This window comes from Triturus cristatus, chromosome 12, assembly GCF_964204655.1.
Source record: "Triturus cristatus chromosome 12, aTriCri1.1, whole genome shotgun sequence".
Taxonomy (NCBI): domain Eukaryota; kingdom Metazoa; phylum Chordata; class Amphibia; order Caudata; family Salamandridae; genus Triturus; species Triturus cristatus.
In genome coordinates, this window is record NC_140595.1 from 802037182 (window position 1) to 802102933 (window position 65752).

Here is a 65752-nt window from a genome sequence, read left to right on the forward strand (position 1 = left end):
CTTACGGTTTATACTTATATATTTTGTTCTTTGTTATGTATTTTTTGTGTTATGTAAGGGGGAGATATGTGGCAATGTCTAGAATGTCATGATGCAAGTATGATGTAAAAGAACTGCATCATGACTGGGAGTTCTAAATGGGACCAGTATTAGTCTGTATGCTGGAAGTTGTTGCAGCTATATCAGTATCTTCAATAAAGTTCATCAACTCAACTTGGATTTATGTTTCCTGATTACTACAGTTTTTAACTAGAAATATATGTTTAAACATTCAATATACTTTGAATGCAATTAATAATTGAATAACGTGCTACATGTCTTTAAATTATGATAATATGTAAATAGTATTGCTATTTATTACAACTATACAACTAACTTCTTTTTAATTACCTTTTAGACCCAACAATACTAATTAAATGACATAAACTACTCCTACAGCATAGAAATAGATTTTTTGGGGGAGTATTCAACACAAAAATGGTTAAATAATCACACTGCAACGTAAACCATTTTGAATAAACTGTTGGACACTAAAGGGGTGACCTTTACTATTCCCATTGCAATCTACACCAATTTGGGTAAGTTGTTGGACACTAAAGGGTTGACATTTATAATTCCAACTTCAATCTGTACCAGTTTGAGGAAGGTTTTGGACACAAAGGGGCTTATTACGATGTCAGTCGGAGTTGCCTCCGACCGGCACCGTCTCGGGACTGAACTGACCTCCGGTCGGCAGTTCTGACCACCTGATTATGATGCGACCAAACACTGTTCGGTCGGATACTCACATTTCTCTATGAGAGATTGTGTTACACTCGTAAACTGGCCGTAATACTGTTGTTAAGTTCCTATAAATCTATATAGGATCTGCGCATTTAGACAACATAAACTGTGGGATTGGTGTCCAGATTGATTCCAGACACCCCCACTGGATATGTTCGCCTGTATACCAGCTAGCTCACAGTGCCACTATGAACCCCTCTTACCAAGGAGCAAATAGTTTCTGGCAAATATCGAACATGACAACCCTGTCCCCTCAGGGATCGGGGAAACAGTACTGTATTTTTTGCTCAGTCACTCGTGCTCACTTTGTCTCAGAGGGATACACAGAATAAACTATGCAGATGTTTTAAATAAGCATTTATTGAACTCGCGTCATTCTAGTGTAAAATAAGTGTGCTGCAACAGCCATAAGAGGAAAATAGATATATACGGTTATGAGCACTAACAGAGTAAATAGATGGTAGAATTCTACCATAGTGCTAAAACAATGAATATATGCAGGTATATAAATACATGACAGTAATAATGTGCACTCCTACGATGTGAACCCTAACTAGATGTACCTAAGTGTACCTAACATATATGTAGGTGTTTAGCCAAGAATCCCTCTAGGAAAGAGCCAACCACATTACCTGATATGAGAGAATGAAGGACCCCGTCTTGGTCTCGAGTTAGACACCCTGCGAGGGATGTCAGACCACTGCGTGCTGGAGTATCAGCGTGCAGGGACCTCTGCGTCTCGTGTCAGCGTGTCGGCATGGCAGTCTTTCTCCTCTTCTGGCTCAGTGCAGATGTGGTGCTTATATACCCAAAAGGTACTCTCAGGGGTTCTACCTTGCTGTGTCATGTCAGCCGAGGATGACGATAGTGACGAACCTTATACACAGTTATTATTGAGAAGATGGTAATCCTGCTGTGATTCTGAGAACCCTCATGCATAATAAATTAGGCTAGTTTTCAAAGAAAATCACACAACATTTATGGAGCACCTAACTAGGTAAAAGGTCAGCATCAAAACTGTACAATGGCAGGGTAAGTGTAGGTGAAAGGTTAGGAGACTACCCAGGCCTATATTGGGGTACATTATGAATCATAACACCCACTCGTCATCCGACTGGACGATATATCACGATATAAATATATATAAAAATAATGTCCTTATATAAAAACGTTGCAGTGTAAACATTTCTAAAAGCACTGAAAATTAAATAAAATTCATAAAAAACGCTAATAGAAACTTTATAAGACCTTAAAATATGTAAAAAGCTCTGTGTCATTAAAAATAGTTATATAGTTTGAGAAACTGAGTACGTCTGAAAGCCATGGTTCTCAGTAAGAGCGATAGAAGGGAAAAAAACAGGAAGAGAAAGAATTGTTTTCAAATTCCAATTTCGGTTGTTTTGGAAAAGAGGCCTTTCCAGCACACGGAAATCCAAATGTTTGTGTCCTGTGTGGGAAACGCAACATCACTGCTGCTTTCCTCCGCAGACGATGCTCCCTGTAATACCTCACAAATCAGGTCAATTGGGCAAAGGTGATCTTCAGTTTCAACAGGCAATGCTGAGAAAGTATTTGAAACATCTAAAGCCTCTGTGCCTGCAGTAGAGCCGGTGTCCAATCCAACAGGAGCTGAAGCATCCCATGGTCGCTCTCAGAATGCCGAAATCAACATGGGAATACGCTGAGAAAACTGCACTATGTAGGCCTTTAACCCCTTCGGTGCTCATGACGGAACGGTTCCGTCATGAGCCACGGTTGAGCTGTGCTCATGACGGAACCGTTCCGTCATGACCACGCCCGCGCAAGAAACCGTCAGCACAGCGGCGGAATTTGCGCAGCATGGAAGGGGTTAACAGGACTAGCAATGCATACACGTCTGGAGACGCAACCGATGGAAGTGTTAGACAAAGAGCCAACATGCATTCTTGTCCGCAGAATAAGCAGCGGAGAACAGGTGCCACACAGAGGAAGGCAAAGCCTACCAACAACAGCCGGATACAGCGGGAACGATGGAGACGCAATTTTGCCCCTTCCCCTAAGGAGAGATGTCCGGGAGTAATTTAGAAGTACACTACAAGGACATATCTCTAATCGGGGAAAGGGAAAAGAAAGGGATAAAGAAACTGGAGCGCCGCTGGGAAGCCTCCGGACTAGGAAATCTTCGGAGGGAATGGTTCTCTCTAGTCTTATCTGTTACCCTGAGTGCCCTGGAAGAGAGACCACACAATCGTTAACACTTGGACATCATATGCCTTACACTCCTTCTCCCTCCCCCCATATGTGTAGGTACTTACTCAGACATCGGCTGCACATCTACCCATAGGTTAACGGTGGCAATATTGCCTGAAGAGGAAGACCATATAACAACGTTGACTCTCACCCACGTAGAGGCACTTGATCTGCAAGAACGCCTCCCTTAGACTCCAGGGAGAACGTGACAGTACCAGCCTCTTGTGCAAAAACTGGAAGGTGTACTCAAAATTCTTCCAGGTGAAAACACTCTTTTTCGCCCCGATCTTCCAGTCAGATGAGGGCAAAGGAGTAGACGGGTCAAAATTAAATAGTCGGGTAGCCCTGTGTCTCCCCCACCCCTTCTCTTCAGGCAGGCAAGGAGCAAAAGCGCTGGTTTGTTCGTGTAACAACTCCAGGTGTAGGGAAATCCTTTCTAGTGCAAATCCCGTGCAAACGAGGCGTTTGCACTCTCAAGGAACTTCTTAGGAAGCTCCGGGGATCTAGTCTTCGTGTAGGGCGCGGGCTGAAACAAGCTGAATCCTGCCGCGTCGCGCAGCCTGCAGGCAGTGATGTGGCCACCTAAGTCAGCGGGGTCTTCTCCGCGGACGATGACGCTCCAGCAATCCCTAGCCGGGACTGGAGACAGGCACTGATCCGATATCGTGGCTTCTCAGGGAGAGCTCCAAGAGCGGAGCACGGGGAAATTATCCAGCAAATGTTTTCCGGGTACTTCAGGGCGAAGTGGCGGCAGCACGAGTACTTCGTTCACCAAGGTAGACAAACACGTAATCAGGTGACAAGCCTCGTTGGGAGCGTGGGCGGAGCTTTAGTACCCGAGGGGAATGTCCGGTTCCGCCTCTAGGGCGCCTGGGACTCGTAGTTTTCTTCTCCTCGTACCTACAGGCTGGGGTCTATCCCCGCCGAGTTATGGCAACAGGCTAATCACAGTCAATCCAGACTGGTCGGAATGATAGGAACCAAAACTCGCTTAGCTCCCGAAGTCTAGGTGTGCCCAGATGGAGTGCCATGTGGTCACAGCAACTTCGCTCCAAGGGCGCTTTTTCCATCTCTTTGGTGATCGGGACTTCAATTGTATAGTAGAAAAATTTAAATCGGGATACCCACTACCAGTAGCAGGATTATTGGAAGCCCTCCAAAAACGCTTCCTAATACAAGTGTATAACAACTGGAATCATTCCAAAGACTGTCTGAAAGGTGCTTAACTGTCCAGACCGTATGGTCTGAAATAGGTGTACTATACCTTTTGTATCAGACATGTTAAGGATACACTGTACCATTAAATCAGCCGAGGACATTGCAGCCTGAAGATCAAAAGTCTCTCAGGCCGAGGTTAAGGGCACATCCTTCTGTAAAAGCATGGCTTTCAGTCAGCTCAGGAGTACGGCCTCCTAGGGAACTTCTTGGCATATTATTAAGTGCCCTCTGGACCCCATGTAGGTGATTGACCCAACTACCACCTAAGCCTCATACCCTTGCTGTTAACGATTGCTTTAAGTCCCGGTTTTTCCCCATCACAATTGAATTTCCCTCGGCGTGATATGGAGCCCGTTTTGAGCCATAGTAAGGAGGGGGCCGCCAGCCGTCACTGCCGTCAATCTGCGCCTGGAGGCGATTAAAGCCCATGCACGGGTCCCGCAGCGCGGAAGCCCATTTTGAGCAGCAGTAAGGAGGGGGCAGCCAGCACACAAGCCCCAGAGTCCTTTGCCCTTGTGGCCGTCGCCGCCTTCAATCTGTGCCCGAAGGTGCTTAAAGCCCACGCACGGGTCCCGCAGCGCAGGAGCCCGTTTTGAGCAACAGCAAGGAAGGGGCAGCCAGCACACAAGCCCCAGAAGCTTTTGCCCTTGCAGCCATCTCCGCCATTAATCTGCATTGATGCATGCGGGCTTGCCCGGCCCAAAGCCCGGGCCAAGGGCGGGCCCGTCTGCACCCGTCAGAGCCCGGAGGAGGCTGGGCTGGACCCCTTCTCTTGGCCCTCACACCTGGAGGACTCAGAGTGCGACCCTGCAGCGGTGGGCTGCTGAGCACGCTGTCTTTCCCAGTACCAACACCATCCAAATTTCAGAACTGATAAAGACATCACACGAGGCACTGTGCGTGCTAATACAAGGAAATTGAACTGAACCGGAAGGTTTGGACTAGGTTGAGTTGGATAGGCTGAGCAAATATACCAATATCAATATCAACCCTAAAGAGCTACGCAAGATAGTATACTCTCCTTCCACATTCTTACCACTCACTTGTTTTGCCACCCCTCTTTCCTACTGAAGGTGGTAGCGAGGAATAGCAGCCAGGCATTGCCCAGTGGAGCGAAGATGTCTAAGAGGCACATAGAAATCAAAGCATCTCCTAAGATACGCGGGCCCCATTTATAAAGGGCAGCATGAGCAATAGTGAGAGCCTTGAACAGAACACGCTGACCCACCGGGAGCCAGTGCAGATCCCGAAGAAGTTGCTTAGTACAAGTCCTCCCGGAAATGCCTAAAAGTGTTCTGGCAGGCGCATTCTGGATGGTCTGAAGCTTTTTTAGCTGGTAGTCAGGAAGGCCAATGTATAGTGCATTGGCATAATCCAATCGCGAAAGAATAAGAGCAAGGGTCACCATTTCCTTGGCAGCCATAGGCAGCAATGGTAGAAATTTCTTGAGTTGTTTCAATGTGCCAAAGCACACTCCCGCCAATTTTTTTTATCTGTGGTAAAAAGCCCAGGTCCTCACTGAACCATATCCCCAGGCTTTTTACAGGGCACCCCATTGACTTGGGCAAGGGGTAACCCTCAGGCCAAAGGGCATCCCTAAAGTGCAACGGGAAAGACCCGTAGAGGAGAACCTCAGACTTATCCTCGTTGCATTTAAGTTGGGCCTGCGCTAGCCATTTAAAGATTTCAGCAAGACAATTTTTAGCTAGGTCAGGGGATAGATCGTTTTTCTTCCATGTAAGGAGAAGCTGGGTATCATCAGCGTTCGCTATGATCTTAGCACCCAGCTCCTCTGCCAGATAGATAGGTGGCGTCACATAAACAGTGAAGAGAAGAGGGCGCATGGTAGAGCCTTGGGGGGCGCCAGTGGTTACACTTCTCGGTGTTGAAGGGAAGGGGGCAGCCATACTTGCTGTATTCTATTCTCCAAGAAAGATTTAATCCTATCCCATACCAAGCCGGTGATTCCGATGTTAGACAAACGGGCCAAAAGTTGGCGATCTGGTACCATGTCAAACGCGGCAGAGAGGTCCAGCAAAATCAGTGCCGCTCTGCTGCCGGAATCTAGACACACTCTAATAGCCTCCGCCATCTCAACCAGAGCCGTCTCTGTACTATGAGCGGCCCTGAAGCCCGACTGGGATGGGTGTAAAGCACCAGAGGTTTCAACAAACTCAGATAGCTGTTTGTGGGCTGCTTTCTCACACACCTTCGCCACAGCCGGGAGAAGTGAGATCGGCCGATAGCCAGCCGGAGTGGCCGGGTTTAATGAGGGTTTTTTTAGCAGGGGGAGAAGTTTGGCTTGTTTCCACTCAGATGGAACCGTGGCGGTTAGAAGTGAAAGATTGATAATTTTATTCACTTCCGGGTTAACTACCTCCGCCACTGTTGCCAACTGCCTCGCTAGGCAGGGATAGGCTGGGGAGCCTGATTTGAGGGATTTAAGAATGGCCAACGTATCCAGCAATGGAATGGGAGTAAATTCTGACAGAAAGGTGCAGGCAGGGTCAGGCATAACATCCAGCCGTCGCAAGTGTTACGCCTGCACCTGAGGAGCAGACCCGAAACTATTCTAGATTATTTCAATTTTGTCTATAAACTGCTCGCTCCAGGAGTTAGAGGCAGGAACGGCCAAACATTCTGCGCGTGGTTTCAGAAAACCCTGAACAATTGCAAAATTTTCCTTGGAGTTATTTTTAGATTGAGCCATGGGCTCTGCATAAAAGAGACCTTAGGCTTTCTTGATGGCAGAGTAGTAGCTGTTCTGAGATTTCCTAAGTGCTATTTTGGCCAGCGGGCAATGCGCTTGTCTCCAGCTACGTTCAAGCTTTTTGCATGATCATTTTAGCTCTTTAAGTTCATTGGAAAACCAAGGTTTAGACGGGGTAATTCTAACTCTCTAATGTGCCGGGGGGGCAGAAAAATGATTCACAGCTCGTGAAATCCAGTTATTAAAACCCCGTGCAGCCTCTAACAGATCCTCAGATGCAGCAGGGCAAGTCTCTAGCAAAACTCTACAGAACGCAGCTGGCTCAATGCGTTGCGGAGGCCTGACCTCAAGTGGCCTCATAGTCAAATTGGAAGACTTAATGGTCCAGGAAAATTGAATTAAAAAATGGTGAGACCAGGAAACTGGGAGTGGTTTCAATACTGCTATGGGAAAGTTGGAGCAGATAAAATCTAGGATATGCCCCCCACTGTTAGACCTGGCACCTTGGCGTGAGTCTCCCTTCCACTTTTTGTCGCTGTGCCTCATGTGTTTTTATGGTGTTGGCCGCTCAGAGCACTGTGCCACTGCCAACCAGGGCCACAGTGCAAGTGCTCCCTATGTAAAATGTATATGTTGGTTGGATTCCATGATTGGCTTATTTGGTTTACTATCAGACCCCAGTAAAGTGCACCAGGAGTGCCAGGGCGTGTAAATACAAATGCCGCTGGTGGGCTTGCAGCACTGGTTGTGCCACCCCCAGAAGCGGCCTGGTAAAATATGTCTAAGGTCTGCCATTGCAGACCCTGGTGCAGTCTGGTACTGTCATGCTGACTGCGCAAGTGCACACACTTGCCAGTCCCTAAACCTTCCCTTAACTTCATATTAGTCACCCCTATGGTAGGCCCAAGGGCAGGGTGCATTGTAAGCATAAGATAGGACAAGCCCTGATGTGTGTGGCATGTCCTAATAGTGAATTACAGCCATTTTCGTTTTTCACTATTGTAAGGCTACCTGTTCCCATAGGCCAGAATGGACTGTTAAGATTGTTACATCCTATGATCCTAACTTGTCCAGGGAACATGGTAGAAAATCGAGTTTAGTATGCCTGAACTCAGAATAATAAGGTACATCTTTTAGTAAGGTTTATTTTTAATATTCTGCGTTTGCAAATGCCACTTTTTAGAAAGTTGGCCTTTGCTTGCCTAATCATTTCAGCCCACCTCTGCGTGATGTGTATCTGCTGTCTGGCTTGTGTGAGTGACATGGCTGGGGAAACCCAGATGGGCAGGGCTAGGTAGCCAGGTGGTGAATAGGAAGATTGGCAGATAGATGGGTGGGAGGAGTACACCTGGACACTGAATAGGATTGTGCTCTGCCACCACAATGCTGGCTCCACCCCTGTGGAGAGACTGATGGCTCTGCCCTGCACCCTGAAAGAAGCAGCCTGCATCGCAAAAACAAAGTGCTCAGAAACCGGACTGGACTAGGCAAGGGCTCCCCTGGCCTGGCAGAACAAAATAATTGCTGTATAAAGGTAGGAGCCCTGCTCCCAAGAAATTAGATCCTGTCCTGCCAAGAAGAAACCTCTGTCCGACGAGAAGGAACTGGGAAAGCTGCATGGAGGAGTAATGTCCCTGACCTGGGGGATTGGCCTTCAGTGGTTGCCATGCTGCTGAAGAAGAGGAACAAAGACTAAAGAGACTTTTATCTGACTTGTGCTGAAGATCTCCAAGGGCTTGTGAGTGAGCTTGCCCCCTGAACGAAGTCCCAGGAACAGTGGACTTCACCGCCGTGGAATCACAGTGGAAAACGGACCGTTTTCCCCACATCTTCGGGTCGAACTGCTGTGTACGCCTCGCTGATCGCGGCGTACTCCCTGTGAGCTGATATTCCGCTGTCCGGCACGAACAACGCGTCTTTGGCCCCTCTACGAGCCGTAGCTCGCACCGCGAAGGAAGGTACTAACAGCCCAAGCAACGCAAGTTATTGCCCCTACGAGCCGTAGGTCGCACCATAATTGAAGGACATCACCGTCCCAGCTCGCACCCCCCTACGGACCGTACTATCACTGTACACGCCTCTCCCCTGCTTTGGGAAAGGCCGTAGTACGTGTGGTGGTCGCGTACGTCTCCTGTCCGGACCGTACTGTTCGCCTGTCTCAGCAGTCCAAGTGAAGATCAGCGATCCCGGTACGTCGCGTACCCGAACGTCTGGCAGTACGGACCGTACTTTCGCCCCGTCCCCTGAGCCGGGCACGCCCAAGTTCTCCCGTACCGTAGTACGCGCCGCCCGGAGGACTTCGCACCGTACTGTACGCCTGCTGCCAAGGAAGTGTCCGTGACGAACTCACCAAGCATCAAGGTACTGTGCCCGTTCGCGCCGTAGGGCGTGCGCTTCACCTGAAGCGCCTGCAGCGCGTGTACGACCCGTCCCAAAGCCTGTGTCTACCGTGTACGATGCGTACGAAGAGGGACGACGTGCACAGAACTGTAAAAGAACGCTAAACTTAAGAACTCTTGGAAAATAAGTATTGTGGCCTGCTTAAACGTTATGTGGTCTTGTGCTAAGCCTGATAATTCTATATAAAGTATTTTTGATATATATCCTGTGTGGAGTCCATTTGTGGAGGGTCACTGTATTACTGTGTGGGTATTTACAAATGCTTAACCTAAACTCCCTGAGATAACGCCTTGTCTGCTCGCGCCAAGCTACCTAGAGGGTGAGCAGGGGTTATTATTAGAGTGTATCCCCCTACCCGGACTAGAGGAAAAGGTTCCCTGCTTGTCACAAGTACCTACCTGTGCCAACCAGAGAACCCGGATTCTAACATTGGTGGTAAGCGGTGAGTATTACGAATTTGCATTTGTGATACATACACATAGTGAAGGCAGACCAATAGCGCAACCACTTACTTTTAATTCACATTTTTTCTGGGAAATCGCCAGTTGTTAAAAGAATCATGCCTGGTTCAAGCATTGTGGAGAGAGCAGAATCTGTCGTCTCCGACATTGAAGGTATTGAATGGGAAGAAGAGAGACTAGAGAGCTACACCAAGGCCCAGCTGAAGGGCTTCTGCAGGAAGTTCAAAGTCCCCACTGTTGGATGTAAGAACAAAACAGATCTTTGCAAGGCGCTGAGGGCCTGGATGGAGTCAAGGAAACCCTCTAATGACGTGGAGGAAATTGAACAGGCAGAGAGCATCGCTAGCTCAGGCAGAGGCCTGTCGCCAGAGGAGTTGGCTGACTGGAAGGAAACCAGAGCTCATGAGATAGAGATGGCGAAACTAAATGGACAACTGGAAATGGAGAGAAAAAGGCTGGAAATGGAAGATAGAAAAAGCCAAATGGAGCATGAAATGAAATTGAGGGAGCTGGAGTTGAAAGCCCAGGGCTTGGGAAGCACTCCCTCTGGTGGCAGCACACCCCCAGTGCAGGTAGAGTCCAGAGTGTACATACCCAAAGATGTAGTGAAGGAATTTTTATAAAATGATGACATAGGGCAGTGTTTCAAAGTCTACGAAGTAGCCATGTCCTCCCACCGGGTCCCTGAGAAGGATTGGGGAGCGGGGTTGTGGGGGCGGTTCTTGAGTGAGGGGCGGGACACACTGCTAGATTTGCCCTCAGATGTGTATAACTCTTACCCCCATATGAAGGATGCTTTAATGGCTAGGTATGGGTTAACTCCTGAAATGTATAGGCAGAGGTTCAGGGGTTGCACTAAGATTCCCAATAATACGTATGTGGAGTATGTGACTTTTTTTTTGCAGAGCACTGGAAGGTTGTGTGAAGGGTAGCAAGGTTGATAATTTTCAAGGGCTTCTTGATTTAATGGCATGGGAGCACTTGTCCAGTAATTGTTTTCCTGAGCTACGCCAACACCTGATTGATAGTAGGCTGACTAACCCTAGGAAGCTTGCTGAGGAGGCGGACCGCTGGGTCAGTACCAGGGTTCACAAGGGTCCCGTGGGAGACTCCGCCAAAGGTGGGCAGGGTCCCCAGCAGAAGAGCGGGGGGGACAAGGGTAAACAGAGGGAGTTCAAGAGGAGGCCCCAAAGTAATCCCCAAGGGAATCAAGGGAAAGGTTCTCAGCCTCCCCCACCCCAGAAGCCGACTGGGGCCCGACAGGTACCCCTGTTCAAAGAGGGCCCCAACCTGTTTCAGATGTGGTGAGCTGGGTCATTTTGCCAATGACGCCAAGTGTCGCCAGTTTGGTAAACCAGCACCCACTGGTGCACCCCGCCCGGCAGACAGCTAGTGTAGCCCTGGGTGGAGAGATGGGTGTCCAAGGTGGGTGGGGTTCTGTAGAAATGTCCCTAGTCTCATTAGGAGACCGTGAAGTGGTCCCCAAAACCCAGCTGCCTGAGAACACTAAAAAATACAGGCAGTGGGTGACCATAAATGGCCATAGGGTTGAAGCTCTCAGAGACACAGGAGCCAGTGTGACGGCTGTCAAGCGCCACCTGGTGTCTCAGGAGCAGGTTGTCCCAGGAGCATTCTATCCGGTTGTTGCCGCCGACAACACAGAGAGTCACTGCCCGGTGGCTCAGGTTCCCTTTGAGTGGGGGGGGGGTCTCTGGTACTCTTCAGGTAGCTGTGAGGCCTGCCATGCCTGTAGACTGTCTGTTAGGGAACAATTTGGAGAGCTCACCTTGGGCTAAGGTGGAGCGGAGTGCTCACCTGGAGATGTTGGGTATGCCAGATTGGGCGTGTGTCACCACACGGTCCATAACAGCGAGTAGAGGTGCTCAAGAGGACCTGGAGCTTGAGAGGGAGGCCCAGGAACCGGCCTTAGGGAGATGAGGCAGGGGGCGCGGGAAACCGGCCCCCGAAGTTCCCACGGTCCAGGAGGAAGCAGACCTTGAGGGGGATGCCCTGGAACCTACAGGGGAACAGATAGCTGAACTGGGGGACCTGCCTGAGCTGACCCATTGGCAGCAAGAAGGAGGACCCTCCAGGGAGGAATTCTGCAGGGAGCAGAAAGAGTGCCCTTCTCTCGTGGGTATGCGGCAGCAGGCTGCAGACCAGGCCAACGGTGATCAGTCTGGAACACATTTCATTTACTGGGAGAACGACCTCCTGTATTCTGAGCCTAAGGTTGCTGAGCCTGGGTTAGCCCTTGTGCTGGTGGTACCCCAGCGCTTCAGAGCCTTCCTACTGGGGCTGGCTCACGATGTGCCATTGGAAGGACATTTGGGGCAGGACAAGACCTTTGAAAGGCTTGTCACCCACTTCTTTTGGCCCCAAATGCGCAGTAGTTCAGACACTCACTGCAGGACCTGCCAGACTTGCCAGGCAAGTGGGAAGAGTGGAAGGAAGCAGAAGGCTCCACTCCAGCCATTCCCTGTGGTTGGTACCCCCTTCCAGCGAGTGGGGATTGACATTGTAGGGCCACTGGACCCCAGGACAGCCATGGGCAATAGGTTCATCCTGGTCCTGGTGGACCATGCCACCCGGTACCCGGAAGCCATCCCTCTGAGGACAGTGATGGCCCCCGTGGTGGAACGTGCGCTGATGGGAATTTTCTCCCGAGTGGGATTCCCTCTAGAGGTGGTGTCTGACCGGGGTACCAATTTCATATCCAAATATATAAAATCCCTTTGGCAAGAGTGTGGTGTAACCTACAAGTTCACCACACCTTACCACCCCCAAGGAAAAGGGTTGGTTGAGAGATTCAACCGAACCCTGAAGGGCATGATAATGGGTCTGGAAGAACCCATGAGGCGTAAGTGGGACGTCCTCTTGCCATGCCTTCTCTTTGCATACCGTGAGGTGCCACAGAAGTCTCTAGGGTTCAGCCCCTTTGAGCTTCTGTACGGCCACCCAGTGAGAGGACCTCTAAGTCTGGTCAAAGAAGGCTGGGAGCAATCTCCCAGGAAACCTCCCCTGAATGTATATAGCTACATGCTGGCCTTCAGGAACCAGACTAGGCGTTTCAGGGAACTTGCTGAGGCAAACCTGGAAGCCAGCCAGGATGAGATGAAACGGTGGTACGACCAGAATGCCACTCTGGTAGAGCTTCAGCCTGGACAGAAGGTATGGGTCTTGGCCCCAGTGGAGCCCTGTGCACTCCAGGATAAGTGGACCGGTCCCTTTGAGGTTGTGGAGCGCAAGAGTCCTGTCACCTATTTGGTGGACTTGCGGTCTCCAAGGAACCCCTTAAGGGTCCTTCATGTCAACCGCCTCAAGCCCCACTTGGAGAGGTCCCAAGTGGGCATGCTCTTAGCGACAGATTCTGGGATGGAGGAGGAGACCGAGCCTCTTCCTGACCTCCTGTCAGCCAAGGAGCAAGATGGGCCAGTGGATGGTGTCATCCTCTCTTCCACCCTGACCCCTGCGTAACAGAACGATTGTCGCCAGTTACTGGGACAATTTTCTGACCTGTTTTCCCTGATTCCCGGTGTCACTGATTGGTGTGTCCATGATGTGGACACTGGGCATAGTACACCTGTGCGGCACAAGGCCTACAGGGTGACTGACAGGGTAAGGGCCTGCATCAAGGAGGAGGTCTCCAAGATGTTTGCCCTTGGGGTAATTGAGTCCTCAAGCAGTCCTTGGGCCAGCCCAGTGGTCTTGGTCCCAAAGGCTGCAGAGCCGGGAGTCACACCTGAACTCCGGTTCTGTGTAGACTACAGAGGACTCAATTCGGTCACCAGGACTGACGCACACCCCATCCCCAGAGCTGATGAGCTCATAGATCGGCTAGGGGCTGCCCACTACCTTAGTACGTTTGATTTAACGTCTGGGTATTGGCAGATCGCCTTGACCGATGGGGCCAAAGAGAGGTCAGCATTTGCCACCCCTTGTTAAAAGGTAGGGGCAGTTTCAGTCGATAACCTTTCGAGTATTGCCCGGCGGTAATCGTCTCTCATACCATTCGATAATTAACCAACAAAGAGGCAGGCGCCGGAGACTGGAAGGCAGGAAACCAAGGTTTATTCTCTCCGGAGGAGAACACATCAGATCAGACAGCAAGGTATCGTCACGAGGTGCTCTAACCACATCTCTGAGGCCTGGCCTCTTATACACAGGTTTTATGACTTTATTGCAGGTTAACCATACATGGCACATTCTTGAGATCGCTTTGATACATGAAAGAACATCCTCAGAATCCCCACTTCAAGCTCGTTCCCACACATATCTACAGTGGAAGTCCCCACCCCACCCACAGTAGGAGATGGCTATCACACAGCTGGACATTCCGCCAATTTCCGGGGGTGTGTGCGACCGGTCGGGTCTCAGGGGGCGGGGGCCTTGATCTACTGTAATCCCTTTGATGTGGGGTGTTTCCCTTATAGTAGGGGCAATAAACTGCATCCGTAGGGCTAGGTGATTGCCTGGGATCGGTTCGGACAATTGGGCGCAGAGGAAGGGGGTTATCAAAGAGATGCATGACCATGTATGGGATGTCGGTCAGGCGTGGGATGTGGTTCCATGGCAGGGTCGTGCAGAAGGAGAGGGTTTATGGCCCGTGTATAAGAGAGCGGGGGTGGCCTGGCGCGCGGGGGAATGCTCGCAGCGCCAGGGGGACGCGCTGGCGATCGGCAATGAGCAGGGAGAGAGACCAGGGTGCCTAAAATGGCTGCCGTGCGCTTTCCTGTGTGTCGCGCTGGGGAGAGACAAGATGGTGCAGATAATGTTCAGTTACGAACTAAATTTCCACACCCTGATGGGCATTACCAGTTCCGGGTTATGCCCTTTGGGATGAAGAATGCCCCTGCCACCTTCCAGAGGTTGGTCAACCAGGTGTTGGCTGGGCTGGATTCGTTCAGTGCAGCCTACCTGGATGACATCGCAGTGTTCAACTCCACGTGGGAGGAACACTTGCGCCACCTCTGGGAAGTGTTGATGGCGCTGCGGAGGGCAGGCCTCACGATCAAGGCGAGTAAGTGCCAGATCGGGCAGGGTTCAGTGGTGTACTTGGGGCACCAAGTTGGGAGTGGCCAGGTGGCACCCCTTCAACCCATGATAGAAACCATCCTGAATTGGGCGTCGCCCAAAACCCAGACAGAGGTGAGAGCCTTCCTAGGTCTCACCGGGTACTACAGGAGGTTTGTCAAGGGGTATGGCAACATTGTTGCCCCCTTGACAGCGCTGACTGCCAGGAAGCAGCCCAGGAATGTGATTTGGACTGACACCTGTCAGAAAGCTTTTGAGGCCCTGAAAGCTGCCATGTGCACAGCGCCCGTGCTTTTGGCTCCCAACTTCTCCAAAGAGTTTATCGTTCAGACAGACGCTTCAGAGCATGGTGTGGGGGCTGTTCTTTCACAGATAAATGAGGAGGGCCTAGATCAACCTGTAGCCTTTATTAGCAGGAGGTTACTTCCACGGGAACAGTGATGGAGTGCTATTGAGCGTGAGGCATTTGCTGTGGTCTGGGCACTGAAGAAGCTAAGACCCTACCTGTTTGGGTCTCACTTCCGGGTTCAGACAGACCACAGGCCCCTCAGATGGTTGATGCATATGAGGGGTGAGAATCCAAAGCTGTTGAGGTGGCCCATTTCCCTACAGGGTATGGATTTCACGGTGGATCATCGCCCTGTTACAGATCACGCCAATGCTGACGGTCTGTCCAGATTTTTCCGCCTTAGTGATGAGGAGCTCCCTAGGGTAGGGTAGTTCCCCCCCACTTTTCAGCTAGAGGGGACACATGTTAGACCTGGCACCTTGGCGTGAGTCTCCCTTCCACTTTTTGTCGCTGTGCCTCATGTGTTTTTATGGTGTTGGCCGCTCAGAGCACTGTGCCACTGCCAACCAGTGCCACAGTGCAAGTGCTCCCCATGTAAAATGTATATGTTGTTTGGATTCCATGATTGGCTTATTTGGTTTACTATCGTGCACCAGAAGTGCCAGGGCGTGTAAATACAAATGCCGCTGGTGGGCTCGCAGCACTGGTTGTGCCACCCCCAGAAGCGGCCTGGTAAAATATGTCTAAGGTCTGCCATTGCAGAACCTGTGTGCAGTCTGGTACTGTCATGCTGACTGCGCAAGTGCACACACTTGCCAGTCCCTAAACCTTCCATTAACTTCATATTAGTCACCCCTATGGTAGGCCCAAGGGCAGGGTGCATTGTAAGCATAAGGTAGGACAAGCCCTGATGTGTGTGGCATTTCCTAATAGTGAATTACAGCCATGTTCGTTTTTCAGTATTGTAAGGCTACCTGTTCAAATAGGTCAGAATGGACTGTTAAGATTGTTACATCCTATGATCATAACATGTCCAGGGAACATGGTAGAAAATCGAGTTTAGTATGCCTGAACTCAGAATAATAAGGTACATCTTTTAGTAAGGTTTATTTTAATATTCTGCGTTTGCAAATGCCACTTTTTAGAAAGCTGGCCTTTGCTTGCCTAACCATTTCAGCCCGCCCCTGCATGATGTGTATCTGCTGTCTGGCTTGTGTGAGTGACAGGGCTGGGGAAACCCAGATGGGCAGGGCTAGGTAGCCTGGTGGTGAACAGGAAGATTGGCAGATAGATGGGTGGGAGGAGTACAGCTGGACTCTGAATAGGATTATGCTCTGCCACCACAATGCTGGCTCCTCCCCCTGTGGAGAGTCTGATGGCTCTGCCCTGCACCCTGAAAGAAGCAGCCTGCATCGCGAAAACAAAGTGCTCAGAAACCGGACTGGACTAGGCAAGGGCTCCCCTGGCCTGGCAGAACGAAAGAATTGCTGTATAAAGGTAGGAGCCCTGCTTCCAAGAAATTAGATCCTATCCTGCCAAGAAGAAACCTCTATCCGACTGTCCCTGACCTGGGGGATTGGCCTGCAGTGGTTGCCTTGCTGTTGAAGAAGAGGAACAAAGACTAAAGAGACTTTTATCTGACTTGTGCTGAAGATCTCCAAGGGCTTGTGAGTGAGCTTGCCCCCTGAACGAAGTCCCAGGAACAGTGGACTTCACCGCCGTGGAATCGCCGTGGAAAACGGACCGTTTTCCTCACATCTTCACGTCGAACTGCTGTGTACGCCTCGCTGATCGCGGCGTACTCCCTGTGAGCTGATATTCCGCTGTCCGGTACGAACAACGCATCTTTGGCCCCTCTACGAGCTGTAGCTCGCACCGCGAAGGAAGGTACTACCAGCCAAAGCAACTCGAGTTATTACCCCTACGAGCCGTAGCTCACACCGTAATTGAAGGACATCACCGTCCCAACTCGCACCCCCCTACAGACCGTACTATCACTGTACACGCCTCTCCCCTGCTTTGGGAAAGGCCGTAGTACGTGTGGTGGTCGCGTACGTCTCCCGTCTGGAGCGTACTGTTCGCCAGTCTCAGCAGTGCAAGTGAAGATCAGCGATCCCGGTACGTCGTGTACCCGAATGTCTGGCAGTATGGACCGTACTTTCGCCCCGTCCCCTGAGCCGCGCACGCCCAAGGTCTCCCATACCGTAGTACGCGCCACCCGGAGGACTTCGCACCGTACTGTACGCCTGCTGCCAAGGAAGTGTCCGTGACGAACTCACCAAGCATCAAGGTACTGTGCCCGTTCGCGCCGTAGGGCGTACGCTTCACCTGAAGCGCCTTCAGCGCGTGTACGACCCGTCCCAAAGCCTGTGTCTACCGCGTACGACGCGTACGAAGAGGGACGACGCACACAGAACTGTAAAAGTACGCTAAACTTAAGAACTCTTGGAAAATAAGTATTGTGGCCTGCTTAAACGTTATTTGGTCTTGTGCTAAGCCAGATAATTCTATATAAAGTATTTTTGATATATATCCTGTGTGGAGTCCATTTGTGGCGGGTCACTGTATTACTGTGTGGGTATTTACAAATGCTTAACCTAAACGCCCTGAGATAACGCCTTGTCTGCTCGCGCCAAGCTACCTAGAGGGTGAGCAGGGGTTATTATTAGAGTGTATCCCCCTACCCTGACTAGAGGAAAGGTTCCCTGCTTGTCACAAGTACCTACCTGTGCCAACCAGAGAACCCGGATTCTAACACCCACTATGTGATGGAAAATTAATCCATTGAGTCAAGTGGGCATGATCTAATGAATCCTTTAGTTCTCTAGTATCAGTAGCATCCTCACAGTCTAAATGGATATTGAAATCACCTAGCAGTAAATAGTTAGAGTATTGCAGGGCTCTAGGCACAATAGCTTAGTCTAAGGCTTTTAAGAAAGTGCTAGCAGGACCGGGAGGGCGATAGATCAGCGTGGCCCCCAATGAAAAGCGCGGGGAGATGGTAAGGGAAACTCCAGAGCTTCCCTCTCGAAGATGGAGTATGACTCTGCTGGCGTGAAGACCCAGGTTTCCCTAAAAACCACTGCCACCCCGCCACCTCTACCTGTTTTGCGGTCCACCCTGGCTATTTTATACCCCCCAGGGATGGCCAAGGCAATAGCAGGGGTCGAGGACTCATTAAGCCATGTCTCTGATATGAAGAGCAAATCTAACTGATAATCAGCCAGTTGCTCGAAAATATCAGGAGCATGTTTTACCATGGACCGTGCATTGATTAAAGCAGCTTGTATACACTGGGAGTTCAGAGGAAACATAGAGCCATGTTTGTGGGGCGTATTAGGACTCGAAGAGTGATTAAAACGTAAGTTACAAACCTGACAAATACTGGACCTATTCTCCAACACCGTCCATTCTCAAGGTAAGGCGATCATTTGAGGTATCATGCGGACAACGGGCAGCATGGCTGGCGCTGGCCGCTGCCGGGACACGGACGGGCGCAGACGGGCTTGCCTTAGGCGCGTCCGCGCAACGCGCATCATTTATGTCAAAATGCCCCCAGACAACTAGAGTGTGCCCTGAGCAAGATGGCGGCCTAGTTTGTCCCACCGGAAAACCGGGGGTTGCGTGGTGCGTGACTGAGGGTAAGTGGTCATTTTTATTTTACATTAAAAACATACAATTCACAATATAGTAGCAGCATTGATTTTTAAAAACACAATGGCGGCGTAATACTAAGTACAAATCTGAATGGGTAACAATGAGAGCACTCGAAGCACAGTGGCAGCGTGATTCAGTTTGAATCAAAGAGCCTCAAAAAACGCAGAAGCAAAAGAAGCGTCACGCTAGCACCACCTCTCCCCTAAGGCCTATGATTAAGCGGAAAGCTACAGAGGCGCCCAAGGGGAAGGGAATGAAAAAACACCAAAACTAAAGAAAAACACGGGTGGGAACTGCACAATAGCCGAAATAGATAATTTAATAGAAGTGGTAGAGATCATACTTGAAGGGGCGATTAAAAAACCCAAGGCATCCCTAAAAGGAAGATTACGTCTTTCTATGCAAAGCAGGCAGCGCACAAACAACTGACACTATTACATCAAAGTGACGTTGTAGTACCCAATTTGCAAAACACATCCACCACTCCAATACAGGAGTTATCGCCAGGAGAAAATATAGGTAGGGGCCCCGCAGCTCAAGGGAAAGCTATGGCAGAAGGTGGGGGTAAAGCAGACATTGTAGGTATCACTCTTACAAACAGGTATGCGCCGCTAGCCAAAGAAAACATTGATAGGACTCCTAAAGAGGGTATAGCGATCCACCCTAGCTATACTTGCAAAGAGCCTACAGTCTTTAAAGAAGCAGTAGAGCAACTAAGTAAGCAAGGGCGCAAGTGCACGGACGAACCTAAGGATATACAGGGTCTAGTTGAGGAAGTTCACCTATTAAAACAAGAAGTAGGGAGCTTAAAAATTATAGTAACCTCCCTGAAGCAGCCACTAGATGCCACTTTTGCAACACATCCCACTTACCCGCGCAAGGGGCCACCAGCACAAATAGCTAAACCGCCAATTAAGTATAATGCGACAGCTAGCAGGACACCCAATTATGAGAACCAGAATTCCACACAGCACATACCCCCAGAGGGCTCAGGAAGGGGGCAGCTGCCTAATTCCCACAGGGAGAGAGGGAATAGGCTAAGCAATCTATGCAATAGCGCATATCAGATAACATATCCAGGTAGACCACAGCTAAAACCCTGGTCACAAATATCTCAGGGGGTGCTCCAAGAATGCTACATGACCCGCAAACTCGAAGGTCTTTAATTAGAATGCAGCGAGAGATTAACCACTTGCCCAAACCAGTGCCCAGGGAACGGCCATACAAGAGCGAAGAAGGTCGGAAAGTATACCTAACTAATATACCTAAGGTTGCAGCAAGAACTAGGGAGGGCAAATACTCACTAAAAAATACAATTATACATTGGATCAGGCACAAGAGGCTATGCTTGTCGGTAGTGCGCTCAGACATAAGAGAGAGCAGGGCGTCTGGATGGAGGAACTGAGAGGTCGGATATCATTAGGTTGATCATGGTTAACCGAGATATAGTACAAGGACTGATCACAATGGATCTAAGAACAAGTGTGTCAAGCAAGGTAGCCATTACTTAAAATTGCATGACCCTAGATAGACCCTAACATTACGATCTGGGAACGGATCCTCCCGCTAGTGAAGAGCTGCCCAATCACTTAAAGTTAAGTCTTGAATTAGTGGACTGATTAAGTGTAGGAGAACAGGCAGGCCCAAAGACAGATAAGCAACCTGTTCAGGAAGAAAAACACAGAGGCAGTATTCTACCAAACGAGTCAGGCACAAGAGGTCGCCAAACACAAAACATAACAAAAGTTGGAACTGGTAAAGCAATTGAGCTCAACTTAGAAGAGCCATTACAAGTGCACAAAGTATTAGGCAAAAGACCAACCGCCATAGCTATTGTCTCCTGGAATGTTGTAGGTTTAAAACAAAAGGTTGAGGACCCAGATTGGAATAGCTATATAGATAAATTTGATCTCTGCCTCTTCCAGGAGACATGGTTACTGACTCCGCCCCCCCCTATCAAGTTGGGATATAAAATATATTACAAGAATTCTGTCCCATCTCAGAGAGGAAGACCCTCAGGGGGGATTGTAATATGGATTAAATAACCCTAGGAATGCGGATTAATGTCCATACTATAGACTCGCTTGACTCATTGGCAGTATACTTAGACATGAACATTCACAACAATGAAAATGTGTATCTTTTTAATATCTACAATAGACCAATTAGGCAAAATCTTAACTCTAAGACCACTGATATATTAAGCAGTTCCCTGGACCATGCAGACCACAGTGATACTGTGATGGTATGTGGGGACTTCAGCTGCGCCTACGAACCACTAAATCGCCTAGAAAGCCTAACAGAGTCAGAGTACATGGCCAGGGGGTTACCTCAGCTAAAGGCTGGACCACCAAAACCGTGTACTAATGCCGCAATACAGATAATGCAGCTCACCATTGAACACCATCTAAGGGCATGCAACAGAAGGGTGACTAATAATGTGAACGATAATTCCTCCCGAAACACGTTTAAACGAGGCAGCTCGCAGTCAAGAATAGATTATATCATGCACAGCACACATAGTTGGAGTAGGATTGCAAGTTTCAGAATAGACAAGAGAGAGGACAGTGACCATCACACACTTTGCCTAGAAGTAATAGGTCACATAGTAAGGGATGACCCACCGGGCATTTCACTAAAAACACAACCTCTAATAGGGAATAACTGCAGAGTCATTAAATGGCCTCAGATCACAGAAAATATAGAGCTGATGACTAGTTTCTATAACACATTTGTAGAGGTAGTGTGTCCTCATTAAAAGCAAAGTGAAACGTCAGTAATAACAATGCATAATCGCCTAGTCGCAAAGTTAGAGCCCCTTCTCACTAGAGATACTAGAAAGAAACTGAAGCCTAGCTGCAAGATGAATACAAAAACAAATCCCCGGTACACACCAGACTGTAGGATAGCTAAGAAATATCTACTCAATAGCTTACAACAGGGAAGTGAAGATTCAATAAGGAAGGCTAGGGATAGCCACAGGAAGACATTGGCTGCCGTAAGGAGGAATTGGGAGGAGAATAGTTGGCTGGATCTCCTCCAGGCAGCAAAAACCAATAAAATGGCAGAGTTCTGGAAAATAATCGTATGTGGGGGCAAGGATCAAGTAGCGCGAACAGAGCATCACTTGGATCCGGCAGCTTGGACCGAGCACTTTACCAATTTATATTCGAGCTTTTGTTCCACCCCTGTCTAATACTGTGAGCCTGCTAGCAACGAGGGAGATAGAGAAGTGATCATTTTTACACTAGAGGAAAGTGAACATGCAATAGATACCATCAAGCAGGGAAAGGCTCCGGGACTAGAAAGACTTCCCGGAGATCTGTTCAAGCATGATAAGAATGTTTGTGTCCCGTATGTTGACCTAATTAGTAACACTATAGCAGCAGGTGCACCTGTACCGGCAACATGGAAAGGGGCGGAAATTGTCCCCGTAAACAAAAAAGGCAGCAAGCAGAAACCGGAGAATTATAGGCCAATTAGCCTAATAGATGTGCTTCAAAAAATCTATGCCAGACCAACAGCATAGTGCCCCTGTTCCAGGCAGGATTCAGAGCTTGCACAAGCAAGGTGGATCAGGTCTTCAGAATTTTATGTATCATTTGGAAATACGTCAAGGTAAAGGGGGGCCACATTGATGTGCCATTTGTAGACCTAAGAGCAGCCTTCGTCCTCGTACCCAGATGCTTACTGTGGGATTCGCTAAACAAACAGAAAGTTCCTTCAGCCCTATTAGCACAGATAGTAAGGCTACACTGCGTCAACTATGCAAGAGTCTGCTGGGGCATTAATGGGGAGCTCACGTAACCGATGCCAATTGATAGAGGAGTGAGACAGGGATGCGCACTTGCCCCCACCCTGTTCTTGCTCTACATTAATGACTTGGTTGGCCACTTACAAAAATACGAAAATGATCCTCCCAAGTTGAGCGGGAACTTGGTTCCAGCATTGCTATTTGCAGACGATACATCCTGATTTCGCAAACACCCAGGGTTTGCAAAATTTACTGAACGATTTTAATAGATACCGCGATACAAAAGGCTTAGAAATAAATACTGGCAAAACTAAGTATAGGACCATATATCCCCATAAATGTTTTAGAAACGATTTTAAGATGAATAATCAGAAACTACAATACGTCCCAAATTTCGCGTATTTGGGTATATTACTCCGTTCAAAGTTGTCATGGAAACCACTCAGCACTACGGCTTGCCCAGGGGGCAGGGACTGTCCTCAAAATGTACAGCTTATCGTGAAGCACATCCTTGACATCAGCACATGAGCTATATAAATGCATGGCACAGGCGGCAGCATTGTACGGATCAGAACTTTGGGGCATCAGTGACACTACACAACTAACAAATGGGGAAAATAGGTTTGTGAGAAGACTAATGGGGCTAGCACCATCAACTCCTCTTATCCCAATGTTCCAAGACATAAATACGAAGCGCATAGGACAAATTGCAATATTGCGACTACTGCTTTATTGGGTATGCCTGTGGATAACACCAGAGCTAGCAGTATACAGAGCAGGTGTAAGAGAACTCCTAGCCATTGATAGTTGCCTTACTTTCCCTTGGCTAAGATTCGTCAAGAAATGGCTCACAGAATTAGGCCTCAGTCCATACTGGATTGAGCCATCCAATTTAACATCAAGCTGCAAAAATGTACTGAAAAGAACCTACTGGTCACACATTATGAACGCTCTTCATTGCGACCCAAGTTTGAGAAGATTAACAACCCAATTTCTTATTGTAAAACCTAACTCAAGCTTTGAAGAATTTCTTGATAATGTACAACCACATCTAGCAAGAATTCTGTATCTAAAATTAAGATATGGCACTCTGCAGATCACGAGTTACACAGCAAACTGGGGAACAAAGGGAGATCACACTTGCACTTTATGTACTGCACGCACTTTAAGGTCTATCAAAAACACAGCGCACATCCTATTCTTCTGCACAGCATATACTTGGGTGAGGAGGAAATTGATACATCCGCTGTGTAACACTCTGGGATTCAAAAAGCACCAAGATGCACTAAGGGTGCTGACAGCACCGCACCATACGTAATATTTGCCCTATCCCGATAGTTGTTTGCAGTAGGGATCACAAGAAACAAAATGGGACTAAAACTGTGACGTTGTAACGAACAATGCACTTTTTACGTGGAAAAGCACTTTGAATCGTATAAAACTATTTGTTATTTTAACTATATTATATAGAGATTAACTGATTTTAAACATGCATATAACGGGGACGTATTGAAATACTCAGTGATCAGTTTCCCTGCTCTATCCTGTGACTGATTATGTTTTTATCGAGAATACTATATATATTGCTTGATGAATTTTAGTTTATATCAAACAGGTGTTTAATATATTTATACAGTACTGTTGAGTATAGGTAACTGAAAAATTCTTTGTATTTGTGTGAAACTTTGTGACGATGAACAACTAAATTGACTTTTCCCTCATAATAAATAGTTAATTTTTTAACTGCAAGTTGATACTCATCTAGATCACCTAAATCTTGGCCCAAGTATACTGGCAGGCGCGCAACACCCATTGGACTCAAAGGGCTTCAGCCGCCCCCCCCCCCCCCCGTCGTGTGAGGCAGCCCGGGATGAGACACCTTCCCGGGCAAAAAAGCAGCCGCACCCGAGCACTTCACAGGTCTTTAAAAGACCATTTGCATGTTAATGAGGCCTTGCTGTTGTTTCACCCCTTCTAAGAGCCCCTGCAGCTCCACTCTGCCTATTGCTTAAAGTTCAGCCCCCCCCCCCGAAATTTTTGCTCAGCCCCCCCCGAAATTTGGCTCTAGTTGCGCCTCTGTATACTGGTAAATGGTCAAAAACATTTTGCCCTTCCACACCTAAATAATAATACATAAGACTACGTTTCCTTTCTGGTTTGAATTTTAAACCATCAATGGCACCAATATAAGCTTCAAAAGATCTGTTTATCCCATCCTCGTCGCCATAATTGAGGTGTGTGCTCTTCAATAAAGTTATCCAGGAATTCAAATGAAGAAGGAGTCTTCACTCTTTGAGTTGGTTTATTGTGGATTACAGGATAGACGAGTATACAGTGTAAAGAGCTCAAGGTGGCTGCTCCAACTGATTGAGAACAATTCCAACCTTTGACCCAAACATTCCAAACATGTAATACATAGAATACTTTGGCAAGCATAAAGAAACATTCCAAAATGTATATGTAGAATAACTGCACTGAGAAACGATGCACAGACACCACAAACTTTTATGGCCAAAATAAAGTGTTTCAAGATACAGAGAGGAGTACTGCAGTGCAACACCCAAACTCCCCATGGCTTCCTTAGCCCGAGAGCTAAACGCAGGGCCACGGTTAGAATGAAATGTGCCAATTGCGTATGTCTCTATAACAGAACTCTTCAAACTTTTGTTGGTTGACCCCCCCCCCTCCCCTCCCCCCCCAGCTGAGTATTTTGAAATGTCGGGCCCCCCCACCACCTGACAGAAATTTCTGGAATCCGGTACACTACATAATCGACCGCCACCCGCATATCCAGGCAATAGCCTTCAAATAAAGTTTAACACAATAAGAGTTAAGTTAACAGCTCAAAACACAATTTTCCAAGATAACATGTGTGCAAATTGTTTTTACTAGGATGCTTTGTTTTACACATGACATAGATTGATAATATCTTGGAAGTTCATATTCAGTCTCCGCAAGAGCATCTCCTAAAAATGGAAACTGCTCAAACAGGCCATCTTCAACTAGTCTTCTCCATATATCAAGCTTCTTCTTGAATGCAGTTATTCTTCTATTCATGGTAAAAGATGTCATGTGAGCTTCTTGCAGAGATAGATTCAGGGAATTTAATTTCTCAAAAATGTCAGCAAGGTATGCTACAAGCAGAAGCCAGCGGGGCTTGCACAGTTGTTCTGCTTTGCAGGGTTCCAAACACAGAAGAAACTGCTGTACTTTATTCCTTAATTCAAAGATGCGAGACAGCACTTTCCCCCCGGATAACTACCTCACTTCTGTATGAAACAGCAAGCCATCATGCTCAGCTCCCATTTCTGCACATAAAATTGCAAATAGACGAGCTCTTGTGGGATGGGTCTCTATAAAATTTACTATTTTTATAGCAGAATTCAGGACATCCTTTAGTTCTCTGTCCATGTTTCGAACAGCAAGGGTCTCCAGGTGTATCATACAGTGGGTCCCAGAATATGTGGAGCCACTTTCAATACGTTAGCTTTTAGGCCAGCCCTAGCACCACACATTGATGGTGCACTATCTGTGCAGATTCCAACACAGTTTTCCCATTTTAAGCCATGTATATTCAGGAAGTCATTGATAATGGCAAACAAATTGGATCCTGTTGCCCGCCCCTTGATTGGCTTGCAAAATAAAAAATCTTCTAATACTAGCGTTTCATAACAGTACCGAACATAAGCAATTAAATGGGCATCCTTTGACACAATAGTTGCTTCATCCAGCTGCAAAGCAAGCAAATTTGATTTCAACCGGGCTATGAGCTGTCCCTGGATATCTTCTGGCATGTCAGAGATGCGGTGGCAACCTGTTGTGTCTGAGATGGGTATACTTTTGAACTTCTCTGCTGCTTTTTCTCCAAGCATTGTCCTAGCTACGTCAAGCAATGCTGGGAGAATCACCTTTTCTCCATCTACAAAGGGCCTTTTGTTTTTGGCAATGTGGTATGCTAGTTGGTATGATGCTTTTAATGCATTTTCAGGAGTATTTGCCACCTGTTTCACCGCTTCATTCTGCTGAGTTCTCTCTTGCAACTTCCTGGCAAAAAAATCTCTGCTTTGTCCTGCTAGAGACCCATGTTTCGTTTCAAAGTGACGCCTTAGTTTGGTTGGCTTCAAGCTAAGATCACGCCACAAACCACACATTATGGTCTACTTTCTCCACTAACAACAATGCAGGTGAAACCAATATCCAAATAGGAGGAATCATATTAACTTGTTTTTGCAGCTATTCTCTCTTTTTGTTTCAGCCTTTCGCTTGAGCACTCTACCATCTTTTGGGAGCAGAAAACGATCCATGTCAAATGCTTGTTTAACCTAAGATACTACATTTTAAGCTGCATGTTAATGAATAGTACATGGCTACAATTTTACCGCTGCATGAGGTACAGCAGGTTTTTAACTTTGTGGTTCAAAAAGAAAAATCTTTAAAAAAATCTTGTGTTAAATAAAATAAACTTGGATAAAAGAATCATTCTGTGGTAAGTGGATGAAATGTAATTCCAGCTCATCCAGGCTTTAAGTAGGTGCTCCCAAAATTGCTGCAGTATGTATATGCTGTATACCACCGATGAGGCTCTGTAAGTTACTTGTTCAAAGGATAATGAGGGCAAACTTCAGCACTGCCCCTTCACCAATCACTGAAAAACAAATGCGTACCTTCTTATTCACTTCCTCAAATGTTTCTTCTGCTTGAATAGGAGTCCTCAGCGCAGCGATCAAGTAGCTTTTTCCCTTGCAATGAAGAGAAAATGTTTAAGAAATATTACTTGCATGTTCTCAGTATGTTTTGCACAAGACATCATAAAAGCTCCCGAGATCAGAATCATAGTGATGGGCAAGGGAGTGAATGACATGCCTAGAAGTTACTTGCTGCCTTATCTTAAGGGCAAATAAAATACGCAATGATCTGCAAGTTATTAGTTGAAGTCCTGATGGCTGGTAAGATAGCCATGATCTGCAAGTTAAAAATTGGATTTCTGGCAGGGCCACATTAGCTTTCCATTCTTTACAATTTGTTAAATTGATCTTGCATGTACTTCCTTGCAGCTCCTTCACTTCAATATCCCCTCGTACACAATACACCCACTCTCCTGTAAGCACAAAGTTTCTTTTACTTGTTCCATGTTAATATTTCAACACCTGTGCAGTTCCTTTTTGCACTTTTGTACAGAATCACAACTAGCACATGTGACTAATGTAATGTGCACTCTGCAGAGAAGCGCAGGGTTGGATGAGCATGCATTTGGAACAACTTTAGGACCCGGTGACAGGCACTGTGAGAAACTTGCACGGCCTTTGATCCTCAACTTCAGAGGTCTTAATTGTGGTTTTTGGACTGTTTAAGTGTGGACGCATAATTTTCATGGAGCCCTGGCCTTTGCTCATAGAACTTTGCAATATTACAGACGGACGGCCATGGTAAAAAAGCATTGGAAAAAATTACGTATTCTACTGCATCAAAAAGGGTTCATACAACATGTGCAGCTGAATGGCATCTGGAACGGAACAAGGAGGGCTCCTGTGATACTCCGTACTTCCACTCTGTACCTTTTTTAAAATTTGTATTCAAAATATAAATGTTTCCTATGGCAAAGCTAAGACTCCTTTGGTTAAGACATCACCTTGGTATATTGGAAAAAATTAGTGCCAATAATTTCTTTAAAAATAATATCTTTAACAGTTTTACATTGTGCAAACTCAGTTCCCGGGCACTGGAACACTTTAAATGAGCACCAATTACATTACACAGGGTCAGATTTATTACATTACGCACAGATAAATTACATCATTTTGTCTAAGATCACAGGATGTAGTGCCAAGGACAGGATTCAAACCCGACTCCCCAGTTACAAATACAGCAGCTCTGATTATAAATCACATTCTCTCCGCTTCGATTTTACAGACATCCAACGTCCTACACACCCAGGTAGCTATGAAGAGTTAGCATTATATGTAAACAAAGCCTAAAAATGCCAGAAATTTGAATTTTAAGTATGCTTTTTCATCCCAATACCATCTTCAAAGTGGAATCATGCTAAGTGCAATAATGTGTGTATGATACTTTGAATCTCTAACTTCAGTAGCATTTTTAAGGCTGCTAGTGATAGCTATGTGTGTGCACATGTGCACTATTATGTGTTTGTTTGACAGAATGTGTACCCATGTAAACATTTGAGTGTCTGTAAGGGAGACAGTGTTATCAGAGTTTTCGAGCACTCTGTAGCTCAGAGTTGGTACACGAGGAACAATTCTTCTCTAGAAATCATTAACAAATGTTTTAGGCAGAGTTAATGGGATAGCTGCCCACCAACCAGTTATGGATCTGAAGACAAACGTCGAAGTCCACAGAGAGGGCACTGAACGAACACCTCATTGAGAATTCCTTAGTGGTACGATAAGTTGCTTGCCTGAAGCTTTGGGGGTTTAGATTAATGATGTTGCCTATTTTACTTCAGAGCAATGCTGTCTGACAAACTTTGTGGTGATAGGGACAGGTTAAGGATTTTGGGGGCCCTGGTCCAAAACTATTTTGGGGCCCCCTGCTCAGAACCGCTTTGAGTTTATGATTCACTTTCAGCTCTGCCATACCCTCTTTATCCAGGCTACTAATGGTGCACAGACACTATGGTCGAAATTCTAAAAGTGTTTACATCTAATATTCAGAGATAGTGATGTGTTTTTTCACTGTTGTAACACCGCAGAAGCCCACTAATTTTACAGCAAGAAATATCTGTGATATCCTCCAATTTCTCGTATGCGAGAACCAGTTTTGATCTAAAATAAACGTATTTGTTGTTGCATGAAACAAACACATTTCTCTGCAAATAGTAATAGACTCTCTCACATCACCCACATTAAAAAGAAATGGAGAAAAAAAAATGGTATTTACAAGAATCTGTTTAGGAATTATTCCAGGCCATCGGGGCAAAAACAGAGCTGTCTCTATCAAGGTGCCCCCTGAAAGGCTGGATTGTAGTGCATTTAAATGTGTCCTTTTGTAACTTAGGACGAAAACCTTGATGGGGCACAACATGCCCATGCTTGTGTGCAGGGGTGCAACTAGACCCGAACTTCGGGGGCGGGGGGGCTATCTCTCCCAGACAGGGCTGGCCCTAGCACTGGCCGCACACAGTGCAACAGTCTTTTTTGGCGCCCCTGCCCCATTTCCTCCTCCTCCATGAATTACTCCACTACCACTCACCAACAATGCACCTCATCTCTCTATAGCACCTTTCTGGCAAACATTTCATTTTTTTATAGCGCAACTCATAGTTTACTGACACTCAGTTCTTTCATCTGCATAGTACATGTTTTTGTAGCAGGCACATTAACCCTCTGCACTGTGTGGGTGTCAGGAGTGCCCATGTGAGTGCACTGTGAGCCATGCGACAGTGAGAGAGTAGGGTAAGAGGAGTGACTGCAGGGCGATTGAGGTGACCGTATGAATTTGTGAGCGGATGTAAGTGCAGAGTGGGACAAATAAATGTATGGTTAGTGATAGGCTTAATGGAGTGGGATTTCAGAGTGAGCAGTGAGGGGGACAGGTGACACATGAGTGCAGGGTGAGTAGTGTGCTCGTATGACTGCAGGGTGAGGTACAGGGTGAACAGCGCAAGTGCATTGTGAGTGCAGGGTGATCACTGTAAGTGCAGGGTGAGCGGGTGAATGGTGTGAGTGCATGGGGAACAGTGTGGGGGCATTGTGATCGCTGTGAGTGCAGGGTGAGCGTAAAAGTGTAGGGCGAAAATGAGGAGTGTATTGTCTGAATGTAGGGTGCATTCCCAGACACTTGAAGTATGTCAGCATGTTATTGACGGTGGCATAGGATTTCACATATAAGTTAAACTATTGCTATTATGGCATTAACGAGGGATCGAGGGTGGAGGAAATAAATAACGTGCTGATCCTGCAACAAACTTCTAGTTTTGTGATTAGGGTTGCCAGCTCCTTATTTTGATGTCCCAGGCGGTACAAAAATAAGCAGTCACCTAAAGCTGTATTTTCAGCACTTATCTGTGCATACTTCGAACAGCAAATATAAATAGAAAGCACTTTAAATTGTGTTCTAGGGCTGCCTGAAAGATCCATGACTGAAAGGGAACAAAGACAGAAAAGTCACATTACAAATGAATACATACTTCTTTATTTATAACCTGTATTTAGTGACAAAAAAGCAATTTGCAGGGTGTTTATACAACACATGGCTGGCATTTTTCTTTTTGGCATGAAGCCCTTCTAGCCCTGTGAGTGTTGCTGCCTGCCTGTATAGTTCTAAAAGAAACTACGTATTTTACAGCTCACCTGCTGTGCTCTTCTACATGCAGCCCAAGTACAACATTCCACACAATTGCCTGGGAGGCCTATGTAATAGTTGAACTCCAGTACGGGAATATTTTAGAGAAAGTTAAACATTCCCCAAATAATTACAAACAGGTTTGAAATGGTGTAATTTAGCTTCTCTGTGCAGACCCAGGGGCTGCTGCCCTAAAGGTACCTCTGAAGACAAAAGAATAGGAATATCTCATATCCCCCAAAAGTACTTTAGCCCTCACAGAAAGCAAACAAAGCACTATATAATTGTGAGTGCAATACAGTTTAGGAAGCTAATACATACTTTACTGCCTCTATAATTCTAAAAGAAACTTTTTCTCCTTTCTGGGAAAAGCTAATCCTCCCAAGACGGGGTTAAATTCCTACTGTTGAAATGCTTCAGCTGCAGTGGGAGGCAAGGAGTCTCCTCTGCTAAAACCGAATTGTTCGCTTTCGGTTTTAGCCTTTTGTAGGAATTAACCCTGTGAAATTGCAGAAGCATGATTTCCCCTCCCTCCAACCCTCTGTTACGGTGTCACGGCCGAACATCAGCCCAACATCCACAACACCCCCTCCCCCCCGGACTTTGAAAAAGCCCTCTTACCTGTGCAGATTTCAGCAGTCCTTCACAGCGAGGCAACGGTAGAAGGTCGGAAAGCCTTCACCGGAAACCAGGAAGAAAAGTCAGCAAAAGTGGAATGAGAGAGCTTTATGCCCGCAAATTTCACTGCACTTCCTGCAGTCCCCATCATTGGTGGAACGTCACTGGTGAAGTTCTTACGTGCTGAATGGCTGCTGCTCCGGCTTTCTCGAATCAAAAATCTCTATTTGAAATGGGTGATAACTTGCGATGTGGGACAGAGGAAAAAAAAGACAACAAAGGTAAGATTTTAGGGTGGAGTGCGTGCCCCACCCTGGGTTGGCTGCGCCCCCCCCCTACCCGGGGGACGCACCCCTCAGATTGAAGAACTCTGCCCTATAAAGACTCGCAAATCTTTTATAACAGTTTGGACGTCAGCCGAGCGCTGGGGCTGACCCCACAGGAATCTAGAGCATGAAACTACTGCCACCAAGATATACTTGCAAGCCCCATCAGATTGTAAGGGGCCACAGTGGTCCAAATAGCCACATGTGAGTGGTCTGTCTGATATCAGTAGTGATGTTTGTGGTGGGCAGGCTACAGTGGAACCTGTCATCTGCTGACAGATGTTGCACTTAAGGACAAATGCTTTTGTCTGTTTGGTAAGACCTGGCCACCAATAACGTATATTTAGTAATGAAACTGTTGCAGTAATACCTGCGTGTGCTGAACCCAGACCCTCGTGTGCAGCTAGAATCAAACCTAATCTGCGATCCATGTTTGGAATTATTCTATCTCCCACTCTTGGAATTTGAGCATACCGAATATTTTGTGCATCTAACTTGTAGGAGTACTTGAGTGGAAAGCCTTTTGGCACGACTGAGCTGTTTTTGACTGAAGCGATGACAGCTACCATTATGTTTCCGTCTACTCTCGGGCGAGAATGAGTGATTGCAGCTACGGCAGCAGTTTGCACTGTCACCTTGGCAGCTTCATCAGCTAGTGAATTCCCTTCAACGTGCACGCCAACATGTTGATGACAAGGCTTTTTTCAGCTCTGCAACTTGTTCCCAAGCAACTTATGCTTTATTGTGCAGCCTTTTGAGTCTTTAAAACCATTCTGACCCCAGTAGTGAATATATTCATTGTATGACTGGACACAATAAAATAAATTGCATACAGTAAGTGTGGGGAATTCTAGATCCGTACTTTTTAGTGCCAGTATTAGGGCTTCTAGTTCTGCCAGCTGAGCCATGCAATCTCCTAGAGACTGCATCTGCATATTGCTAGGACGCCCCACATACGACCCTTTACAATCGCTGATGATGCACTGTATTGTTGTTTGCTTGCTATGACATGCTGAGCAGATCCGTCAGTGTAAATAATTAGTCACGACAATTATTCGCTTCCCATGTGTCAGTGCTCTTTCTCTCACTACAGCAGTCTGTTCTGCTGTTAGAATCTTTTCAGTGGATGCATAGGGCATCTCGGCGTTTGCGTACAGATGAGATTTGTATGCAATGGGTACAGTTTCGCCCTCATTAAAGGTTAGGTATGTGTACCCGGATTGACCCGCGACTACACGGATCACCAAATTCGTAGTGTTTATTCGTGTGTGTGAGAATTTGGAAGCTATCATGTCAGCTTGTAGGGAACAAAGTATTTCTGTATGTTCCTGTGTCCAATGTTGAACTAAAAAATCAGATCTAATTAAGTCGTAGAAAGGTTTTACTCTTTCTGCGTAATCCAAAATGTATGCTCTGCCAAAATTTAGGAATCCTAAAATGGATTGTACATTTTTCAGAGTCCTTGGAGGTTAGAGCAGCACGCACTTTTCTAAAACGTTAGCTGCTATTCTTTTTCCTTCACTTGACAATTCATATCCCAGAAATAGGACATTGAGTTGGGCAATTTTTTTAAGTTACATTTGTAGCCCTCAGAGGTGAACCCAAAAATTATGTTGTTCACTCTTGTCAAATGATCCAATAGTTCATCGTCCGTCAGATAGATATCATCTACATAGGACAATGCCTCCTCTTCAAAGTTTTGAAGCAACTCTGTTACTCTTGCTGAGAACAACCCCAGGCTCTTCTTATACCCTTGGGGCAGTCTGTAAAATTGACGCTGTGAGCTTAGGGCTGAGAATGCTGTCAAATATCTGCTCTCATGCGCTATATTCTGGCAAAATAATCCATTTGAGATATCTAGTGTTGTTTTGTATTTTTTCTGCACAATGTTATTCATTAATGTGCCACTGTGTGCATTATGTACTGCAAATGTCTTTGTGCATCTGTTCAAATGCTTGTAGTCTAAAACTGGACGATATGAATTATCGGGCTTCATTACGGGAAACAAAGGATTATTCATGAAAGAGGTGCATTTCTCTGTTACACCTTGGTGTTCAAGTTGATATAAGATCTCCCGGACTGGTTTTTTCACGTCATATTTTAATGGGTACTGTGTCTGTGGAGATGGAGTATTTTTTCACTGGGATTAAATGGTGAGGTGACTCAGCATCCCACCCTACATAATTGCGGTATAATGCATGAGCTAATGCACCCGCCCGCTCCTGCGCGTCTGAATGTTTTAGTGATTCTGAAACAAGGTCGGAGAAGGCCGGTTAAATTACTGTTTCTCCTTTTGGGCAGTCCAAAACAAACTCAGGCAGCCAATCTTTTTCTGCTAAAAGGATGTTGTATCCAAAGGACAGGTTCTCCCAAAAGAGACCTTTAACTTTCCTGGGTGTGTTCCCCTCCATTTGGAGCGTTATTTCGTATAACAGGTATGGGACACTTACCCTAGTATGTTCTTTCAACGCCGCTGTCACCAGAAATTCCATCAGGTTCTGGAAAGCTATTGTTACTTCTGCTGCGCGGTCTAGCATCGTCAGAGCCCATTCCCCGTTCAGAAGTTGAGTCCTCAGCAGCCTGGGCACTTCTTATCTTAAGGACAGAAACTTTCTTCTTTTTAAATTGAGGTTTTGATTTTGGTTGATCTTCTTTTTTGATATTGTAGTCCAAAGTACAATGTGTATTTCTGGACTTTGTTAGGTCTTCTGATCTGTGTTCTGACTGTCCTTCCCCTCTCGGAGTTTTTTGATGAACCCTGAAAAGAACGAGAAGAATGTGTATCAGTATCCTGATACCTTCAGGTTTTTTAATATTATCACAATTTCTGAGATTATAAATCCTTACGGAGGGCTCCTATCGAGGAGACCACCCCTTGATTGTGATCTATTCAGTCTATTTTTCTGTTGTTTATTATCCCATTTCTTTCTTGAACAATCAGGTGCTTGCTTGGTGTTATCATTTTCAGGACTACCCATTACTTGTGGTTTTGTAGCTCTGGCTCACAAATTATCTCTACCTAATTCGGCGTATGCATCTTTGATAATGTTGGGCAATTCTTGCTCCTGTTGTGCAGAAGTGCTCTCCTTCAGATGTTGGCGTATAGCCACTGCTGCCGCCTCCCCGTTTATGTTTGCTAACTTAATTGTAAATACCTGGGAAACATTACCTAATGTTTTAATCTCTAAGTTCAGGGCAGGTTCTGCTCCATACTCATTCTGTATTTGTTTTAATACTTCTAGTATCACTGCGATTGAAGGGATACCATGAGTTCTGGTATAGATGGCAGCGAAAACTGTACCCCAAGCGGTACAATCTTTTATCAGGGGAGCTATTCCAATTGGCAAGCAAATAGTTAGTATTCTATGTTTTTCTTGTGGGCCCCTTATGTAGAAATACTGCCTCAAGCTGGGCTAACTTCTGTGCTATCTAGAATGGCATTTGCTCACGTTTAGTGGGCATTCTTCTCATAACTGCATTCAGCGTTTGTGGGGTGATTTTAGTTGCTGTCCCTTGTAGTTGACCTGCTGGGGTAATTTTAGTTGGTTGAAGTGTGTGTTCTCATAACAAACATTGTCAGATTTCTGTAAAGTTTTATTATTTCTTTGTGAAGTGGATGCAAGTCTGCTATTGGCAATGTGTCAACGTCTGGATGCGGCGTGTAAGCTGCTAGGACTGGCCAAGTCGATCCATCTCTGCTGAGCGGCTCGAGTCTCACTTTATCTGTGGTGTGTGAGAGGGCACCTTTAAACCAGTTTATATGCTCCTGATAATTGAGCGGAACTTCAATGTCCTCGTATGAACAATACTCTTCCGGTGTTTCATCTGGGGTGTAAGAATGAAATGTATTTGTGCGTGCACCTGCAGGTGGGAATTTAACTCATGAATAGAATACCTCCGTCCTGAATGACTTGTGTGCCTCAATCACAAATGTTACAGTCCCACCTAATGCTGAGACTCCAAACTTTTGGTAGTTTTAAAGTAAGTGCATTTCTGGCATTTTCTAAATGTTTATAGCACCTTTCTGTTCCCCATCCCCTGCTGAATGTGCTTGTAATGCTGGCGCAGCATTCTCTTCAACAGACATTGTTGAAAGAGTTTCAAGGAAAATGAGGTATGATTTTATGCACAATGTAGAGAACTACAATCCTTCAAGCTTGAATAACCTACAGCCAATACATAGGATTTGCCTACTCAGTTGCGGGCAGATTTTTCCCTTCCCACTCCAGACTTCTCTGGGTAAGTGTGAGTAGTGGTCTCTGAGAAAAGCACGACTGAACTACTCAGATTTGATATAGACTGTGGGATTGGTGTCCAGACTGATTCCAGGCACCCCCACCGGTAGCTCACAGTGCAACTATGAACCCCTCTTACCAAGGAGCAAATAGTTTATGGCAACTATCGAGCATGACAGCCCTGTACCCTCAGGGATTGTGGAAACAGTACAGTACTTTTCTCTCAGTCACTTTTGCTCACTTTGTCTCAGAGGGATAAACAGAATAAACAATGGGGACGTTTTCAATAAGCATTTATTGAACCAGCGTCATTCTAGTGTAAAATATGTCTGCTGCAACAGCCATAAGACAGAAACGGATATATACGGTTATGAGCGCCAACAGAGTAAATAGATGGTAGAATTTTACTATAGTGCTAAAACGATGAATATATGCAGGCATATAAAAACATGACAATAATAATGCGTACTCCTACGATGCTCAAACTAACTAGATGTACCTAAGTGTACCTAACATGTATGTAGGTGTATAGCCAAGAATCAGCCTAGGAAAGAGCCAACCCTATTACCTGATATGAGAGAACGAAGGACCCTGTCTTGATCTCGAGTTGGACACCCCATGAAGGATGTCAGACCCATTCGGCTGGAGTATCTACGTGCAGGGACCTCAGTGTTTCATGTTAGCATGAAAGTCTTTCTCCTCTGTTGGCTCAGTGAAGATATGGTGCTTATATACCCAAAAGGTACCCTCAGGGGTTCTACCTTGCTTCTTTAAACCCTGAACCAAGGAAACAGTATGGGAAGGCAACCCCTACCACCTAGTGAGTCCCGCTCAACCTACAGACCATCAGATGGTGAGAGGGACCATTAGGGGAGGAGAGGAGGACCGCAGAGGAGATGGATGCCACGGCAAGATCCAAGCAGGACCCACCACCAGACTCAACAACAGGGGGAAACAAGACCTCCGGGCCCAGTGAGGCAACATAGCCACCACATGTGCCCCCACCCTCTGGCTCTTCAACAGGAATGAGAGGAAAGGGAGGAAAGGCATACAGCAGCCAAGGAGGCCACAGGAGGGACAAGACCTCGACCCCTCACACCTCCCTCTCTGGAATACGGGAACAAAAGAGAGGCAGGAGAGCATTGGTCCGGGAAGCAAACAAGTCTGACCTGGGAGTCCCAAACCTCCGGCAAATCATGCGGAACACCCTGGGAGACAGTCACAGAGTTAGAGAGGAAGGAAACCGGCGACTCAGGGCATCCGCCACCACACTGTCCAAGCCCCTGATTTGTTGAGCTGAAATGGCCTGGAGATGGTCATCCGCCCATCCGGCAATAGCATACGCCACAAGATTCAAAGAATGACTTGAGTACTTCACTGAGGATTTACGTAAGCCACAGCCACAGTGTTGTCGGACCGCCCCAGCACATTACAACCCAACAGATGATCCTGGCAGTACCGAAGGGTCCTTCACGCAGCCAACAGTTCCTTCCAGTTGCAAGAGTGCCTAGACTTCGACCCCAACCAACAAGACTGAACGATCCACTAAGCCAGAGTCACACCCCAACCCAGGGCACTGGCATCCATCGTCAGAACCAACGGGGGAGCGGAATGCAAACACATACCCCGGGAAAGGCTATAAGCGTCCATCCACCACTGCAGGCTGGCCACCACATCCCGAAGGACCGAGATCACCAGGGACAGATTTCGAACAGGAAAATGAACAAAGCGGTGAAGATGCCACAGCAAGGGGCGAAGATGCAACCTGACCCATGGCACAGTGAACACTGAGGCCCCCATGTGCCCCTGTACGTCCATCCAATGCCACAGCAAGCTGAGGGTCGAGACAAAAGAGCCCCTAAAAAAGACTGGAGACGTAGGATTCGAGAGGGGGCAGGTACACCTTGCCCAGGACAGAGTCGAAGACCGCACCGATAAACAACCAGGTGGCAGGTTGAAGGGAGCATTTCAGAAAATTCAGCAGGAAGCTGTAACTCTCAAGCTTATAAATGGTCTAAGATAAATGTTGAGACATCACCAGGACAGAGAGGGCCTGCAGCAGCCAGTCTTCCAGGTACGGAAACACAGAAACCCCCTGGAAATGCTGAAGAGCCACCAGGGGAGCCACCACCTTGGTAGACACCCTGGGTGAGGAACGCAGGCTGAAAGGGAGGACACAAAACTGCTAATGATGACCTAGCAGAGAAAACCTCATGAACCTCAATGCCACCAGCACCTGAAGGTACACACCCTGAAGATCCAAGGTAGTCATCACACAGCCAGCTTGAATCAACGGGATCACATGCTGTAGGGTTTCCATCTTGAACGCGATCTTCAGCACAAACTCGTCCAGGGGCCGGGGATTAATTACAATCTGGAAACCCCTGTCACCTTCGGCACCAGAAAGATGACTGAATAAGTACCCTGACCCCACTCTGTCCGGGGAACAGGGACAATCTCCTTCTTCAAGAACAACAGCCGAACCCCGTCCAACAAGGCCGTCGGACGGGGAACATCGCGCGGAATAGGATTGCGAACTATGCCAGACTCCGGAGGGGACAGGAACTCGAGCTGGTAATCCTGCTCCAGGACCAACAGTACCCACTGGTCCATAGTTGTGAGCTTCCACGCCCCTTGGAATTTATGCAGTCTCTCACCCACCTCTGGCAGATCGCCAGCAGGGCCGTGAGGCCGCATAATAGGAACGCTGACTCCCAGGATCTGCATCCGGATGAGGCTCTTTCTGAAACTACCCCTGGAGACACTTCTCTCTGGGCATCTGGCTCCGGAAGGTGTTCCTCTGATGGCGAGAAGGTTGACAAAAAGACTTTGCCAAGGAAAAGAAAGCCTCCTTGCGACGCTGCTGCTTCAGGAAGAAAAAGGAGCGCTTCTGTTCCTTAAACGCCTTTTGCAATTTCTACTCAAGGCCTTAACCAAAGAGCCGAGGACCATTAAAGGGCAACCGCAAAGCCATGGAATGCTAAGCAGCATCCGTGTCCCAAGGTGGTAAGTGATCTGGTGCTGAACGCTGCTGACAAGTCCAGTAGTGTTCAAGTGTTGAGACACTGTAAGAAGAATGGATTCTGCGCTGTGAGCTGAGAGGGATCCAAGCTATGGCTAGCTCCGAGATGGGAGGATCGCTGAGGAGGATGCGGACAGCGCTGGCAGCAGTGATATGGGCCAGTGGGTAACTAGTACTTTGGGGGTCGACATTGTTTTTACTCGTGCTTGCTTTCAGGATTTCATTACAAGACCGGAGGCTACATTATGCATATCACTTTTAATGCGTCACCAAGCAGCCGCATACATCATAAAGAACAAGTTCCAGAATAGAACGTTAACATAAGGTAAAAGGCATGAGACCATAACAATCAGCCTCTTTTAAATGCGGCTCCAAGCAGATAAGTTGATTTATTTTTACTCCTTATTTAACATTGTATATCCTTGTTTAGAGTTTGTATATCAGCTTTATTATACTGTTGGGCTTTCTCCCTCTTGTCTCTGACCTTTTTCCGGTTGTTTTTGGGCATCAACCCCCTCAAACCCTACTACCTCAGTCTATCTCCAATTTACGGAGATCGACTTTCTTGCCCAGTTACCCACCCCGAGGCGCTTCGCCTCCGCTATTAACTCCCCAACGAAAAATACTATCATCGCTACGTGTACGAACTGGGGGGGAGAGCCGCATCCCCCGCTCACGGCTCTCCCCCCCCTTACCTCTGTCTCCACTTGTCCACTTGCTCCAAGGCTATTTAGCTAAGTGCGGTACTAGGGGCGGCATTCTCCCGCTCCCGTCGCGATCGTGACGGCATTCTTTTACCTTCACCTCGGCATTTGGGCAATTAGAGGAGTGCACCCTGGCAACGAGCGCGCAGCGCTCCCGTGTTGCCAAGGTGCTTTCCTCACCATTGCACCACGGAGACTGCTGAATCGTTCGCTCGAGCAATTTGACAGTTGCTCGACCGGCGATCAGCTGATTTTCTCCGCTTTTCACCCACTCTTCCCTAATTAGAAGCTGTTGGTCTATATTTTATGCTAAATAGCATACAGAATATCACTCTTCCCTAAAAAGAAGCTACTGGTCTATATTTTATGCTAAATAGCATACAGAATATCAATATTCACATAACCTTATGTGACATATCTCTATATTTATGTATATAGTGAGTTAATTTTAAATTTATATGTTTATATATATTTATATATTTCTTCTGACTTACCTTATTTATATGACCACTCCTTAAATTGTATAAATTAAAAAAAAAAAAAGAGAAAAGATAAGAGGGAGCATCACAATTCTTAATATTTATAACCCAAAAAAAAAAAAAAAGACTTCAAATAATATATATTTCAATATGTCTGACATTGAATCAGATGAGGCCAGTGCGCCAATACCTAACATGGATAATGGGGCATTTAAAAATCTTATACATAAAGAAATGAGATCCTGTATGTTGGAGACTTTATCCAAGGTCGTGACTTCTAAAAGATCACTTCCCTCTGACCAAGATGACTTTATCGAAAACCAACATACCACATGTAACGAAGATCTCAACAAAATCAGGGGGAAAAGACATAAAAAAACTAAGAATATCCTCTATACAATCCCCAAGAGCACGGGAGGTCCTAGCACCTCAAGTTTCACGGGAGGTCACCGCACCTCAAACAATACGGGTGTCCTTAGCGGCACGACTTTTAATGGTGTCCTCAGCGGCACAAACTATCAGGGTGTCCCTAGCGGCACAAACTATCAAAGTGCTCATGATATTAATTTTCAATTCGAAGACGATATCTTTGATGACAATGCCTCTGACGTACCAGATGAATACGTCCTAGATCTGGATGAAGACGATCATGAATTTGATTCTCATCCTTGCGAAAGTGAGCTTCCCTCTTCTTCTTCTCTTATCATAGACCCTCTAGGTGGAGAAATGTTCTCACCATTGAATATAAAACACCCTAGGAGCTCGGAGTGGTTTCCCCATGAACATGTCAGCAAATTTATTAAAAAATGGTAAAGGTACCCCCTTGAGAGAGATACCAGAAATCTTCTAAGAGCCGAATGCTCAAGACCTTCCATAGATGAAAAAGTATGCCAAACCCCAAACCTTGACCCTGAACTTATTAAATATCTCTTTAAACTCGGAAGAGACCCGAGAAAAGGTATGGAGAGGTCACTAAAAACTTGCCAAGACCGTGTCCTTGATATCCTAGGCCCACTAGCCAGGATCATTGATACAGCAGAACATAGCCATATAAATGGAACACCCCTCAATACCGAAGTAATTAGAGGTCTGAGTCAGAGAGCCTTGATTCTTTTGGGCAATGCCAACGCTAGCCTCAATTCGGAAAGGAGAAGAGTAGTTCTTACAAAAATCTCTCCTAAATTGAGCGATCTGGCTATCAAAGAGCCCTCTACCAATCCTAAAGGACTCCTTTTTGGTGAAGATCTTATCAAGACACTTGGCAAATACGTATCTACCTTTACGGCCCTGGACAAAGCACATCAAAACATGAAGAAGGTCTTCAACACCAACAATCTTTTTGGCAGGGCCGGAAGAAGGGGCCTTTCTTCCGGCCGCTTCAATCGCAGGCCCTACTCCAGATACAGAGGTTACGGCGGAAGAGGCTCACAACCCTCTAGTACCCCTGAATTCTACCCACAAAGAGGAAGAGGATTTCGCTCTCGAAACTTCAGATCACGTGGCGCACCCAACACCAACTTTGCCCAAAGTGAGTACAATCCTTCCCCCTCCCCCTCTTTCTTCTTCCCCGAAAGTAGGAGGCAGACTAAGATTCTTTTTTCAGAATTGGAAATTGATTACTCAGGACCCTTGGGTTCTCAATACAGTAAGGGGATTTATGATAGACTTCATAGAAACCCCCTATCAAACTTCTTTCCCGAGAGATATCCCTCTCACCTTAGATCAGGAAAAAATAATAGTGGGAGAGATTTCTTCAATGCCTCAGAAAGGGGCAATCATAGAGGTTCCAATAGAGAACCTAAGGTTCATAAGTACTCTCTTCCTCGTAGAGAAAAAAGACAAAGGGTGGAGACCTGTCATAAACCTAAGGGAGCTCAACAAATATCTAGTCTACAGACACTTCAAGATGGAAGAAAAAGACTGGCTAGTCAAACTAGACCTAAAGGACGCCTATTTTACCATCCCTATGGCCCAAGCCCACCAACCCTTTCTCCAATTTATATGGAAAAACCACCTTTTTCAATTCCAGGCTCTTCCCTTTGGGCTTTCCTCCGCACCATGGTGTTTCACCAAAATAATGAGATCAGTAGCATCTTCTTTGAGGGAAAAAGGGATCCGTATGATAATTTATCTAGACGACATCCTTATTCTTTCACAAGACCACTCTCAGATAATCCAAGACCTGGAAACTGTAATAAACTTGTTGGAGAGTCTAGGCTTTATCATAAACAAAGAGAAATCCATACTATCCCCTTCCAGGACCATGGAATTTTTAGGATTCACAGTAGACACCACAAAATGTCTTCTCCTCCTTCCCCCAAAGAAAATAACAAAAATCAGAAAGGAGATAAGGCACGTGTTGAAATTGGAGAACTTATCCTTGAGGGAACTAGCCAGACTACTAGGCCTACTTTCTTCCTCCATCCAAGCTATCTTTCCTGGCCCCCTAAATTATCGTGCTCTTCAGAGAATAAAAGCAAGAGCCCTTCGCTCAGGCCTATGGTACGGGGATCGCATTTCCCTGGATCCCGAAGCAAGAATAGAATTGACTTGGTGGTTAGAGAACCTGGATGCTTGGAACGGAAAAGCAATTTTTGGTTCAGCACCAGAATTCGTTTTAGAATCCGATGCAAGCCTTCATGGTTGGGGAGCCTGCCTCTTAGATCAGAACACAGGGGGTGTTTGGTCTCAGGAAGAATCCGAACACCACATAAACGTCTTAGAACTGACCGCCGGCCTATATGCTCTAATGAGCTTCAAGCACTCCCTTCAAGGGAGATCTGTCATTTTGAAAATGGACAATATGTCCGCAGTTGCATATATAAATCGCCTAGGTGGAACCAGATCTGTAGACCTGTCCAATCTAGCTAGAAAACTCTGGATGTTCTGTCTGGAACACAAGATTTCTCTGAAAGCCGAATACCTTCCAGGGAAATCAAATATTTCGGCGGACTGGAAATCAAGGTTCCTTTTGGACCACAGCGACTGGAAACTCAACGTCTGTCTTCAATTCTCTCAACAAATTTTGGGGGCCAATGAAAATAGATCTTTTTGCCAGCAGATGAACTTGCCAACTAGAAGACTATTACAGCTGGATGCCAGACCCGGGTGCTCTAGCAGTAAACTCTTTCCTTCAGTGCTGGTCAGGGAAGAAAGCTTATGCCTTTCCCCTGTTCGCAATGATTCAGAGAGTTCTTCAGAAAGTGAGACATCAACGTTGCTCAATTGTCCTAGTCACTCCTTTCTGGCCATCTCAGGCTTGGTTTCCAACCACCCTGGAACTAGCTTGCGATCTCCCCTTCTTGATTTCATCCCTAGTCGATCTTCTTACAGACGTAGACGGGAGAATTCACCCTCTTGTTCATTCAGGGAATTTGAACCTTCTTGCCTGGAGAGTGTCAGGAGATCCAATGATCTTGCAGGCCTTTCGTCAACAGCTTCAACTCTCCTCAGAGAATCTTGGGCACCAGGCACACACTACCGATTTAATAACATCTGGAAATTTTGGGTACGTTGGTGGTTGGAAAGGAATCTGGATTCCATGGAAGCACCTATCGTTGACATAGTTAATTTCCTTGTGGAACAATTCGAACGTAAAAGTATTAGACTCAGGAGACCTCCTAAACCTAGATATCAGTCTCTATGGGACGTTAATTTGATCCTCGATCTCTTTTCTAACTGGCCTGATAACTCTCTTTTGAATAGAAAAAACCTATCCATCAAGCTGGCCAACTTACTCTGTCTCATTTCTTGTCAGAGAGTTTCAGACGTTAAAGCACTTGAAATCTCCAATAGATCCTACATCATGTTTGGAGTCAAATTCGATTTATTTAGAAGAACCAAAACTATGTCTGATTCTATTTTCTATCCTCGCTTTGACCTTTGCAAAAAACTTTGTGTTGTGGAGTGCATGAAAGAATACGACACTAGAATGAACCCTCTACGTTCCCCTGATGTAAATCAGCTACTTATCTCCTTTGTTAAACCTCACAAAGTTATTACTTCTGCCTCCATTTCTAGGTGGGTTAAAATTGCTATGAACTTGGCTGGTGTTGATTTAAATATCTTTAAAGCTAATTCTATCAGAGGTGCTATGGCCAGTAAGTCCTTCTGGTCTGGAGGTAAGTTGGATGACATCCTTAAAGCTGCCGACTGGTCTAATGCTACTACCTTTGCTATGCATTATTGTAAACCAGTTTTGCATATGTCTGATGTGGTCTTACAAAGCTACCAACATGCATAATGTAGCCTCCGGTCTTGTAATGAAATTGCGATTCTCCTATTTACATGACTAGAGAATCTGGATTTCATTAAAGACACGGAGGCTAACATTATCCCTCCCTCCCTTTCCCTTTATTGTCTAAATCTTAAGACATTTAACTTACAGTACTAATGTTTACTGTTTACTCTTATATATTTTAAGGTATTTTACTTTTTGACTCTCTCATGATGAAATTGTTATACCTTGTCTAACTTCTTTTCTTGCCTCCTCAATTTAGCATTTATTACTCTGGAGTTACTTGTACTGCTCTTTCTTTTTCAGATAATCAATCATAATCTTTGCCTCAGAAGATTTCAACTCTGGCTCTCCCATCGTTCTTCTTTTATTCATTTGTTGATAATCCCATGGAACTCTATGCTGTTTTTTGGACTGTGACTCTTCGCATCTTATCCTGCTCTACATTGCATTTAAAAGAGGCTGATTGTTATGGTCTCAGATTCTCTAGTCATGTAAATAGGAGAATCGCAATTCTGGGATGAGAGCATTGTCAATGTATGGGGGTAGTATTTTACTGAGAATAGGGGCAATTGTAATCGTGACCAGTTTAAATATAGAGAGGGCAAGGGTCACAAGAGGACCCCGACTTCCCAAGATTGATCAAATGTAACATTTGGGGGGAGGGGAGAGCAAACTCAGTGAAGGCTGAAGGTAGTGAGAGGAGAGAATAGAGGAAGAGGCAGCATTTTGCACATTGCTACCACGGTTAACAGAGGTTTTGTTCATGCATATTATTGTACACTGAAAAAGGTGGCTAAATTATCAGAACAACTGCGAATGGATGAAGTTCGGACTCGTTTCTCCGGGGTGGGTCATAGGTTTAACAGTCTACCGAATGGTGGCGCTGTTAGTCCATTTTTTAAAAAGGCACATGCTCAAACTGTTTTTAAAATTCAATATATAATTGAAAACGTAACACCGGGGTGCTCGTGCCATTTTTAGGTCTCGTGTTAGGCAGCGCATGCGCTGCATGCGCTGTCTCAGCGAGACTTAAAGTAATCTCTATGTTGGCTTCAAGTTTGTGTGATTTCTCCTGCCCCTTGCGATTGGTTTAAATCTGGCATTGCTGTTGTTTTCTTGCTTTCTGTTGGCTGTTGCTCCGATGGTAACTTCCTTGTAGTCCCGAGGCAGCGGCGCCTAACTACAGTTTTCCTCCGCTTCCTGGCACTTAATTGCCTGCAGTGTGCCATCTGTTGTTTACCCCTCCCTGAGTGACGTGTGAGACCCTGCCGGCAAATGTAAGCTCCGGTTGTGGTTGGGGGCGTGGCCCCCCTCTTCTCCCTCCTCGCCTTGTTTTACTTGTGCGCTGTATTAAGGATGCCTCCGAGATAGTTCACAATAGTATAATGTTTTCCGTCTTAACGGCAGGTTTGTGCTTTCTTTGACAGTGTCCTGCAATTGGGGTTTCCTGACAGCCTGCTAAAATGGGTGTGATTAAGCTTCGACAGTGAGGTCTCCGTACGATTCCATATGTGGTTCCTACCCAGTAACAGATGTTACAGGAATGCAACTTCAGCTCTGGAATCAGAAAGCGTCTCTGAGGATTGGTGCAGCGCTGTGATAAACAGCGAGCTGGGAATGCAATTCAACAAGGGCATCACTGATTCAGCATGCCTGCTGAGCTGCTAGGGGTGTAATTGGCTAGATTAGCCACAGCAGAGAAAAACATCTGAGAAAATCAATGAAAGATTTAGAGATAACTTCAGTCGGCTGCCGACCTTGAATCAAACAATGATTAAAGGGGAGACATGAGCAGAACCAAATATAATCACGGGGGAAATATTTTGCTGATTTCCATTTTAAACTTAACTTTATTTATTTTTGGTCAACTGTTAATAGCTCTCTCTTATGTTGCACGTACTGGCAACTACACTCCTTCTAGACAAATATTTGGTATACCATAGCAAAGTATATTCCTTTTCTCTCCGTATTTTATTGCATTGATAATATGGTCAATGGTGTGAGCTATTCTCGTCAATCGTAGGAGCCGATTTGTAAGAAAATAAGGAGTCCAATGAATGCCTGTCTATAAAGTGGAATATTTACATATTACGTCATCGACAAAAGAGCTACTCCAGAGAAAATTGCATTTTCCAAGATATATATGAGGACACAGCGAGTAATCAAACTAGACCATTGTGGTATACCTTTGTTCATCTAATTTGCGAAGACACATGAATGCGGTGATGATAAAACATACAAAAACAATAAATGGCTGAACATTTTGAAAACATTAGGTTTAATAACAAGCACTGTAGCAAGCATGCATTAATAATTGCATTTATATAACGCTTACTACCCTTGATGAGGCGTCGAAATTGGAAAGAGATAAACAGTGCTTTCACATTTAAAATATTTTGCTAAGTTTCCCAAAATGGCCCAGCACACTGCATGCTGTTTGCTAAATAGTTGTTTGTGTTACAATTAAAAAGAGATAAAGTGCGTGGAAATGCTGTTGGCAGTGAGGGGCCTCTGTGAGGGCACGATGACCATCACTTACAATCTTTCACGCCACTCACAGCGGAAGATGTGGGTGAGACAGATGATCCTCTTCCGGTACAACCACTATTCATCTAAGGGGCTGTAGCTCAGTGGTAGAGTGCATGCGGAGCATGCATGAAGCCCCGGGTTCGATTCCCTGGCATCTCCGCTTCTTTTGCTACGTAAAATGGATGATAATTTATGTATATTTCTGGGTGACGTTCTACATAGCCCATAGCCATATATTATTATTACTGAATGTATTATTGATAATAATAACATTCATAGATGTATAGACCGAAACTGATATCCATACAGCTGAATTGGAGCTGATAATGGCTAAAGAAATTAGTAGAATTGAATAACGATCGCTGGCCGGATAAAAAGACACTACCATGTCTGGTTTCACCATTTCTCGATCACTCACACAATAATATTAGACAACTCAGTTTCTATATTTTTTTTTTATTCCAAAATCTCTAAAAATACAGAAACCCCAAAAATATGGAAATTGAGAGGCAGTGCACAAAAATACAGTCAAAAACAAACTCAGAACATGCGGTGAGACCACATAAAAATGTAGGGGTTGGTACTATCGTACACATTTTACGTTAGAATTCACTTTCGATGCATACTACGTCAAACACTGACGAGCATGTATGCCCTCTGTCTTCAAGGAAATGGTAGAAGGACAGTTATCTATCTGGGGATGTAGCTCAGTGATAGAGCGCATGTAAGAGGTCCTGGGTTCAATCCCCGGCATCTGCAGCTCGTTTAATAAAATTGTGCTTTTCTATTTTTTTTTCGTTTACTCTAATAGATCAGATGAAACACTTACTTTTTTTCTTTTAATCTGATTTATTTTTCCACTCATGACCGTTGCAATGCCTTCCGAGCACTAGCTCATTAATGTTCTCCGGTGGCACCCGCACAAGTGCGCGTGTGGTACTGGACGCAAAGACCACAACATATTTAGTCACTTATGGATTTGCACTGATTATATTAGTAGGACACTGTGTCCTCTGCTAAAATTTGCTTTTGTTAGTAGTCTCTCGATAGTAAATAAGGAGTTGTACACTCATTTCATGTACACTGTACTCTAGCAGCGACTTCCACCACTACCTGATCAGATATGCACCCCCTTCCTCATCACTTATGAACACTGCTCCCCATCTCCCCATAATCAGCCTTAGCATCTCTTACTGACTAGTTAGAGCACAGCACTTCAGTCATCGTAAGTGGCGTCTAGCAGTTAATTTCTCGCTGGCCCATAGCAGATCGGACACCCACCTACAAGGGGACCCCTCAAAGGAGGTAAGCGCCTAAGTGAGTAGGGTCAGGAACTGCGACCGAGGAGACTGAAGAGCTCCCCAGGCACACTGACAGTCTCTTAGCACTCCCTCATCATAAACAGACCTGTCTGACAGCCTTTAAGTAACAAGTCTTTGATCAACCTTCATAGGAAAGCAAGCTCACTGATCTGCGGCAGATGCGGGATCATTTCATTTAGAGTTATTCACTGCTCTCTTGTGCAACATCGGACTCAATCCCAGAGTCGAGCCCGCTCTGTTGAGTTGATCAGCTAAGTGTCAGCGAGAGGCCAAGTAATGAATGAGCACAGAGGGACAGATTTACAATAACGGACGCATCCCTGCATATCAGCAGGGATGGGCCAGTTATTGTGTGCCACAGCTCCGCCACCATGGATTCGCCGCATTTACAATGCGGCGCACCATGGGGCAAAAACGGCACAGATGCGTGACGCATCTGTGCCGTAAAAGTGGCGCATTGCTGGAGTTGCGTAGCAACCGCGACACAGCTCCAGCAATGGTCTGGGGGGCCCTATCTTGTTAATGCTGCGTCAATCCTTACGCCTGCTTCAGGCAGGCGCAGGGTTTTGATGCAGCATGGGCCTAAAAGTCACTGAGTGTAGATTTCACTCAGCCACTTTTAGGAGGCGTTCCTGCGCCAGAACGCCCCCCCTCCTGCGCAGGGCTACATGTGGCGCAGGGCTTTACAATGTGACGCATCCCCCAGATGCATCACGTTGTAAGTACCCCGCACCATGGCGAAGGATTTACGCCGCCGCTAAACGGCGGCGTAAATGAGGCAAGGGGCTTGTAAATCTGCCCCTTAGTCTGTGCTGTGCTCCTTCTTGAGCGGAGTTGATGCGTGATAGCAGGCTGCCAGAAAAACGCCAGCTGCAGTGAAGGACTTACCTTTTAGAGTTCTTTGTGGTATTGAGTATCTTTAACTTGGGTCAGAGGCACAGCAGCTATTATTATTTATAGCGCTTAGGGACTGTAATAGCGTTGTATATAATACGAAATTATCATTAATACTACTCCTGTCAATATTACTCTTCCGTGAACTCATGCAGGTTTTCAAAACAAATAAATAAAAGGCATAGTCATTTACAATGCCAATAGCAGCTATTGGCATTGTAAATGACAATGCCTTTTATTCATTTGTTGTACAAAGAGCTTGTTTACACACAGCTTGCAGGTTCTGAAATGCATATCAATCAATCAATCAATCAGGAACATTTATAGAGCGCGCTACTCACCCGCGAGGGTCTCAAGGCGCATAAATAAAAGGCATTGTCATTTACAATGCCAATAGCTCCAACTCTTGCAAATGCGAGACCTATTGCATTGCAAATGCTTGTTAAAGCTTTGGGCCACCTACTGCAGTCTACAATGTCACATTTGAGGGACAGTAGTGGGAAGTAGACGTCCTTCGGACCGGTGTTTGGCAGCGTTGGAGGGACCGTAGGTGGTTTCCGCTGCACTTGCCTCGTGAGAAATGTCCTGGACCCTGGCACTTAATTTACAAACTAAGCACAGAAAAGTTGATTTTATGCAGCCCATAGTTGAAAAACATGTATAAAGCAAGCAACAGGGGATTAAAGCAGCCGCTTGGTTTTTACTGTGGTACCCCTGAAGGCCCCTTACTTGAACGGGAATTTGGGAGCGCGTTTCCTGACACAGCTAGACACCAGAGTGAAGCACGGTTGATGACGTAAAGAAGTGCGCGAGAGGGCTGTACGGGGACGTTGCAAGCGCGAGAGGGCTGTACGGGGAACGTTGCCAGCGCGAGAGGGCTGTACGGGGAACGTTGCCAGAGCGGAAGGCGGCGTCACGCTCCTTGTGGAAAAGTAGGACCGCAGTTGATAAAAACTCTGGGGCAGATTTACAATCCCTTTGCGCCACTTTTGCGTCCCTTTTCCTATGTTAAAAGTGACGCAAAAGAGGCGCAACGGGCTTGTAAATCTGCCCATCTGCACCTGTAAAATTACTCCTGCGCATGGGTGCAATTTACGATTTTTCTCTATTTGTATTCTTTTTCACTAGTTCGCCTAGAAAGCTGCGCCTGTTGCAGGCTCTCACACATGATACTACCGAGAATGTCACGTGACTGTTGTGCCATTGTTATTTCCAGCAATGCAGACTTGTGCAAAGGGTACAATTCACAGATGGGAAAGGCAGATCTGGCGTGCAAGAGCGCATTTTTGTCATGTGTTTGTTTTCTCCAAGGGAAATTATATTTCCCATGCAGAAAAAACTCCTTCTTCTAAACCCCCACCAAGTGTAGGCGCTCTGCGTTCCCCTTCGTTGCCTTGAAGAGGTTTTTCTTTACTCCAGCTTTTTGCAGGAGTACATTTTTGGCAATTTCCAGGGTGGCAAATAGATCAGAGAGGAGTTGCTGGAGTCCCGAAAACTCACACGTTTGTGGATGTTCTCAAATAAACAAAGTAAACCTCGCTCTTCTCACCTCACCTATTGCTTCAGACTTACTCCAACACACCTGTATGTAGATGTGGCATACAAGTATGCAGGAGTACATGGACTTACAGCTGCTAGGTCACCGTTTGTGAATGTCTGTCAGTTCCACTAATAAACCCGATTTATGAGCGGAAATAGCTTTATGAATCTCCTGCGGTCCTCATGCTGAGTTATGCGCAGTGCTTTAAATGGACCGGTGCTGTCCGGTACTGAGTACCAGCACTTTTTAGGTCGAGGACTACCGGTCTGCCGAAGGCAGAACCGGAAGTCGGAAGATTTAATGTTTTCTAGAGTGGCTATTTAGCCCGCCTCTCTTTTAGCTTCTCCTCCATTGGCTGGCTTCCTAAATGGAGGCCAGCTATTGGAGGAGAGAGCCGTCCCTCCAAATAGGCTCCGTCTTTTTCAGATTCGGGGGCGTGTTCCTTGCTGTTCTTTACACTTTTTAGCCACGCCCTTTTAGAACAGCTGGCACACGCCCCCGGATCCGAAAAAGTTACGATTCTTTCATCTGCCATTTTATTGCTGTCCTCTGGCCGTGAGGATCTTCGTGCTGTTGTGCGTATAGTTAAGGCATTTCGCCTGTTTGTTCCTCCTTGCTCTTTTTTTTTCCAGTCGCCTTTAGCAAACTTAGCCGTGTCAAAGTCAGCCGTGTGTTTACTTTCGGGCCGTGAGGATCTTCAAGACGCGGGCCGGGCGTCAGGGACCGTGAGGGCAGGAGAGTCTCAGAAGTCTCCTGTTCGGCAGACCTGACCCCGGCGGCACCGGGATCGGAATCCACAGGGTTAAAAGGTGAACTTGCAGTAAACCTGCCCCCTCCACGGCCGGGCATTAAACATTCACGGCCATCTGAGCGGGAGGCTGTCTCGGGGCGGCGCTGTCTCCTGACAGACCCGGTCTCGGCCACTCTCGGTTTCACCGGTGCCCTGCCAGGAAATCCATTAACGCCTTCACTCCTTGCCAGGCACAACAGCTCTTGGTTGATACTCGGTGGGTTAATGCACCGGCTACTGCCAGTGTAACCTCCACGGTAAACGACCCCCTTCTCGGCAATTTAGAAGTGTGGGCGGGTTAATGCACAGCCTGCAGGGCTCTCGGTCTAACGGGAGCTCGCAGGGTCAGATCCGATTTGGATAACTTGGGCTTGGTATTTCTACAGGGATAACTCTGGTGCGTTGATATGTCTATCGGGATCTTTGTGAGACTTGCAGGTTAAAGGTTGTATTTTTGGTGAAATAGATTAACTGGATAATGCACAACCTGCGGTCGCAATGTGAGTATACTATGCATCTGTATTGGGCCAATCACATTAACCTAGCTCAGTGTGACAATACAACTGTTGTCGGAGCTGTGTGTCACATACAGGTTAAAGCCCACACCCTCGGCGAGGGCGCCCACGAGGTTGGTGCATTAACCCGTCGAGCTGTAAAGCGAACGGGGGGGGGGGGGGGGGGGGGAGTGTGTCTAACCTGCAAGTCCCAGAGGTTCGAAGTCCAGAACAGAGCTCGTGCGCAGACTTGTGTGTTGCCCAGAGTCAGAAAGTGGGGAGCTGGGGTTGGTAATTAGACACCCAGAAACTTGGGTGCTTCAAAACCAGAAGCTAAACGTTTCCTCGGTACCGTGTACATTTGTTTCACATACTCCGGGATTGTTCGATAACGCACATGCACTCCAAGGCGCAACATCTCTTAAACAACATTTAAATACATTATTTTCCTAGTTTTTTGTAAGCTTCCTTTCTGATTTTCGTACATTTTCGGCATTTGTTAGAGCTGTAGTTTAAGGGTTAAACACTCGCCTGCAATTAAACCCCCCTTGTTTTTAAGTATTATTCAAGTACAGACAGCGGTGCCAGGGAGGAGTATTTTAAAGTTTGTTATTGCTTGTATGTGGTATATGCCTTAAAACTCCCACTGCCGTGATTATTTACGTTGTACTGTGATTATTTTGTAAACTTGCGCGAAATGCTCTGAAATAATTTACATTAATTTAATGCCAAACATGACACATACAAGATAAAACCGCTTATTAGTGTGCATTATAAAATATCTACGTAACTGCGTCCCCTTAGTCCACACGCAGTGTCTGATAAACAAACCAAACAAAAAAAACATTATTTATATAAACAAGGTACTCCCTTTTTTATGGCAACCTATCTTAAGCTATATCTAATGTTAACTTGTTTTTCATATAGCGCTCCATACTGCTTTATTACCGTTTGAGCGCTGTAAATAATGGAGTTCTTACCCAATGCATTTGTTCTCCCATTTACCAAACTAAGACGGATGGGTGGTCCTTGATGTGGCTGGAACTTGTGACCCAAAGAAACTCGTGTTCTAGCAGCAAACTTAACCCAGTGTGCCATCCACGTTGTGTTGGCAGCGTGTCAGTTTCGAGCGAGTAAATCAATGTAGTTTTAAAAATAACTTACACCGATATCTTCTTTTCCAAGATTGCCCTTCAGTTTAATTGGAGTGCGGACATTTAAACTTTCAGAATCCTTGTGTCATTTATCAGGCTTGTATTTTCGATTCATATTGCTCTAAAACCTAAATCAATGGTATTCAAGAGCTCAGCTATCATACTGACGTATGCCATTCCAGCTCCTCTCTGCTGACCACATTTCTTTTACTTTTTATTATTTTCGTTTATGATACTTCAGTTTTTAGCGAAAATCCAGTCGTAGGCCATTGCTCGACTTTTCTCCTCTCTTGCAAATGGATACCAGCTCTTGCAGGTCTGTACATTTTAGAATTTTTAGGTGTCCTTCTAAATTTGAACAATCCTCTCCACCTGGCTCGAAATGTGAAGCTTAAAGTGTCAGAAACACAAAGTATCCAAGGTTCATGCCTGCTGCCTTAAACTGCTCCAGCGTGAATGTGCAAACTTACCTTGCACAAACACTGCACACGAAAACAAGCAAAAGTTATACTCCCACCGGAGCCAAGTTCAGCAGCGTGTGTGCTCCTCATCACGGGATCAGAACTCTGCAACATCTCACTTACTCACTTTCACTGTCTCTTTCACTACCTCTCTATCTCACTACATCACAACACCACTCTGCTTACATATCACTACCTCACAACATCCCTCTCCCTCACTACATCACTGTTTCACTACCTCACTCTCTCACTACATAACTCTCTCTACCTCACTACTCCACTCTATCTCACTACCTCACAACTTCTCTCTCTCAAAACATCACATCCTCACTCTCTAGCTCACAACTTCACTCTCTCACACTCACTACCTCAATCACTCTCTATCTCACTACCTCACTCTTTCTATCTCACTAACTCATTTTCACTCTCTCTTTCACTACCTCTCTCTATCTCACTACATCACAACATCACTCTATCCTTATATATCACTACCTCACAACATCCCTCTCCCTCACTACCTCACTCTCTCACTACCTCATTCTCTCACTACCTCACTCTCTATCTACCTCACTCTCTATTTAAATACCTCACTCTCTCTCTATCTCACTACCTCTCTCTCTGCTAATGCAATAGGTATCACATATGCAAAAAAAAAGCTAATGCCAATAGAAATGACAATGCCATTTATTTAGGGATACAAAAAAAAAAAAAAAAATGAGCAATACCAATAGCTCTACCTATAATATTGCCGAGACCATTGCATTGTAAATGCTTGTTTATTTTGAGAGGGAGAGTACCAGCACTTCTCAAGAAAAACATAATACTTTTAATTGGAAAGTTCTCGCACTTCTCAGAAACCATGCACTTCTATTTTTCCATTTCAAGCACTGGTTATGCACAGAGGTCATTCTAAAGGCTAGTGCTGAATTATCGGCGTGCATGGTTATGAGTTTCCAGGGGCGGCTCCTCCTTCGGAGCGGAGAAGCGTCACCCCCAATTACATTACCCCCAAACCCCAGAGATGAAAAATAAATGGTAATTCATTAACGTTCTATTTTTCATCCTCCGTCCCAAACAGAGCATCAGGATGTGAGCGGGCCGCTGCTCAGTGACGGCAGCAGGGCAAGCTGCTTTTTGCACATATTTAAAGTGTGCATGTCTTTTTGGGCGGCCGTCTTGTGGCAGCGAGCCACACATGCGCACTTGAGGCCGCTGCCTCCAGTCAGGGCGCTGCTCATAAGCTGCATGTGAGCAGCACCGGGATTGGGCTAGGGAGTTTCCTGGTGGTCGGGCTGCTGTGGAAGGAAGAAGATGTCTGCACCGGAGAACGGCGTATTTGCCTCCTGATAAGTTTATATATATATATATATATATATTTATTTATATTATTTTCACACGCCTCCCGCCCTCCCCTTTCCGCAGATGCCAGCCGCCACTGAGTTTTACCTGGTTTGAGATACACCCAGGGAACCCAAAGATTCTTCTGTAGGTGAAAAATGTCCACCACGCATACACGCATACTGCTTTGATTTTTTCATGAAAGCATACACTGACCAGCATACACTGACGAGGCGCTACACAAGTGTACATTAAAAGAGCGACATAAGCACTAATACATGTTAAACCCTTTGCATAGTGCGAAGGCACAAACTTATTATGCAATTATGCATAAACATGGGATGTATAGATTGCTTTGCTTGAAGAGCCTATGCGTTCTTGGGCTGTTACCCTTTAAAATGTCACACTCCTCATGCTGAGTTCAGAGGTGTCATTCCGAATGAGCCAGATGCTGTTTAAATTGCGGTCCTCTAGAGAGAGTTCTTTGGGATGTGAGAAGTGTTTCCTGACCGCCCACTGAGGTTGGACTGAGGAGTCTCCTTGTTCTTGGAAACCCCAAGCAGCAACTCTTCTCCCCTCACATCAGAACTGCGCATCAATCAATCAATCAATCAATCAATCAGCAGATTTGTAGAGCGCTACCATGAGGGCGTCCAGGCACATGTGGCAGTAAGACTGGCTCTGATCTCAGACCTCCTGCACTGTCGCTCAACAATGGCTTCCCATTGAACTCAGAAGCCTGCTGAATTGGGCATGTATTGTTGGCAGAGGTGGGGTCCCCAAATTAACTGGCACGAGCACGGTCACTATCTGGAGGCATTAGGGGCCTATTAATGAGGAAGTCATGCAGTGCAGCACAACAAGTCACCTTACTGCACCGCACTGCGTGACAGGGCAGGGATGCGCTATGTTTAAGTTGATATACATTCCTGTCCTTTCCCTTGTGCTGGCGCACTTTTGGCAGCCTAGCGCCATAGCAGGCACCCTTGCACCATAGCTCGAGAGTGGCTGTGCTACTTGCAGGATTGTTTTTCTGCAGCAAGGGGAACCTTTCTGCACAAAACCAATCCTGGGAGGCAGACTCCTCTTTCTGTGTCTGCTGAAGAATGTAGCTTTCTCTCCTCATTACGACTCCCCTGGGAGGGTGGACACTTTTGGCACATCCCCAGGTTTACAAGTTCTTGTAAATCAGGGGATGCAACAAAATCCATGGGTGCTGTGTGGGAACTCCCACGCAACACCCGTGGAATGCCTACCCAAGGCAGAGTCCTGCAACAATGTACACTGCGCTGCATTACTCCAGATTTTTGAAGCTACTTAGAACCCCGCAAAGTGGCGTTGCATGGCTTCAAAAATCTGACTTAGAGTTTTGTGTCACGCATGTAGCACTCTGCGCCGTGCAAACATGACGCAACTGCCCCATAAATTAGGCCGTTGGTCTCTAACAGCCTCCGATACACTTCTATGGGAAAAACTAACATTCAAGAAACTCTCAATCCTTCACAGGCAGTGCCTGGAACTCTGCTCCTCTGGAGCTAAGCACTAATCCTTCACATGGAAGTTTCACAAACTTGAAAAGGGGTGATTTATATAAAATCTGCATGCTACCTCTTCAGTGAACAAAGGATGTTGTATGCTGTACAAAACGGATATTGTGAACATATTTGATGTATGTGGCTGTAAATGCATAAGACATGCATAATTGTAGGCAGGCCTCCCGACTGGGTGTGCTGTCAATCCTTGTATATTCATTAATTTGCCTTTTTCGTACTTCTGTATTTTCCTCTGGGCTGTGTATAACATCGCACCTCTTTCTCAAGTTTGTCCTTTGTAAAGCGCTCCGACAACCATCTGGTATGGTATCTCCTTATAAAACTGCCAATGAGTACGCAGCACTGAATGCACGAATCGAAGGATTCATGTGATGCACGTGTTCTACCGCATGGTGGCGCTCAAGCTCCATCGGAGCCGCCTCTCTTTCAGAAGCCAGGGAACAGGTACACTCCAGGGTGAGCGTTATGGAAAAAGTAATTATTTCTATAGTGCTTCACCCAACCAAAGACTACTTCAAGGCACTCATAAACAGTTCTAATAGTGACACTGCGAGGCTGAAGCTGCCTAATTCGTACTAGTTAGATTTGACACCGGGCTGTGGGAAACCCCTTACATGTACCCTAGACATATGCCGACAAGCACATCCATAGGCGAGGTTTTTGCAGCAGTGCTAAAGAGAGGAGACTCGCTGTTACCTGTACCAATCTAGATTTACCCTGACTTTCAGTTATGGCTCATGGGAAAGTTCAGCTTCTCTGCTTACCACACGAATGCATCCACGGGTGCGCCCCACTTATCTCGGAAATCAATGCATTCCCTATATTTGAAGCAGAAACTCGCTCTTTCACAAGAAGCACTTTTTATTTTCGGAGTTTGTGGTGCTCCATGACACCAAAACCACAAGCTTAAGCAATAAGAGGGGAAACCAGGAGAGCAGCAAGTTTTAGGAGTTAAAAACAAGGCGCAGACGTGGGCTCAGGATGAACAGGTTGCACTGAGACAGTGTACAGTCGGTGCTCTCTATGCAAGCCACTGTCTGCATGAGAGCCAGACCTGTTGAATTTGCCAGTGCTTGTTGTCAGTTTGTTTCAGGCCTGCAATGGTTACCATGCCCATCTCCGGTTTAGAACGAGAGGGAGGGAGCTTTAGAGTCAGAAAAGGAAGTGGTGTGACCAATCCCACCGAGAGGGCTCGAGATTTGCACGCGGTTCTGCTCTATAAAGAGCCGGGGCAGAGGGGAACCTTTGTTGTTGGGATTGAACATGTTTGTGGAGGAGGGTGTTGTCCGACAAGAGTATTTTAGAGGAGGGAATGTGTGCGTGTCCTCATCTTTTACCCAGTGGAGGTTGAAATCTCCCAGGAAAATCTATTAATGAAAGATGAGTTGAAAACCACAATAGACCTGTGCACTGCCAGGCAGGTGGCATGACGCGACCCGCCTCTCGGGTATGAATGTGCTCGTAATTTCCACTGTGTGCGAATGAAACAAAGAGAAGTGAGAAGCTGGAAGGAGGAGTTTATTGAATTAATCAATTCTGAATTAGCATTTAAGGAACTCCTTCTGCTAAGGGCCATTTCATCAGTTTTTCTTTTCTATCGAGATGGAAGATTTCGAATACTACAGGTAGACAGGGGTACGGAGGGGGAGTGGTGATGCTGAGGGTGGTATGGCGGGTGAGTGGTGGTGCTGAGGGTGAGTAGTAGTGCTAAGGGTGGTACAGAGCGTGAGCAGTGGTGCTGAGGGTGAGTAGTGGTGCTGAGGGTGGTACGGAGGGTGAGCAGTGGTGCTGAGGGTGGTACGGAGGGTGAGTAGTGGTGCTGAGGGTGGTACGGAGGGTGAGCAGTGGTGCTGAGGGTGGTACGGAGGGTGAGCAGTGGTGCTGAGGGTGGTACGGAGGGTGAGTAGTGGTGCTGAGGGTGGTACGGAGGGTGAGTAGTGGTGCTGAGGGTGGTACGGAGGGTGAGTAGTGGTGCTGAGGGTGGTACGGAGGGTGAGCAGTGGTGCTGAGGGTGGTACGGAGGGTGAGTAGTGGTGCTGAGGGTGGTACGGAGGGTGAGTAGTGGTGCTGAGGGTGGTACGGAGGGTGAGCAGTGGTGCTGAGGGTGGTACGGAGGGTGAGCAGTGGTGCTGAGGGTGGTACGGAGGGTGAGTAGTGGTGCTGAGGGTGGTATGGCGAGTGAGTAGTGGTGCTGAGGGTGAGTAGTGGTGCTGAGAGTGAGTAGTGGTGCTGAGGGTGGTACGGAGGGTGAGCAGCGGTGCTGAGGGTGGTACGGAGGGTGAGCAGTGGTGTGGAGGGTCGTACGGAGGGTGAGTAGTGGTGCTGAGGGTGGTATGGGGGGTGAGCAGTGGTGCTGAGGGTGGTACGGAGGGTGAGCAGTGGTGTGGAGGGTCGTACGGAGGGTGAGTAGTGGTGCTGAGGGTGGTATCAATCAATCAATCAATCAAGGGTTGGTGAATCGCGCTACTCACCCGCAAGGGTCTCAAGGCACTGGGGGGAGGGAGGGGTGGACAGCTCCGGATCAGTCAAAGAGCCAGGTCTTGAGATCTTTCCTGAACGTGTGCAGGTTCGGGGCGTGCCTGATGTTCACGGAGAGCTCGTTCCAGGTCTTGGCTACGATGTAGGAGAAGGCTTTCCCGCCTGTTCTGTTTCTGCGGGGGACCTCTGCCAGGGTGAGGTTGGCAGAGCGGAGGTTCCTTTTGGGTACGTGGAAGGATACTCTCTCGTTGAGGTATTTGGGTCCGATGTTGGTGAGGGATTTGTAGGCGTGGGTGAGGAGTTTGAAGGCGACTCTCTTCTCGACGGGGAGCCAGTGAAGGTCTCATAGGTGTTGGGTCATGTGCTCGTGGTGTTCCTAGGAAGAGTCTGGCTGGTACGGAGGGTTAGCAGTGGTGGTGAGGGAGGTACGCAGGGTGAGTAGTGGTGCTGATGGTGGTACGGAGCGTGAGCAGTGGTGCTGAGAGTGGTACGGAGGGAGAGTAGTGGTGCTGAGGGTGGTATGGAGGGTGAGTAGTGGTGCTGAGGGTGGTACAGAGGGTGAGCAGTGGTGCTGAGGGTGGTACGGAGGGAGAGTAGTGGTGCTGATGGTGGTACGGAGGGTAAGCAGTGGTGCTGAGGGTGGTACGGAGGGTGAGTAGTGGTGCTGAGGGTGGTACGGAGGGTGAGGCTTCGGTCAGTGTCGCAGCATTAAGGTCACAATATTGGATGAGGGTGGATAAGGAAGTTGCATTCGAGACCCCGGTGGATGAGGGTGGATAAGGAAGCTGCATTCGAGACCCCGGTGGAGGAGGGTGGATAAGAAAGCTGTATTCTAGACCCCGGTTATGAGGGTGGATAAGAAAAGCTGCACTCGAGACCCTGTTGGATGAGGGTGGATTAGGAAGTTGCATTCGAAACCCCGGTGGATGGGGGTGGATAAGGAATCTGCATTCTAGACCCCGGTGGATGGGGGTGGATAAGGAAGTTGCATTCGAGACACCGGTGGATGAGGGTGGATAGGGAAGCTGCAGTCGAGACTCAGGTGAATGAGGGTGGATAGGAAAGTTGCATTCGAGACCCCAATGGATGAGGGTGGATAAGAAAGCTGCGTTCGAGACACCAGTGGATGAGGGTGGATAAGGAAGTTGCATTTGAGACCCCGGTGGATGAGGGTGGGTAGGGAAGTTGCATTTGCGACCAAAGACCTACAGTTCTAGGGGACAGATCTGATGTGATGTGCAGCAGGTGGGTCACTGAGGGGAGAGGAGAGGATTCTTGTGAGGCTGCAGGCGCTGAGTGATATTTGTGGAAAAGAGGTCTAGCTCTAGAGGGAGTGGTAACAGGAGGTGTAGCGGGATCTGTGATCACAGAGTATTATTGTGAGGGATGCGTTTAGGTAGTGGGGTCAGCAGTCAGCATATATACTGGGTATTCAGGAGCAGATATGGCAAATGATGTATAATCAATGGGGGGACCAGAGGGAGATTGAACAGCTGCCCTTGGAAGCAGGGAGCTTCTGACAGAAAGAGGTGAAGATTTTGGTTTGTAGATTTAGTTTAACCTCATGCAGGAGATGGAGTCTCAGTTGATGTCATGGAGTTCATTTTTGGGAGTGGATAGAAGATTTGTGCTCTGGTCTGTAATAATTTTCTGCAATGAAGTCTGAGGCGAGTAATCTCACCTCATTTAAGGATATTTGTGATCAAGTCCTTCTGTGAAGACTCAGTGTGTGTTCTTTTGGTGAAACTAGACTTGAAGCTGTATTAAGGGGTGGATGGCCGTGGCTTCTCGGAGGGCTGTGGGTTTGGTCCTTGACCACATTGTGGTCAGAGTGGGAGTAGTTTTATTTTGGTGTATGTTAGAAATGGCGATTTCTGGTTGGCTAGGGCTTGCGCCAAAGCCAGGCAGAAACCACCACTCTAGTCAGGGCTGGGGAGTTACACGCCAAAGATAACCCCTGCTCACCCCCTTGGTAGCTTGGCACGAGCAGTCAGGCTTATCCCGAGGGCGATGTGTAAAGCGTTTGTGCGCGCACCCAGCAACAACACCCAAGGCCCACCACAAAGGAAACTCCACACAAGGTATTATATAAAAATAGCCTTTGTATTATACCAAACACATTAGATAAAAACACACACTTTACAATGTGCCAACAGGCACGGGCAGAGTTTACAAGGGATTATATGTACAGGGGACAGGGCCACATGGACCACCGTCAGGAATTAGCACTCTTAGAACATAGGATATAAAATTATTGCAGTACAAAGTAGAAAATGGAGCACACAACCCGTAACTACTGGTAACAGGTAAGTACCACCTACGCAACCCTAAACACCTTAGGAAAATATTACGCAGGGAATCAGGACCTCACTAGTACCACCTGTACTAGGAGAAAAGCAACCACCTTAGTATCACAATACCTGTAGGGGTCTAAGCACATAAACACATGATGCATAACATTCAGAGGTGTAAAACAAGGCACATGACGCATAAACATACATTCAGAGGTGCAGGTTAGGAACAACAGCGAGAAACTCACATAAGCCACCACCTGTGGCAGTCCCTAGGCCAACTGGCCTTGCCGGGGCTAGGACACCCTGTGTCCAGCAGAGTCAGGGCGCGCCTGCGCAGGCTGCGCAAACCAGGGCGCACAAGGCACCACCTACACGTTGCAGCTGCCCACTAAGTGCTGGGCAGCTGTGGCACTGAACTTGGGCACCACTGTGCCGGTACATCGAATGTGGCATACGCTGGAGCCTCTCTGGGCTCTGAAACTACTATGCCCCCTTGGAGCCTCGTGGGCTCGAGAGAAAGGATGTTCCCAAAACGTTGGAGTGGCCCGCTGCCTTCCGGGGCCGCTCTGATCGCAAAGAAAAGTGCCCCCAGACGTTGGAGTCCCTCTGGACTCTAGGCAACACTGTCCCCAACTTGGGAGCGACCTCGCGCTTTTAAACAAATATGCCCCTGTAACGTTGGAGTCCCGCTCGGGGGACTCAGCCAGCTAGGGAAGCCCCCTTCGTTGGAGCCTCACTCGGGCTCAAGGACACTGCCCCCGCACCCCCAACACATGCGCGGAGTCCCCCAGCCCTCCTCGCTTACCGGGCTGCTCTCCGGGGACTCCCGCGTCGTCTCCGCTCCCCAGTCTTCTCTTGTTGCAGTCCAGTGCAGGGTGGGCTCCCACCTGGACTCTGCTGCCAGCTCACTTCTCCGGGTTGCACCGGAGCACGGGGTGGCTCCCGTCGGCTTCCGGGTCGACCTTGATCACGGGAGCGCGGGGTAGGCTCCCGTCTGCTTCCGTGTTGAGGCCCCGCCCACGTCCCAGTCAGCGCTGCCTGACTTCCTGGGAGCCCGGCCGCGGCGGTGATTCCACGGCAGTAAGAGGGGTAGGCTCCCTCGAAATGCAATATACGGCGGGGTGGACACCCGCCGTGAAGTTAAGACAAATAAGCGGGGTGGGCACCCGCCAACGACCACAGCAATGTCCCTGGCAGGGTGGGCACCTGCCAGGGGACCTCAGGATCAGTAAAGACGGGGCAAACGCCGGGTGGGCACCGGCTTGCAGAAATAACGCGTTCCAAGCGCTACAGGACAAAAAGTGAAAGCGCTCTCAGCGCTAAAGGACAATAAAAGCTCCCAGATGCTTTTAGGGATCCAAATAAAGCGCTCCCAGCGCTTAGGGGAGATACCAACAACTTCCAGCAAAATTCTCCCCTGCACACAGCAAAGCAGGGGTGGGGGGGGCAAGGCTGGACCCAGAGCCAGCTCACTGGGCCTCCAGGCAGGGAGGTAGTCCAAGTGGCGGTCCTCTGGTCCAGCAGCAGCAGCAGCCCCCCTCAGGTAGGATCCTGGAAGAGAACAGATTCTGTGGGGACACAGCCCCATTTTTATACAGTAAAACCCTTTGTTCTTGGTTCAGGGTGAGGGGGAAAACCAGTCGCAGCTGGTTGGGGAGCACCCTTGATGTGCTCAGCCCCTCACTCTATTCACTGGCAGGGCTAGGGTCGTCAGTCGCACCACAGGGGGCGGAGCCAGCATTGTGTGGGGAAAGCCCTGCCCTATTCAGGTCCAAGGGGCACTCCTCCCCAGCCATCAGCATGCTAATCTCCCTATTCACCACCGGGTGACTCCTCCTGACTCTGGGGAATCCCTAGCCCGTCACATGACCTCAGCCAGCCAATCACGCGACAAGGCACACATTTTACACTGCACACCGAAGTGCCCACTTCTAGAAGTGGCACTTCCACCCTAGGTACATGCACGCCGCACACATCAACGCGCAGCATTCAATCACACGAGTCCGCACATACCAAACTCGAGCCTGCACACCCCACGCATCAGGAACTACCAGGGACACATACATTCCCCATGCATTCCTATGGGAGGGCAGGCCTATCTCACCACATGCACTCAGAATGCGCACGCACTTTCCTCTGGGACACAGGGAAACTGCGCAGAAACCAAAAATCACCACCACCATGTCACCAATAAAAGCAAAAAGTTCAGGGGTGAACCTGCCAGAAGGGCCAAGTCCAACACTGTACAGTGCAGACCACCTTTAATGATGCTTGTGTTATGCTGTCTGGATTCACTTCCAGAGTGGTTTGTGATTATGGGAGATGAGGGATCGAGGGAGGCGGCCTACTGGTGTCCTAATCAGTGAATATTGGTAGGCATGGCCTTTGTGATAATGCCCTAAGCCATGGTAGAAGCATTTAGGGCCAGTAGGGCATCCAGTAGTATAATGAAGATATGGAGATTGATGGCCAAGGATTGGCTCATCGTGGCAGTGAGGGAACACGTCCATTGCATCTGTGCCTGGCAACCGCTTGCATTTGCATTGGCTTTCATGTGGTTGCTTCAGTTAGCACCTGGTTACTCTGCTACCTGCAGTTTGTTACTATCTTGCTTTGTAGGGCACCCCGGATACCTCCTAAGGTTTCTTTTTATCTCTTTGTTTCCCGCCACCACTTTGCTCGCTTTCAGACTCACCTTCCACCTCTCCATGATCAAGGTTTGTTCCTTGGGCTTGTTCTAGTGTTTGACTTCCAAGAAGTGGGGGGGGGGCGGCTGTATTAGGAATTAACTACTGTCACATGTATACCTGGAGTCAATGATAGTGCTTTCTGATGCCCATTATGTTTTGACCTTTTCCTCTAGAGGTGCTCTTTCCATCATTGACAATTTCATGCATCCTGAAGTCTGATTGCATATGGATTTGTGTTTGTTTTAAGTTTGGTGGCACTAATCATCCCCCCAAAAATGTTTAAAAAACGTGTAGGCTACTGATCTTTTGTAGCAGCTCCAGTGTGGGAGAGCTGTAAAATGCAGCCTTGAGGTATCAAACAGTACAGAGAGAAAATGCAGTATTAAAATGTTGCACTACGTATAAAACCTGCGTATTGGTATAACCTCACATTTGGTTGACAAGATTCAGGTGCAAAATTAACCCTTGTGGAACATCAGCATGAGTGTGGAAAACCTTTAGGAGCATAAACACAATCTATGTGCCAAATCACATTAAGGTTCAAGAGCAAAGTCCCTATTCATGGCAAACGCTTGCTTGGTGCAAAGTAAGCAGGATTGGGCTATCATGTCATGGGCAAAATCTCATTTGGTGTTAAATTCGCCTTGAGGAGCAAGTACGCCCTTAATGCAATGAGCATGAGTCTGGAATCACTTTACATAAACTACATTTAAGAAAAATACAGTTATGGGCAAAATAAAATGTAGAATTAAAAATACCCTGGTGGCAAGATCAGCAGAAGCATGAAAACATTTATAAGATATAAAATGACATGTAAATGCTTGGGGTGGGCAGAGAACTCCGTTCCGCCAGTGCAGCGGATAAAGCCAGCCACCCCCGCTCCCTGGCCCGGTCCCTGCTTCTGAAAGCAGCCAGGCCGGGGAGAGCCTCCCCGGGCCCCGATGGACCCCTGTCCCTAGTGCCCCGACCCTCAGCTGGCTTGCAGGACAGTGGGCTCCCGCACCCCAGGGCCTGCCGGACGGAGCTCGAGCCCCGGGCCCAGTCCCAGCTTCCGAACCCTCGCCAGGCCAGGGAGAGTCTCCCCGGGCCCCGGTTGACCCCTGTCCCCAGCGCCCTGACCCTCGGCTGGCTTGCAGGACGGGGGGCTCCCGCACCCCAGGGCCCGCCGGACAGAGCACAAGCCCCTTTCCCGGTCCCAGCTTCCAAACCCCAGCCAGGCTGGGGAGAGCCTCCCCGGGCCCTGGTGGACCCCTGTCCCCAGCACCTGGAGCCTCGGCTGGCTTGCAGGACGGGGGGGGGCTCCGGCACCCACGGCCCGCCGGACGGAGCACAAGCCCCGGGCCTGGTCCCAGCTTCCTAACCCTAGCCAGGCCGGGGAGAGCCTCCCCGGGCCCCAGTGGTCCCCCGTCCCAAGCGCCCGGACCCTCGGCCGGCTTGCAGGATGGGGGGTGGCTCCCGCACCCCAGGGCTCACCAGACAGAGCACGAGCCTCGGGCCCTGTCCCTGCTTCCGGACCCTAGCCAGGCTGGGGAGAGCCTCCCTTGGCCCCTAAGAACGCCCAGACCCTCGGCTGGCTTGCGGGATGGGGGGGAACTCCCACAACCTGGGGCTCACCAGACGGAGCTCAAGCCCCAGGCCAGGTCCCTGCTTCCGAACCCTAGGCAGGCTGGGGAGAGCCTTCCCAGGCCACGGTGGACCCCCTGTCCCCAGCACCTAGATCCTCGGCTGGAACCAAGGATGGTTAAGGCCAGGCCA

At 47.2% G+C, this 65752-nt stretch overlaps 1 protein-coding gene across 1 annotated transcript; it reads right to left on the bottom strand.

The window, feature by feature from the left end:
• Nucleotides 1–25975: 25975 nt before the first annotated feature.
• LOC146782895 (zinc finger BED domain-containing protein 5-like) lies at nucleotides 25976–26686 on the bottom strand. The gene has a single exon (XM_085637258.1). The coding sequence runs from the start codon at nucleotides 26684–26686 to the stop codon at nucleotides 25976–25978; it is 711 nt and encodes a 236-aa protein (XP_085493384.1).
• Between the last annotated feature and the right edge of the window lie 39066 nt (nucleotides 26687–65752).

Bases quoted from the DNA above. Each gene is read 5' to 3' on its own strand.
- LOC146782895 (XM_085637258.1), bottom strand. From the start codon at position 26,686: ATGTGTGGTTTGTGGCGTGATCTTAGCTTGAAGCCAACCAAACTAAGG.